This window comes from Ixodes scapularis, unplaced genomic scaffold (genome assembly GCF_016920785.2).
Source record: "Ixodes scapularis isolate PalLabHiFi unplaced genomic scaffold, ASM1692078v2 ptg000137l_1___fragment_3__unscaffolded, whole genome shotgun sequence".
NCBI classification, from domain to species: domain Eukaryota; kingdom Metazoa; phylum Arthropoda; class Arachnida; order Ixodida; family Ixodidae; genus Ixodes; species Ixodes scapularis.
This window is the reverse complement of record NW_024609920.1, coordinates 518,121-589,990: the sequence shown is the minus strand read 5'-3', so window position 1 is coordinate 589,990 and position 71,870 is coordinate 518,121. Positions and strand designations below refer to the sequence as shown.

The following is a 71,870-nucleotide window of genomic DNA, read 5'->3' as shown; positions in this document are numbered from 1 at the left end:
AAAACCCCAGGTTAGCGGTTGTACCGCACTGGCCAAGTTTCTCATCTACAGCTAAGAGACCGATTGCCCGTTGAGGCGCATCTCCATCAAGGCTGTATAAACATAAAGAGCAAACCAATTTAAGTGCCAGGGACTCTCGTCGGCTGAGGCCCTGGCTCTTCGGAGTTCGGTTTTTCTTTGTGGGCCTCCGACTTTCCTTGAATCTGTCTAATGCGGCAGCGCGGGAAACCGACCGGGTGATGCTGGCAATTGAGCCAGCGCCAAGACTTTTCATTGTCTGGGAGCGAAGCGTGTTGGCGTTTCAGTCAATAAACACGTCTTTATCCGAACCCAAGGAACCTTCTGTGTTGCTCAGTGGTACCCCCAAAAGGGAATCCCGCACAGTACAGTGTAAACAAGCACTTTGTGCCACCAGCGCTCCGCTTAGTAGAATTAATGCTCTTTTAGGCATTTTGCTTTTTTTTTTGCAATTGTGTATGCGTTTTATAATGTCCGCTTTGTGCTGCTTATGCCGGCAGCACAATGTAGCTGTCAAGTGCCAATTTTTACGTTTAGGAATTAGAGAATAGGAATGGAACGATTCAGCCATTCCAGGAGTGGGAATGGGCCCAGTGTCCCCATTCCTAGGAGTTGAAAGAAATTAAATTATCGCAAACTCTAATTCCCCGAAATGGAATTAGAATGGAATGGAGGTGGCCCATTCCGCAACACTGATGTCGGACACAAAAATGGTTGCCGCCGTCGCTCATAGATGGTGGTAGCTGTCTAGAGTGTTGTGTTTGCCGGTTTTCCGCTCGTAGTACACCGTGTTTCCCCCTCCGCTAACCCTCCGCTACGAAGAAACAGCCACTGCGCCTGCGCGGCCATGGCCTTGGCTGTAGAGTTCCGGGTAGCGGAGGGGCTTACTGGAGGGGGACACACGGTCTACTAAACGCGGGAACGGAATGAGCGGCGAAGTGCGCAGTAGCGTGAATAGTTTCGTAACCGCCGCGAGGCCGCTATAGCCTAAAGTTTCACTGCGTCGACCGCTTCAGATTCCCTTGCAAAAGAAGAGCAGATCGCTCGCTTGGAAAGCCACCGCCGAGAACAGAAGCTACAGCTCCGGTGCTCTTCCTTCACCAAAGTGGAAAGGCTGAACATTTTTCCAAGTGAACGTTTCCTGACCTAATTTTGGTGATCAGCTTGTTTCCAGTCCCCTCGTCGCCGCGTTGAAGACGCTTATGGCGTCCGAGGAATGTTTTTTTCGTGCAAGTTGGCTGTAGTTTGGCCGGTGTCGTACGCAGTTGCTCGTCGCCAGCTGATGCTCGTTCTTGTCGATTGAAAATACTCTTCACTTTTACATAGAACAGAAATAAACGTATATGGATAACCTTTTCTCGTAGGGTAAGTACATTTTTAAAATTATTTCTTGAGTAGACTGTTAGAACTGCATAGACACCGGTCGAAATAGAGCAAACATGTCGGGCAGCTACGCGATCATGCTAAAGGCGCAAACGGCAGTCCGTTCTGCAATCGGCGAAGCGGAGAAAGCGCTCACCTCCTGTTTTTGGTAACTACTCCCAAACATCCCCAATACGTCGTTCAATGAAGAGGTGTTCGCAGAACCGGCTCCCTGCTCTGCGAAGTGCGCAGGAGCGCACTTCGCAGTGAGAGTGTTAAAGGGGCCCTGAAAGGACTTTTTAGTGGTTTTTCATTTGCACCGAACCTTAGCGCACTGAACGTAGTAACTTAATGATACTTTTCTTTTCTCGAATTTCGCTTTATTTCTTGAAAGTTATAGGCAAATTAAAATTACAAAGACAAGCAAAAAAAGAAAACCTCCTTCATGACGTCCTGGGTTGCGTGAGTGACCATGAACTAGAGGAGGGGTAGCGAGCTCAGCGAGTGCTCAAAGGCGGCTGCACTACGTGTTGACGGCTCGAGAGGGCGCCACTAAAGCATGCTCTGGGTATAGGCTGTATGAAGCGGGAAGCCAGGGCGGCTCGCATTGCATTTGCTGCGCGATTAAACACTAATTCGGCATGACACTTCGTTGAAAAAAACGACAACAAACTCGGGGGAAAAGTTGAGATCAGAACGGGAGCCACTTCGCGCGCCATACCGCCAAAGGGCCAAAGCGCAAGCCACAACTGCTCGCCGAAGGCCTTCGGAACTCGGAACCGGTTGGATCCTCGCCTGCAGCGCCGTCGCGTACATCCGGGACCTTTCTACGCTCGCCGTTCGTCGGTGCCTGATCCCACTACACCTTTTTACTACGCGCCGCCTTTTCCACCGCTTGGTGGTCGGTATGTCGACGGGTCATTTTTTGTTTTCGTACTTTATAAACTGAATTTCTTTCTTTTCTTATCTAAAATACTGAACAAAAACTACTTTTATAAATAATCGAAACGGCTCTCGCCACTTATATTTTGTATTTTGACTAAAAAGTTTTTAGCGGCTCCGACCAGTAGAAAGGCCAGGACCTAAAACGTCACGATGTCGTCACATATTGCGCGCTTTCGGCACCGCGGGTCGCCCCCGCAAGTGAAGGAGGTTTTCGCGTCGTACCGTTAAAATATCACGCACTGATATTTAATTACTCTCTCCGCGCCCGCTGGCTTGCTCGAACCCCAAGAGACGTGGGAACTGCAAAAAAGGTAGACGCTCAAATAGGATTGCAGGGCCCCCTTAAAAACTGATCTCACTCGTCATCGCATCGAATGCAAAGACACCACCGGGCTCCGAGATTCACTCTCTCCTAGCGGCGTAGACTTTCCATTTTTCGGCGGGGGGGGGGGGGGGGGGGGGGCAGGCTGAAAGGTTCTCTGGGGGGGGGGGGGGGATGCTTTTCAGCGCAATTTTTTTTTCACCGTCATTATCAGTAGTTTATTTTAGGGAGTGCAGAGCGCGGCACAGCGCCATCAAGCGATCGCCGGTTTTTTTCAGTTCTTCTCTTTGAAACCAAATGATTTCATCCACGTTATTAATGATACGGAAAGAGCTCAATGAGTTCTATAATTTAAGCAATAAAATTTCGTGCTCGCTAATACTATCTATAAGTAAAATCCGAAAATTCGCCGATGTCGTGTTCGCGCTAACAGCGTCTCGGTGAAAATCATAACCCGGGGGGGAGGGGGGGGGGGGGGGGGCTTCCCCCGGGTGTAAACAGGGGGGGGGGGGGGCACGAGCCGCGATGCCCCCTGTAGTCTACGCCTATGCTCTCTCCCCTCTTCGTTCACAATGTTACTGTAGTTGCACTTGTCAATCTTATCTCACTCCCCATATACATATAGACGCGGACATGAGTACACAAAAAAAAACATGGAAGACATTTAGCAGGCTAGACGAAATGTGAGCGTAAATCGGCTATTAAAATCAATAAATATCCATTTATTTAAACTGTCGGAGGCCCATTATAGGTAGAGCCCGGCAGCCGGGTTTTTTAATAAAAAAAAAAAAGAAAACTGGCTAAAAAGACTTTTAAGTTTGAAGGTTGGTTGGGGTAAACCGGCTCGGTGTAAACAGTACACACAAGGAGATGTTGATCATTGTTACAGTGGCCATCACCGACTTGTTATGCCTGATTCAATTGGTCGTATCCTGCTTGCGATTTTCAGTGTCGACCATTTTAGCCATGGTTCACGCTCTTGTAGCCCGAGCGACGCCGCGACTGAAAATTGCGAGCGGAATTTTATCATGCGAATCAGGCTTTAGCGTACATTCTGAGGCGTTTGCGCAGAATGAATCGCCGCATGTCACATTATTCACGCGACGTTTTGCGGTGTAACGAGCCTCGGTAATTTCGCTGAGGCCGCTCATGCACTCAGACATTGCCATGAAGTCGTAGAATCAACAATTACAACGCGAAAAAGAGCAGGGGGACTCACACGGACGCCAACATCGCATTTCAATGGTTTGTTTATGGGCGACGGCGAGCTTCTTGCCAACACTCTATCGCGCGTGCGCGGCGTCGGTGGCGTCCGCTAGGGGCGATCCAGTTTGTTTGTAAACATGAGTTGGTGCCTACCCTAAAATCCACTTAAGGAGATGTGATAATATGTGAAAGTGTTATTGCCACAAGCATCCTCGTTCGTTGCTGCACATTTCTCATCTCTTAGAAAACAGGATGTATTTTTTTCTGTTTCTTTTACTTTAATAACCCTGTTTTAAAAAGATACTTACTCTTTTGTAGTCCAACTTCTAGGGTTGTCCCACTTTATTTGTGAATTCCAGCCAGGTTATCTGCCTCTCAGTTACCCTTTTTGTGAGCCAGCTTTTTGCGAGCACTTCGAAAATGGTAATTGTCTTCCTTTATTCTTCTTCCTGTTTTTACCCCAGCAGGACGCATCCTATCTCAAGCAGATACTTTTAAAAATGAAGCATAATGGTGGCTAACGTAGACTTGATATTGCCGCGCGCAGGGCTGAGAAAGCAACGCTTGATCACGAACCTCTAGAAAGTTCTCGTTTATTCCCGTTCCAGACGTAACTTCTATCCTTTATCCCTGATTATAATGCAATTAAATGCAAAGGTGCAAGCGAGCTTTAATTGCATTATAATCATAACCTTAATTGCAAGCTTCACCCTTGTTGGTGTTCGACTGGTGGCGGCTGATAAAACCTGTTTGCTCTACTGACGTCTAACCCCTGGTTAGCTCAGTTGGTAGAGCGCTCCACCTGTAATGGAGAGGTCCCGGGTACCCGGACCAGGCGGATTTTTTCGGTCGCGCACCAGTCACCTAGCTGTGTTTGGAGATTTCTGTTTGTCCTTTGTCCCTCCCGTTCCCCTTCTCCAGGGATTACTTTCGTCGTTTATCCCTGCTTTTGCTGTTCCAGAAAGTGCGTGCTCATTCTCGCCCCGCGCGCTCCGCTCGAACCTTCTCCGCCGAATCTTCGAGATAGTGGCTCACCTTAGATAAGAGGCCGCCCGCGACCTTGTCGAGTCAGTCTCGCCTCAGCGTTCGATCCTGCTGCTTCGCCGCCTTCGACGCCCGCGACGCTCTGTTGTTATCTGTCTTTCTCCTTCTATTTTTGGGCACAAGTTCTTCCCATTAAACGTTCAGTTTACTCAGTCCTTCGCCGCCTCGTTGCTTGTCATCCGTGACATTATGCCCTTCGCTGCCCGCGGCATCAGCGGACGTCTGTCTGGAGAACACCGGAGTAAACTGCAGTCGGTTCGTGCTCCGTGCGTTTTTGAACGATACCAAAAACGGTACACACCGCAAACTTGGGTTTACATTTCCCTGTTTTAACTGATGTTCTAATTTATTGTTGTTATCAGTGTCCTTTTTTCAGAGCGCAGCTCTTAGGCGCCCGTTTCCGGCTTGAGCGGCGTCGCTGTCGCCGTCGGCGTAACCAAGATCACCCCAAGGTGACGTGACCCCCAGGACACGTGACCCCTCTCAAGGTCACCCCAAAGTCACGTGACCCTCCCAAGGTCACCCCAAGGTCACGTGACCCCTAGGTCACGTGACCCCCAAGGTCACGTGATCCCCAATCTCTCGTGACCCCCCGAGGTCACGTGACCCCCGAGATCACGTGGCCCCCCCTCCCCCCGAGGTCACGTGACCCCGCCGGAGCATATTAAAGAATGAGGGGAGGAGGAGGAGGAGGAGGGGTCTGCCCTCCCCTCAGTACCCTTCCCTCATCCTCCTCAAGAGCTGCGCTTCAATTCGGCGTTACAGGGAGTAGTAAACGGCTTTCACTTTTTTTCTCTCGGTTATTTATATTTATATACTGGAAAGAAATTTTATTCACCAACGTGTCAACCGAGGCTCGACCTGTTCAGAACCAAAGGAAGAAGGGTATCGAACCAAACCTTATTTATTATTTATCACCTTACTGTTACAACTATGTTTTGTTATTGTCTGGTAATATGTGCCGGTATAGTAAGATAGGCATAAATCAATTCTTATTCTGGTTTTCGCTAGATGTATGATGACTTCAACAGCTTCGCGATTTCGACAATGGATAATTTTAGCAGATCGATCCGATGACTCCGATAACGATACCCGGTACTCCGCCGCCGTCTTTTGCGCATTCATCATATCGTTATCTGCAGCAACGGAGGTACCGAAACGATCTACTAAAACTCTCGAATATCAGGCAACGGCTGCAACGCCGAAGCTTTGCTCTATCTTTGAGGAGAATAGTACTTCCACTGCTTCGTTGAAAAAGCTCAATGCAGAGCATAAAACATTCTTGAGGAACAATATGCCACTCCCATCCAGTGCCTCACTTCAAATGGTGTTCAGCGTGTAGTCGACATATTGAGTAAAAACTAACGGAAATTGCCCGACGAGGCTTTCGGGAACCAGCTGTTGCTCAAAATACTCAAGGTCGATAAATAGAACAGGTGGCAAATTTAAGAACTTGACTAACCCACTTCCCTTTGTTTCTTGCTTGACGACAATAATGTTGGCACTAACGCCACGAAAGTAACGGATTACTTTTTAGGGTAAGGGTCACTTACTTTTATAGAAAAGTAATTGTAATTGTAAAAAAAAAATACAATTTAGACTTGAGTAATTATAAATGTAATTCCTTACCATTTTTCAGTAACCTGTACAAGTCTGCTCCGTCCCACCGTGACTTGGCAAACGGCAAAGGCTACAGGGTTCCAGTGAGCCAATCAGCGCGTCGGAGAGGGTCACGTGACTGTACATCTACATCCCCAGTTTAGTTTCAGGGGCGGGAGAAAGAGGAAACCCGCTTTTGTACCAATTTCGAGTGACGGGCTCATTTTCTAGCAGGAGACCAACGACGCCTAAGACACCAAAAAGGGGTCCAGGGCAGACATGTACAAGTTACTCAAAAAAAGTAATTAAGTTAAGTTACTGAGTTTTGACGTCAAAAGTAATTTGAGTGGAGTAGAAATTACTCAAATAGAAAGTAATTGAGTAAACTATTAATTACCGCAAAAAAGTAGCGACTTACTTTTGAAGTTACTTTGAAGTTACTTTTATATCTTTTTTATGGTAAAAAGAAAGTACCGGAGGTTTTGATCCGTTAGCAAAATTGTGCTTGCCAAACATGAATGGGCTTGTTTTTTTTTTTTTTAACAGAAATGCTTTAATAACTGGTTCTGCTTCTGCGTGCCTAATTGTTTTTTACTTTCGTGTTTGTTTGGTCAAGGATGTACTGCGAATGTGTCATTTGTACTTTGAGGTTTAGCACTGTCTGAGCTTGATTTTTTAGACAGTGTTTGCTTGTTTACAGAGTTTCATTAAGTACATCTGAAAAGGACTTGAAGTAAAGTACAAAGTAAAATAGAGGTTATGAACTTCTAGTAAAGTAGTAAGTACACCGGGTGCAATGTACTTGAAGTAACGTATATAAATACAATATATTTCACGGTAAAGTACAAGCACTTTTAACACAATCTTTCATGATGCTCTTTCATTCCCTATACTGTTTTTTTAACTGGTATGCATTACTCCAGGGGTAATAGGAGGCGCATCAGTTTTTACAAAAATGGAAGCAAATATAGTATAAGGTCAACTCGCCGCAGAGTAGTTGTTTTACACTCGCTGACGAGCTATTTCACACAATCAAATTATAAGGCACTGATTCGTTTCGGTCATACAGCCACCATTACTTCACTCAGAGAAATGACCAGATAGCGTCTCGAAAGAGCGCGTTTTCACCCGACAATACCGCCATTTTTTTTTTTTTTTCAAATTTGAGGAATGTACATTGAAGTTGGGAGCTTTACATTCATCGAAAAATAGAAGTACATGCTTCGAAAAATTACTTCAAGTACAATTTTTCTAAACAGTAGTACTTTAAGTATCATGTACATAGAGTACTTCCCAACACTGCTTGTTTATTATTTTTTAAATAAAAATTGTGGGGGAATCACTACAGGTTTGTCGAAAGATCTATGAATCTTTGAGGATCCCCATAGTCTCAGTTTTGGCAGGAAAGACAACGCAAAAAGACAATCTTTGCGTTGCCCTTGAGCACGCGATCCTTCGAGTACAGCAGAAACTACGGGAGCACAAGATGAGTTTCAGAGCAGGTGCTGCATCTTGTTGTCTCCTTTGAGTGAGGATGCGGTGTGTGCACCTCCTGTAGCGGGAGAGAGTTTCTACGTTGGGGAGAAGCGGGGACCAGCCCTTTCTTCAAAAGGGTCGAGTCTCCTTGAGCTTTGGGATACAAAGGAAAGCCAGTCTTCGGCGCAAGTCCCGCAGTTACTCGGCCTCTCTTGCGTTGTGTCTGTTCGCTTCCCGCGCCTCGTAGCAGTGTTGTTGCAGGGGGGGGGGGGGAGGGGGGGGGGAGGGGGGGAGGGGGGGGCTTGTGAAACTTTTGGGAGAGTTTCGGACTCTACAAACAATTTTCTCCCCTTCCCCCTTTTCCTACGCCACATGCTTCCCTTCTTTCCAAATATCAGCTGATCTTCGAACAACTAATATCCTTTGTGCAGGAATGTTTGTTGATAAGCAAAACAACCACTAAAATTCGAAAGTAATTTGTAACTTGAGTAGAAGTTACTCAAAAAAGTAATTAAAGTAAACTACTAATTACCGAAATAAGAATGTAATTGAAACTTATTAAACTACTCAGAAAAATAGTTAAACTACAGTAACTTGAGTAGAGTAGTTGAACTACGTACAAGTCTGGTCCAGGGGAATGGGGGAGTTTCTCGTTCCCCTCTCCTTCAACTGCTTGGCTCATACTCTCGCCCTCGTTTCCTTGGTGTCACGTGTTCTGCCTCCGTCACTTCCCTTGAATCGCTGCAGAGTATAGATTTGCATAGACAACCGGCTAAGTCTCGTGCAATGTGTGTCAACCCACACGGGCGTATTCGGTCCTCACTGAGGTAAAAACAAAGCTCAATTTTACTGACCCGTGCTGATTGGGGTAGAAATCTCCCGACTTTTTCGGACCCGTCGAATTCCCAGTTTTCCAGGTTGCTAGCCACCCTGATTGACCCTGTGTCTGAAGCAAAAACAGTATCACCACATAGAGAGTCCCACTGTTCTCAAGGTTTCATACTTCAACTTAACAAGCGAGCGTCCGTGCTCCTTTCTTTTTCTAGCTTCGATGTTTTGTCATTTTACCGGTGACATAAGGTCGACGCTGGCTAGCACCCGACAGCTTTGAGCCCTATTGTGGCTTAACTGAACAAACTTCGTTTCCTTTTTTTTCACCCGAGAGTGTTGACAGTTGTCAAGCGACTTCGAGCAACGCTAGCCAAACGTCAGCGTCGTTTGCTCATGAGATAACAAGGTAGCCAAGTAAGGACAAAACTGCAGACGCTCAAGTTTGGAGAAGCGCCCCTGGCGAGTAAAGTCTGATATTTTTAGGGTCGCGTGCCGGTTTTTCGTCACCACGCTCGTCCACGTGGATATAATGTTGCGATATAAAATGGCAATAAAAACATTTTTCGAGGAAGTCGTTAACACATTTTGATAAGACGCTTCAAAGGTGAGTTGCACTGCTCTTTTCGCTCGTTCAGACGGTTTTAAAGTCCTTTCAGGCGCTCTGTTCGCGAGCGTCGGCAGGCGTCGACAGACACTGACAGGCGCTGACAGACGTGGACGGTATACGACTCCGTTTTATGTCAGCATTGAACGGTCGCGTCTCACGGACGCTACAACGCCTTTTTTTTTATCGTGTCTTGCGCATACCACAGCACCCCCTGACCGAGACAGACCTATAAACACTTGTTAATGTCACGTACGTGCCGCCATGTTTAACTTTCATGAATTCTTGTTTCATAACTTGTGTAAAGGCGAGTGTTCTGAGTTTATTTTATATATATATATATATATATATATATATATATATATATATATATATATAACGGGCATGGTGGCGGGAGGCCGAAGGCGTGGGTATCAAACTGAGAAGAAAAAAAAACCTTAGTGAAAAACAGCAACAACAGACGATTTAATCTTCGACGTTTCGGCCGGAGTCCGGCCTTCGTCAGGATATATATATATATATATAATATATATGGGTGTATTCAACTCAAATCGTGCAGGCAAAAAGGGAAATTTTTTTTAATTTCACCGAAAAAAAATATATGTTAAGGTTTCTAATATCACATTAGCTACATATCGCAGGTTCGTCGGATTTTTTGTTCTCGACTTAAGAATTTTAAAAGAGGCCACGTCGGAAAGCAGTGTTTTTCCACATATCCGTCGTGGGTCGGATGTTTCGCTCGATCTCCCGCCGTGGATTTTCAGTCCATATTATATTAACTTTTTGCAAGCACTATGTGAGCACATTTATAACGCTCTAATACTATGAAATATTTTTAGGCGTTTTGCTTTTTTTCTGTAAAAATGTCAAAAAAGTTCACTTGGTCAATTGTTGACGAACTTTGACAACTAAATACTGGCGATCTACTTGGGTTACATAAATATTTTTTATGTCTACGGACAGCCCAAAGCACGCTCGACGTTTACGTTAATGTTATGCGAAAACCAAAAAGTAGCAATTTTAAAATCGAATTTCCCAAAAAACCCATTTTTTATTTTTGTTAATATGTAGATATTATAGTTTTCTACTCGAAAATCAAGTCGAGAAAGTGTGTATTTTGTTTGTATGTTCTATATATAAGCCTCAATATCGAAAAAAAGCCGTCTTGGTCTTGCAAGACCTAAGTCAGACATAGCGACCCGTGCGTTTCTATAAATTGTAAAAAGTTTTCTTGAATTTTTGTCGACGTTTTGTAATCAATTATAAACGTATTTCGGGGTATTGAATAGTTATTTATGTTTTGATAAGAGCGAGAAACCACGAGAAACATATATGTAACCAAATCAGCAGGCCTAGTATACCTTCAATATCCAAGAGGCACATACGTTGTATTGTTTCGATTTAGAAAACTTTTCACTGTAAAATAGCATGACTAGTTATTAGCTGTCATATTACTAAGACATAAAAAGTCACCACATCATTGATATATTTTAAACACTTCTTTCCGAAACCAAACGTTAGGGTTTGTTCGCCGCATATCGCACAGATCACCAGGGAATATCCTTTCACTTTCGTCATACAAAAAAATGATGACACAGAAACGGTCCCAAACACACGAGGAGAGTGTCACGGAGAGGGGTAGGGAATAAAAATAAATAAATAAGAATAAAATTACCCAACTCCGATCTTAAGGAAAATTGCGTTAAAAAAATAAAAATATTTAGGTTCGAGCTGTGGCAAAGCGAAAGGTCCACGCCTGATGGAGAGTCAGACAAAGAAGTCGACGACACGGAAAGGTAAAACAAGAAAACAAAAATTTAATAAAGACCGAAAAGCTCAGCCGCACATGGCAAGAACAAACATCAACTCCTCCGGGCATTCCCTAAACGGTACACAACCGAATGCGTGCGAACACGCTCTCTACAGCACCGCCAGGTCGCTACGCCATCACGAAATAAACCAAACAACTAAACAATGCTAACAAACAGTTAATCATAAAACATAAAAAAAAAACATTCAGCGGGGCAAAAAAAAACACGCACGAAATAAAAAAAAAAAAAAGTCTTAACTGACCGACACCGAGTCCAGTCCCACGACACTGAAGCATGACAGGATGACGGTGTCCAGATGATGCTCAAATTTGTTCTTCACTCTATTACGCACATCCACGACGGCTGTGCGGAACAGTGGCTGTGCGGAACAAAGTAAACAATAGATTCGAGCAGCGATGCGCGAGAAGGTAACCGATACGTAACATGCCTCGAGCTTCATATCGGGAGATGAGCTTTCGAGATGGTTACTGCACTTACTCAAACTTTCTCTTTCCCCTTCCCTTTTTCAAGAGAACACGTCAGCCGGCGCTAACTTTTCATCTCGGCAGAAGGTCACTCTTCACAAACGGTTATAGTTGACAAGGAGTCTGACTTCGACCCAACTAGTCTCCGGGCAGAATAAACACAAGCATATTTACCAACACGCTCGTTTTTAATGTCAGGTCTCCGGGCTTTGCTGTTTCCAAAAGAGATAACCTGTCGGTGCTATCGGATATCTGCCGAGAGAAATGTTCGCCGCGTCAACGACGCATTCGTACCATTTCACTCCTCGTGACACAGGGTGCGCTGCACATTTTACAGTAACGGGCCGTCCACTCTAACACAACGAGCGCGAAAGGTCGTGGTCATCTGCTGGTTTCGAAAGGGTGGGACGTTCATATAGGCCAGTGAAGGCCCCGAATCAACACGACGTCTGCCGATTTCTACACATCAAAAATTTACGACGCCTGCTGGTCTGTTTAGAAGTGTTGCTTTCCCTTTTGGACTCCTCCAAAGTAGCTTGCCACCTAAAATAGAATTTAAATAATCAATAAATATAACAAAGTGGAACTACTGTATTTAATTTTTGTGTGGAAACGTTGAAAAGAGGCAAAAATATCTTTAAGTTTGTGAAGGCGTGGAATTCGCAAGTCCAGTTCGAGCCGTAAAACCACGATTTTGTACGATATTGATGCTTAAATATAGAACATACAAACAAAATACACACTTTCTCGACTTGCTTTCCGTGTAGACAACTTTCATATTTACATTTTAACAAAAAAATTAAAAAAAACATGTTGTTGAGAAAATGAATTTCGAAAATGCAACTTTTTGGTTTTCGCGTAATATTAACGTAAACGTCCCGCAAAGGATAATTTATACAGCCGCGTTTTTTATGATATATATAAAGAGCGTGTTTCTGGCTCTCCGTGGAGATAAAACAATATCAATTTAACCCAAGTATATCGCCAGTAATTATTTGTCAAAGTTCGTCAACAATTTACCGAGGGGGTGTTTTTGATATTTTTGCAGAAAAAAAGCAAAACGCCTAAAATTAATTATGGTATTAAATCCTTTTATTTAAATTTACAGAGTGCTCAAAAAAATTAATATAATGTGGACGGACAATCCACGACGGAAGATCGAGCGAAACATACGACCCACGACTGATGTGAAAAACACTGCTTTCCGCCGCGGCCTCTTTTAAAATTCGTAAGTCGAGAACAAAAAATCAAAGGAACTTCGGGTTTGTGGCTACTGCGTTTGTAGCAACGAGCTTGAGTAAACTTAGAGCGGTAAACCAGCGGTCAAAAATGGCACCCCCCCCCCCCCCGGTTGCCGCCATCTTGCCTGTTTGCCACATTAGTGATCACGTGACGTTAAGAAGGCTGCGCCCGAAGGTGGGGCAGATCAGATTGGTCAGATCGCGGTCAGCAGATGGGCACTCTGGGGCTGCGTTCGAATCTTACTCGAATGGCGCCGAGTTACTCCGGCGGATCAAGTCACGTGACGAGACAGATGCAGCATCGCTGGACGCGGGTAGGTTTTCGAACGCAACGGGTACAAGAACTTCACCCAAGAGCGAGATAAAAGCTGCGTTCGATTTGCTTGCACCTCCTGCGCCGGTGCAGAAAAATGTAGGGCAGTCTACTTCCGGTATATGTATTGAGATACGACCGGAAGTACACCGCCCCACACTTTTCTGCACCGGTGCAGGAGCTGCAAGTAAATCGAACGCAGCTTCTATGCCACTCCTGGGTAAAGTTCTCGCACCCGTTGCGTTCGAAAACCTAGCCGCGTCCAGCGTTGCTGCATCTGTCTCGTCACGTGACTTGATCCGCCGGAATAACTCGGCGCCATTCGAGTAAGATTCGAACGTAGCCCCAGAGTGCCCATCTGCTGACCGCGATCTGGCCAATCTGATCTGCCCCACCGTTGGGCGCAGCCATCTTAACGTCACGTGATCACTAATGTGGCAAACAGGCAAGATGGCGGCAACCGGGGGGGTGCCATTTCCGCTGCAAGCAGTGGGTTCCGGTTTACCGCTCTAAGGTAAGACTCAAGCTCGTTGGTTTCTAGAGACGACGCCATTACATACATTTGTTTCAGAGAAATGAAAAATTCGACCCTTTTTGCCTCCACGATTTCAGATGAAATCACACATACATACATGCATATATATATATATATTTGTATATACAAAGCAGATATATACAAAGAGTGACGAATGTTGACAAATGATTCCGTTGATATATACACCAGCTTATGTTTACAAACAAACCGGAGCGCCCCTAGCGGACGCCACCGGCGCCGCGCATGCGCGATGGGGGTGTGGGCAAGAAGCTCGCCGTCGCTCATAAACTAACCATCGAGATGCGATGTTGTCCGCGTCGGTGTTGTCCCCCTGCTCTTTTTCGCGTAAGAATTGTTGATACTACGTCTTCCTGACGATGTCTGATTAGTTGAGCGGCGTCAGCGAAATTACCTACTCTCGTTACACCGCGAAACTTCGCGTGAATAATGTGACATGTAGCGATTCATTCCGCGCGGACGCCGCAGTATGTGCACTTAAACCTGATTTGCATGATGAGATTTCGGTCGCAATTTTCAGTTGCGACGCCGCTCGGGCTGCAAAAGCGTAACCCGTAGAGATGGTTGACGTCGATACTGAAAATCGCAAGCAGAATCGGACCAAGTCAATTAGGCCTAGCAAGTCAGTGATGGTCACTGGTAAGAATGATCAACATCTCCTTGTATCTACTGTTTACATCGAGCCTACTTACCAACCTTGAAACTTAAGTATTTTGAGGCCTGCACTTCTTATCGCAAGTACCGGAGTAGTCGAAGAGAGCAGACGACAAGCAGAAACATTTGAAAGAGCAGACGACAGTTCGAACGATCAGGCGGCCGTTTGAACTTGAAGACACACTGAACGTAGTCCGCAGGTGGTCCGCACAACTTTACGGTTTTCTGGCGTTCATGTTGGAACAAAACAAATAAATCTGATGACCACAAGTATCCGTATCCCCAAGTGCTTCCCGCCCAAGCAATCGTTGTCCGACGGCGTCTGCTTTTCCCTTTTAACGGCACATATCCAGATTCTCGGACGAACCGAGCACTTGAAAACTGACCTTCAAACCTTTCTCGACTCTTTTGGTTTGGCCCCAGTCCCGGCGTTTTGACGAGAAGGCAGGTTTTTGTCTGGTTCCTTTCAAAACAACGCAGGAATACACGTCTGGCATGGGGACTTCTGCTCACAGCCCCAGACCGGAAGTGCGACCGACGCGCCACCACCGCTCCGTGACGTCACAGAGATGAGTTCGTGTATAGGCAAAAGTAATGTGCGCAGACACAGCAGCCGTAGGATGATAAAAATAAAATTCTAATTTAATGGCGTAAAACGTCACGCAAGAAAAAAGGGTGAAGTGCCGAAAAAACGTTGTGTTTACGGGAATAATGAAGACTAGGCACAAGAACGCTATAGTTACGCGGGAAAGAAACTTTTAAGGACGGAGTAAAAGTTAAAGTTAAAACACAAGAACTTACAAAAATAAATTGTTAAATGAAAAATAAAATAAAGAATTAAAATAAAAAAAATGAATAAAAATAAGAAAGGGGCCTGACGTCCTTCGACGTTTCGGCAGTGGCTCTTCAGACCGGGAGCCCACAGGGCGTGGTGGGTTAGTTTTATGAAAGATCTAGGGGGAGGCCTTGTTAACGCGAAAGTTCGAAGGGGTTTGTAGGGAAAGGGAAGCAGGGGGGGACGAGTCCAATTTTGTCGCGATGAGGGAGGCGGTTCTGGGTTCTGTTCACAGGTGCATTGGTGGTATGAAGGAGCTTGTAGGGAAGGGGAACACAGAGGGGATATTGTCACGGGTGGTGACCAAAAAACAATAAATAAACAGGAAGAAATAAACGTTTAATGTGGCGAACGTACTTGTGCCAAAAATAGAAGGGTATAAACGATAATAACAAAGCGTCGCGGGCGTCGAAGTCGGCGTAACAGCAGAGTCGAACGCTGGGGCGAGACTGACCCCGCTCGCCTTGCGGAATCCCTTATGTACCCTCGTGGGTTTCTGGATCGTTCGGCGTAGAAGGTTCGGCGCGTAGAACATTCTAACCTCGAATCAGCAAAACGGTTCTCGAATTCACCAGAACATCACATTACAGTGTCAACAAAAATGTGTAGCCGCGGCCAGGAATCGAACCCTGGCCTTCTGCGTGGAAGGGAAGGGCAATAACCGTTAGGACACGCGAACGCTGCCTACTTGGCCAGCTGCGCGCGCGGCATTAGTCACCCCTTTAAAAAGTGCATCGTCCCGATGCAACGCAAAAACTAAACAAAGCAAATAAAAAGAACGGTAAACTAAAGAGTCATTTGGAACACATAAGGTCCACAGTCCTATCGAGCGTAGTGCGGCTTCAGTCGCACGACGTGGACGACTTCCGGTCGTGGAGGGCGGCGTGACGAAGTCCGTGTTCCGTCGGGCATCACCTCGTAGGCCAGATCCCCGAGTCGACGAAGCACTTTGTAGGGTCCAAGGTAACGTTTCAGGAGTTTCTCGCGTAAACCGCGGCGGCGAATCGGTGTCTACACCCCCACCCTCTCTCCAGGCTGGAAGTGGACGTCCCGACGACTAAGGTTATAGCAGCCAGTGTCGACACGTTGTTGAGCCTTAATACGGAGTCTGGCGAGCTGACGGGCTTCTTCTGCCCTTTGGGCAACCTGGGCGTCGTCGCTTGTGTCGACAGCCGGTTCGTGGGGTAACATGGCGTCCAGCATTGTCGTTACCTTGCGCCCATGCACCAGTTGAAAGGGTGGCCCTCCGGTGGTCTCTTGTACGGCCGTGTTGTAGGCAAATGTGACGTAGGGCAACACCTTGTCCCATGTCTTGTGCTCCACGTCGACGTACATGGAGATCATGTCGGCGATGGTCTTGTTGAGTCTCTCCGTTAGCCCGTTGGTCTGCGGATGGTACGCCGTGGTGCGACGATGGCTGCTGTAATGGCGCGTTCACACTGGAAGCGGATCCGCGTTCGCGAAGCGGATCCGCGCGTTCTCAACCGCAAAGTGGCTACGATCGAGCGGTTGGAGCGCGTTTTTGCCAACCGCTTCGGGACCGATTTCTCAAAACCGCTTTTACGAACCGTAAAGCGGCAACCAATCACAACGCGACGCTGACGTGACGTCAGTGACTTTCGAAACAAGATGGCACCTGTCGCTGGTGAGGCGTCCAAGGCGCTGTAGTCCTAGCGACGTAGTCTTAGCTTTCGACTAATCAACGGAGAAACTTGATGTTCACGCCCGAACTTCGCACCAGTGATTTGGTTCGGGTAAGAGTTTGTTGATTATTCGGGGTGCCACAGCCCAAGCTCGTTGCCTTTTTAATCTCTGCCTGTAGAACGTCGGAACCCGCCCCTGAACGACCGAAATGTCAGCTTTTCTACCCACTAGGATAGTCGCGTGAACTATTGAAAGCTTTCAACACCGTGCATGACCACCACGAAGGCCGATAGAGACGTCGTGAGCTTGATTGCGTAGCCAACGCACTACCGCGGAGGGGGCAGAGTTCCTGCGCCAGCTCGACCTGTAACGTTTACTACTAAAATAAATAAATAAATAAAGAGAACCTACTCAAAGAATTAATTGTACGTACCAGACAATGCAGAGGTAATCCATACGGCGTTTATTTGAGCTTAATATCAAACAAGCAGTAGACTCGATCGACCTGCGATAGGCGAGAGGAGAGTCCGCCACCAACGAAGCCACGACCGGCTAGCACCGAACACATTCCCCCGCACCACGGTCCACCCCACCGCTCACAACTTCGAAAATGATAAGAGCGAACAACAATGAGGGGGGAAAACTGGCCCTCTATCCCGAAAACAAGGTCAGCTATTCACGCGGGAAGGGTCCACTTCGAAGAAAAGGTCGGGGGCATCCTGTTCTGAGTCAGCAAGGCGCGCCTAGCTGGACTTTGCTTGTGGGCGTAGTCGAGGGAATCACAGGCGAGTTTGGCGGGTCTGTGCTTCTTTTTTCGCTGCCTGAACTCGTGATCCGCGCGAACATCACGGAGAAAAATATTCCGAGTGCCATAATAGCTAAAGTTTGGCTTTGGATTTTGAATTAAAGTGGATTTTAGATTGTAAAATCAAAAATCCACTTTAATTCAAAACAGGGTTGCCAAACACAAGTCTCAAGAGATCACGCGTGATCGCCGAGAAACCGCCAACCGGCTCTCGGTGTGTCTGAATGGGGTCGCTCGCGAACCGCATCCGCGACCGCTTCGCGAACGCGGATCCGCTTCCAGTGTGAATGCTCCATAACTGAGACGGAGGACTTCTTGCGTCAGCTGGGCCATGAATGATGATCCACGGTCTGAGATCAGGACTTCGGAAGCGCCGTGCGGGAGGACGATGGACTCGATGAAAAACTTCGCGACTTCAACTGGCGTTCCTGATGGAAGGGCTTTTGTCTCGGCGTACCGCGTGAGATAATCGGTCGCGACCAGAGTGTCGAACCGGAACCGAACTGAACCGAAAACCGGAACAGAACCGTTATTTTTAGCCGAACCGGAACTGAACCGAACCGAAATCTTCGCCGCCATCTTGGAACTGAACCGGAACGGAACCGGAAAAAAATATAACGGTAACCGGTTCAAAACGGTTCACGGTAATTTTTTTTGTTAGTATTACAAATTTTTTATTTGGGAATAAAAAATTGGCACGTGAATTCCTCTAAGTATTGATCAAATCGTCATATACAGAATTCCAATGTATAATAAATCCTGATTTTTTGCGGCGCTTTCTTATTGGCACTATGAATAGCCATGTGTCACATCGTCACGTGACGTCATAATGTCAAGACATGCTGTCAAGTAATGTCACATCACGTGACCCCGTGACGTCACGTGACTCACCGCGTAAACTCGATTCAAATTGAGGACGTCGCTAGATCTATTAACGTTGTTGATACCGTGACGTCACATGACATCACAACTTCGCACTGAGAGTCCCGTGACACCATGATGTACCCGATTGTCATGATCCCGAGTCAAATGCTCTGGTTCATGACAACCAGTATCGCCAAACATTCGGGTAACGGCTCGTGTTCAACTCAAAGATTATGATGGGCCCGAGTCCCACTAGAGCTAGAAGCAGAAGCAAACGAAAGCGACAAGCCTCAGACACATGCAGCACGTTCGCGATGGTACCTTTATACGGCTTTGAGTTGTTCGGTGCTCGCGAAGTTAGCAGGAGTGTTTACAAGCCTGCAAATGGTACCATCGTGTGCATGATACTCGTGTTTGAGCATAGCCTTCTTTATTCTACAAAGCCTGTCAAATCGCGAAATACTCTGGTTTAAGGCTATCCGCGGTCGTTTGTTTCTGTTTGTCGCTTTAGTGGGGCTCGGGCCCCATTATAGCCCAACTAAAACTATATCTGAAGATTAGCCCATGCTTCGCTTTGCCAACCCTGCTTATGACTATGATAAACACTGACGCTGCATATATTAGGATCAGATCACGTGGCTGATAGTTCTAATTGCGAGTTGAGGAGGGGAAAGCTGTTTCATTTCTTTCTTTCGACTGTCTCTCATTTCTCGGAGGAACAAACTAATGGATGCTTTTGCAAGTTATCAACATCAGGGATTACAACTTCACGGTATTTATTGAACTGAAGGTAAAAAAAAATGCTGCACCGCCCATTTTACATGTATGCACACCATTGAGGCTCCCAAACATGTTTTCGTTATTGCTGAACTGCCTCAGAAAGTTGTACCGAGAATAGAAGTGTTAAAGGGTCTAAATGTGACGTATTAGTCTGACGTTACATGGAACTATTAGTGTGTACGTGAGGGATAGCTGAAAAGAAAGATCCTAGTGGTCTCACGGGGATAGCCAAACGTTAGCAGCCGTTCTAAGTCTCACAGGAGTGTCGTTCTCAAGTTCTCCAAGTTTCGACCGCCCTGTATTTTGTTTAACCTTCACAGTTTGGTGCAAAGTAAAAGCAAGGAAGAATTACTGTTAACGAGTGACACAAATATAATTGTCGAGTGAACACCACTCAATACGGAGCAGGCAATCCCTGAGGAATAAAAAGTATCTTGAGGAGCAACTAAAAAAAAGGGAGTGGGGAGGGGGGTAGTTTTAAAGCATACTGTGTCGTAAAGATTCCTCTACCGCGCACTTTCGGCGCAGACTAGAAAGCGTGGCCTGGAAACGATAGTGACAGATGGGTAGTTGGTACAACTTTTATTTGTAAAAACACTCTTGCCAGAAAGAACGTTTTCGCCGCGCCAGATACTCGCGCCGTGTCTAACGACGATGCACTAACAAGAAAAATGTGTGCCTCTCAAATACATAGCTTGCACTGAGCACGAAAATTTTGCAGCGTATATTTTGCCCCATCGGATTTGATATTCTCAGCAAGAACAACTCGCAATGAAAACCAGTATCTAGTGCGATTACGTCACGTGCAAACCATGTTAAATACTTCAGCTTTCTGGTGAAGTGCGACGTTCGCAACACTAGCAGTAGACGTCCAAAGTGTAAAGTTGTGTAGTATTTATAGCAGTCTCGCGATGATATACGGCAGCCTAATGAAATGTTGCAGCACATGACTGATAAAGAACAGAGTCGTGAAGTAAGGTCCCAAAACAAGTGCACGTAAAACCTAAGATAACATTAGTAGTATCTCGCGACGTTTCGAGCTGAGGCAAGCTGATGCCCAAAAGTGACTTATATTAGGATTCTAAAAATCTTCATTTGCCCTGCGAGGAATCTATGTTTAATTAGGAATATCATGTTATGCATTTCTATGCATCTCTTTTTGCAGTAAAGCGTTGTGTAAGGTGTAGTGAGGACATCTGGCAATAGATGGCACCACATGTGTCGTGCTACGGGCTTACCGGAAGCGAAGCTTCTTCCGGTTGTTGATTTACGATTAAAGGCACTTTTTGACGAGCTGTCACACGGGGTAGTTGTGTTCTCCTTCTGCCTGGCGACCATGTGGTCGCACTCGGACGCCCACGGTCACAACATGGTGTCAGAAGTGGCCGGCCTCCCGGTCTGACGTCCTCCTCGCTGCTGCTATGCTCACAGCTAGCCCTGCCTCTCGTCGTCTCCGCGTCGCACACTGCTACGCTTTCCGTCTTCTCGTCACCGTCGCTGCGTTCCTCGTCATGTCGCAGGAGAGAACAACGGAAGCTGCCGCCGCCACCGCCCCCGTCGTCTCACTCCCGAGCTTGGTTCCACCGCCCAAATTCGACTTCGCAAACCCCGACAAGTGGCCGCAATGGTTTCTACAATTCGAAGACTTCAGCTTTGCGTCAGGCCTCTACCAAGCGTCGGACGAAGTTCAGGTGCGGACGTTACTGTACACTATGGGATCCGAAGAGGCGCGGCGTGTTCTTGAGACGTTAGGCCTCACCGCAGAGGAATGGCGGTCCTTCGCTGCGGTAACAGACAAGTTCAAGGCGCACTTTGTACATCCACCGAACGAAGTGTACGAGAGCGTGCTTTTTCACAGGCGGGTCCAGGAACGAGGGGAAACCGTCGACAGTTTTTACACGGCCCTTCGAGCACTCGTCCGCAAGTGCAACTATCCGTCCACAGAGGTCGAGGACAGGCTCGTTAGAGACCGCTTCGTCGTAGGACTTCTCGACTCGAGACTCTCCGACAAGCTCTGCCGCTGTCCGACCCTCACCATGGCCGAGGCCCGGCTACAAGCACGCATCCACGAAGACGCCGTCAAGGCGCGGGCGACCGTTTTTCGTAACGAGACAGCTGCCGTCGCACCTGAGCAGCTGAAGCTGGATGAAGCACGTGTGAAGAAAGGACGGAAACCGGCCCCCAAGACGTCTCCCAAGCGAGACTCGGCGTCGTCGCCGAGAGAAGGCAGCAAGAACTGCAGATTCTGCGGCCGTCAAGCGCACCCCCGTAACGAGTGCCCGGCTAGACAAGCCAAGTGTCACTACTGTCGACGCCTGGGTCACTTCGAAGATGTGTGCGAGAAGCGGAAACGAAGTTTGAGCACTGTTCATCTACATGCCGTTTCGACCGCGGGCCGAGCGAAGTTTGTCAAGGTCGCCGTCAACGGGTACGACGTCGACTTCAAAGTGGACTCCGGAGCCGAAGTCACGGTGGTGCCAAGCACTTTTCCCGGAGCACCTCGCAGTCTCCAAGAGCCTGAAGGGCAACTCACTGGACCGGGCAATCACCCATTGACAGTTCTCGGTACCTTCCAAGCCACATTGACTTGGAAAGGCAAGTCGGTAGTCGAGCGGGTTTACGTCCTGCCGTCGCAAGACCCGCCTCTTTTGGGGTTTCCTGCCATCCAGAAGCTGGGTGTGGTGAAGTTCGTTGACGCCCTCTCCAGTCTCAACCAGCAGAGCCCTCTTCACAGCGACATCTTTGAAGGGTTGGGTGAGCTGAAGGACGAGTATGTGATTCGACTCCAGCCAGGAGCACAGCCGTTCTCCCTCAGCGTTCCTCGCCGCATTCCGATTCCCCTTCATAACATTGTCCGCGAAGAACTGGATAAGCTAGAAGCTGACGGTGTGATCCGCAAAGTCGACGATCCGACGGACTGGTGTTCTGGTATCGTTGTCGTCCCCAAGTCCTCTGGAGGTTACCGGATCTGTGTCGATCTCACACGCCTTAACCAGGTGGTCCAGCGGGAGCGTCACGTCCTCCCATCGGTGGAGCACATCCTGGGACGTCTGGGTCCTGCACGGATCTTTTCCAAGCTCGACGCTACAGCCAGTTTTCACCAGATCAAGCTATCTGCCGAAAGCCAGCTCCTCACGACCTTCATTACCCCGTTCGGCAGATACTGCTTCTGTCGCCTTCCTTTTGGAATTTGCTCCGCTCCGGAGTATTTCCAACGTCAAATGGGGAGGATCCTGGAGGGTCTCGACGGAGTCGTCCACATGATCGACGACATTTTGGTTTTCGGACGCACCCAAGAGGAACATGACCGGCGTCTTGCAACAGTATTGGGTCGCCTCAGCAGTGCCGGAGTGAAACTGAACAGAGCTAAGTGCGTCTTTTCAGCGTCCACTGTTAGGTTCTTGGGAGTCACAGTCAGTGCAGACGGTATCAGCCCCGATCCAGACAAGGTCCAGGCTCTGGTCAACTTGGAGGCCCCAGCGGACGTCAGTGGTGTCAGGAGACTTCTCGGCATGGCTAATCACATAGGCCGTTTTCTTCCTCACCTGTCCGACGTGACTACGCCGATTCGTGCTCTTCTCCAAAAGAACAGTGGCTGGTGTTGGGGGCCCAGTCAGCAGTCTGCCTTTGATCGTCTTAAGGGCATGTTGAGCTCCAAGGTCTGCATGGCCAAGTACGACCCTTCGTGCCATACCACAGTGTCGGCTGATGCAAGTTCGTATGGACTGGGAGCCGTTCTGCTACAGGACCAACCATCGGGAGAGCGTCGTGCCGTTGCCTACGCTTCGCGATCTCTTACACCGACAGAAACCCGGTATAGCCAGACGGAGAAAGAGGCTGTGGCCGTCACATGGCCGTTGAAAGGTTCGACCAGTTCGTCCGTGGCATCAGGTTTGATGTCGAAACAGATCATCGACCCCTCGTCACTCTGTTGGGATCTGCGGAACTGGACACTATGCCTCCTCGCATTCAGCGCCTGAGGATGCGGCTTATGGCCTACCAGTACAACGTTCTCTATGTACCGGGGAAGCTCCTGGCGACAGCAGACACCCTTTCCCGAGCTCCTGTACAGGCTGCCGACACCAAAGTAGACACCGTCGAGCTCTTCGTTGGGTCACTGCTCAAGGACATCGAAAGTCTTGCCTCGATCGCCTTCGCCAGCACCAAGCACAGGATGGAGTCTGTGCCGGCCTACTCAGATTCTGCAAGGATGGGTGGCCCAAGAAGGTGTCCAACGTTCCAGTTCATCTTAGGGCTTTCTGGAAGGAGCGAGGCAACATCACAGCCTTCGAGGGCCTGTTGCTGAAGGACTGTCGCATCGTGGTTCCTCAGACTCTTCAGAAGGAGATGCTAACATTACTCCACGAGGGCCACCAAGGCGTGGGAAGATGCAAGGCAAGGGCTCGCGACTCAGTGTGGTGGCCAACCTTGAACAGCGAGCTGGAGCAACTGGTGGGGACGTGCGAGCGTTGTGCCCAAACAAGAATTCAGCGCTGCGAGCCGCTTCTCGGGACTCCTACACCCGATCGCCCCTGGCAACGTATCGGGGTTGACCTCTTTGAGCTGCAAGGACGCAACTACGTGGTCATGGTTGACTACTATTCCCGTTTCCCCGAGGTGGTCAGTCTTGCGACCACAACATCAAGCTCCGTCATCGCGGCTATGAAGAGTTCCTTTGCCCGCTTTGGGATTCCGGAGACTGTGGTCTCTGATAACGGTCCGCAGTTTTCGTCAACGGAATTCGCCTCTTTCGCAGCCTTGTATGGGTTCGCCCACCGTAGGAGCAGTCCGAGGTACCCGCAAGCGAATGGCGAGGCAGAGCGCATGGTTCGAACACTGAAGGAGCTCTTCGTGAAGGCAGAGGATCCGCACATGGCGTTACTGGTGTACCGGGACACACCCGGAGTGACCGGCTACAGCCCTTCGGAGCTGCTCATGGGTCGTCGTCTCCGGACCAGGCTGCCAGGGTTACCTGCATCGCTGATGCCGAAGTGGCCGTCGCCAAAGCTCGTCAAGAGCAGGGACCAGAGCGTGAAGAGCCATCAACGCAAGGACTTCAACAGGCGTCACGCTGCCCAGTCACTGCGCCCTCTGGAAGCAGGGGAAGAGGTGTGGGTACAAGATATACCATGTGCTGCTAGGGTGTTGAGCCCGGCCAAGCGGCCGCGCTCCTACGTGGTCGAGACGCCAAGGGGTGTTGTCCAGCGCAACCGTCGCCACTTGGTGCCGTTTACGCCCAGTACTCCCAGCCAGCCAAGCGACTTAGTTTGTACCCAGCCTACAACTTCAGACGGGCCAGTTCCTGTAGCCGAAAGACCAACAGGCGATTCAGCGGTGGTGCCCAGTTCTACACGGCAGTCTCCCCCACCGGGTATACGCGTCACACGTTCGGGGCGGCAAGTCAAGCCTCCTCAAAGACTGAACTTGTGAAAGCACGAAGTAAAGCTCCCTCGAGCTGGAAGGGGAGATGTAGTGAGGACATCTGGCAATAGATGGCACCACATGTGTCGTGCTACGGGCTTACCGGAAGCGAAGCTTCTTCCGGTTGTTGATTTACGATTAAAGGCACTTTTGACGAGCTGTCACACGGGGTAGTTGTGTTCTCCTTCTGCCTGGCGACCATGTGGTCGCACTCGGACGCCCACGGTCACAACATAAGGGATTATTTAGAAAAAATTGCGTGTCATCTCCTTATTTCTGCACATTTCGTGTATTTGCCTTGCGATATATCATGTGACCACAGTGTTTTTTGGCATACCCTGCAACCCAGTATTTTACACTGCAAAAGAGCTAACAAAAGCACGTTGCCGAAGACTCAACAGCTGGCGTATTTTCGAGTATCGTCCTTCCGTGTCGGTCTCAGGCGGTTATGTGAACTTCATAAAGTCAAATTTATCGATGATAATACAAATATCCTTAATTCCTGTCTGAAGATTTGGCAGCATAAATAGAAGATCCTCACCTCAAAGGTATATAAGTAAATGCACTTTTAAATTATCTGAAAGATGTTCTGCAAATCTTTTTCGGCGCTTTTATCCTCTATAGACACGTTATAGGTGATATGGAAAAGCTTTAAATAATGTTTTTTTTTATTTTGAAGCTAATTTAAATAACTATATGTGTTCCTCACGCATATATAACTTCTCAAATATATAGAAGTTTATTATTGCGTTTTTTTACTGGAACGAATTATGGAACTATGACGATTGCACACTTAAACTCTCAGAAAGTGTCCAATTAAGTAGCTTCCGAATTGAGTAGAGCATGAAATCCCACTTTGTTCTATTTGACAAAAATCATCAATTAGAGAGGGTGATGCTTATTTGCAAATTAAATTGACCGGCATTTTGTCAAGAGCAAACCTCAGAACCAGGCTATGCCAGTTTATCCAATATAGAAAATGTTCGCATGGGTAAGCACTGTTTTAGGTCAGATTCGATCTCAGTACGAAGGTGCTCCTAGGTTAGAGTGAACAATTTCAGCCACTCCTTTTCGCATGATTCGTCGCCCGCATCATGGTGCTGAGAGCAAACAATGCCAGTTAGAAAAAACAAGCATTGCGATTGTCGCTTAGTGTTTTTATAAAATATAGAGTGGAAGGACTTGTCCCATGACTTTCGTGACATTTTTAAAATTATATTGCCTTAAGATCAGTCGTCTCGTCGTCATATATATATTGTGAAACGTATTCCGTAAAACACATTTTATGGTATATATGGCGACGAGGTGCCCATTTCATGATTTTATTCACTGTAATTGATTTCTTAGTTCAAGGGCAAAACCACGATTCAACATCTAATACTGCGATACAAATTTGTACCTGTCACGGGTATTTTAGGCAACCTACTTCACTTCGCGAAAACATTTCGATTCAGGTACAATGTATGTGACTCTGGTAAACGAAGGGAGGTTGAGTCGTATAAACACGACGTTTGGTATGTTTATGGAGATTTTCCTTTCTTGTTGTGTAGGTATAAATAACAGAATTTTATAATTTTTGTACCTGAAAATAAAACTGGATTGAACAAACGATAAAAAAAAAGAAAACTATATACTATAAACGACTTATTTTTCGTGGGCTCAATATTCCGCGATTTAGGTCAAAGCTGAAGTTTTGGAATAATTCGTGGGTTGTAATTTTCTCGACGCGGTGGAATCTCACTATAAGTTTCAATCTGTTTACATTTTACCGAAATTGTTCGCGGGACCCATTTTTCGCGAATTGTAGGCGATTCGCGAAATTCTCAAAAATAGGTCCTCGCAAAAATCAGATTGTTTACAGCAGCTAGTTTCATGGCCTAAATAGTGCCTATTGACAGAACAACGCAGAAAATATATTCTCAATTTAGCGGTTCGAACCGGTTCGAACCGGTTTGAACCGTTATTTTTGCGCCCCGGAACTGAACCGGAACTGAACCGAAAGCCGTGAACCCGAACCCGAACCGAACCGATAAAAATATCGGTTCGACACTCTGGTCGCGACGATGATCCATCGGTTTCCTTTCGTCGACGGTGGGAAAGGTCCGAGTAAATCCATACCGATTTGCTGGAATGGGGCAGATGGCGGCGCAATAGGCTGAAGAAGGTCCCCTTTTGCGCCGGCTTCTTCGGAGAGGATAAGCCGAGATAATCCCCATTCTGAGCGACGGGTGATGGGTGTGGCCGCAGGGACCTCATGACTTACAGGTATCTTCAGCTCCTATCGCGTAATCTGCCCGAATATATATATTTTATTTTTTTTTGGCGCTAGCCCAGCCTAGTTTTTCGGGTGTAGGCTTTGCAAAGCTGCAAGGCTGCGCCCTCGCAGTCACCGAATTTGAGCTGTCGAAGTTGTTTGGTTTAGACCGGCAGCATCCCCCCTGGGCCGACCCTCGCGGAAGGGCCGAGCGTGGATTAGGGCCGAGCGAGCCGGAACTGCCGAGTGCGGGGGCTAGGCCGTCGACTGCGAAAGGGCCGGGAGGGGTGTCGAGGCCGAAAGAGGGGGGAAGGCCGGGCACGGCGGCAAGGCTTAGGGAAGTGTAAGGGCCGATAACGGGGGTGGGGATTAGAGCGATCAGTGCACGCGTGGCTCCTTCGTCGACGCGGGAATTCATTGGAAAGAAAACCGATAGATGGCGCGCCCTGTTTTCGCTCCTTTCTGTTTGGAGACCTGTTTGGTTTGACGAGTCTGGCGTGGAGCACGGTGGAAGAAAAATGTCTTCCACCGTGGCCTAAAAACCTTCTTTTTTTCTAACACACATTTTGAGCGAGCGATTGTAACGACAGAGTGAAGTCTGGAAAAGCGAAACAACGTAATCCCGCTGCATGAGCTCTCGTGCAGCCAGATCCTCTTGCAGTGCTATGAACTCGTGCTCTAGCTTTCGCTTTAATACAGGAGGCTCCTAAATAGACCGATCTCACCAGCCAGTTTGACCACGCTGCCTCAATGCATCGAGGGAACTTTAGTCTTTCCGCATGTGCGACAACTGCGCTGGAGCTCTGCGCGTGTGGATCACGAGCCCTTTCGTGCACTGCCGTTTGCTTTATGTGAACTAAAGTTATGGCGGCGTCACGCATGCGCCAAACACTTAGTGAGATCGGTATATTGTCTCAACATCTTCGTCTTCTATGTGCTTGCCCAATAGGGCGCGGGCACAAGCCCTGTTTGAATAGAAGCCTCTTGGCTGCCCTCTAGGTTGACTGGCGCAGTGTCTTCACGCAGCAAGGTCAGGAGCTTCGTTTCGTCGCGTACTACTACTTCCGACTTTATAAGCCCTCACAGTGGAAGGCAAGAGGCAGAACCTCAGTTTTTTCTGCGCCCCTGCCAACAGAAGAAAAATAAACTTACCATGATCCCACGGATAAATTCGGAGTACACTTGATGTGTAGTGTCTGAGGTGGCCAAAAAAAAAAAAGTGCGAAATACTCCTACGAGGGCAGCTAAGCCTATCGCACATATATATTACACATTCTGTGCACTCCGAATTGTGTGTGCGATCGATCTAGGTAATTTGCAAAGAAAAAGTCTTCTAAGCAAACGTTTGGATACAAAACAAATGAGGAGATCTACGGAATGGGATTTGCTCCTTTTTGATCCAGGGGCCCGACATGGAATTCTAAATGGAAACCCGGCTCATACCGCTTACACCTCATACAAAAGACTGTCTGACAGACACGATCGAGTCACCGCGAGATCCGTGTTTCGAATGCCGCGTGCCATGTCTCTTCTTCAACTCATTGCCCTGCAGCATTCGAAGAATGGACCTCGCGGTGACTCGCGTTCGAATCTGTCCGCAGACCGTCCTTCGTAGGATTTATGAGCATTGTAACCATGGCTTAACGTTCAGGTATCAATTTTATCATGAAAATACCGAAAGATTACGTAGACGGGAGTAATATGTCATAAAGCAAAAGCGACGGGATTGCCATGGTGGGGAAGAACAATCAGAGATGCTTAAAAGAGATGTAAAAAAAATTGCAAGGCGAGTAAAAAAAAAAAAGAATTAAGATTAATTAACCGCGTCTCTATGAGAAAGCAAATGAAGTCGCACTGAGTTTCTATTTGTGCACGAGCTCACTAGGTAACCGGACAAAAGCTCACTGGACAAAAGCTCACCGACAAAAGCTCACCTAATTTTTTTGGCTACCAGGGCGAAAGACAGGCTGGGATAAAGTGCGGACACGATGGACATTGCACCATTTTTAGGATAACTGGTACCCCTTACCATACAAAGGTGTCGACAGATAAGCCATAACAGGCAAAGCGATGATTTGGGACCAAAATTTAGGTCACCGATATTGAGTCGAGCTGAGAACATAAAGCTTGCTTAACTTAAGGTATGCCGGAGCACCCTTGCGCCACGCTGAAGGAACTTCGTGGATCGAAGTTTTGAACCCCCTTTTTCAATGTTCTTATGTCACGCTAAACGCGCACATAAAAATTATGCAGAACCTACTCATCGACATTGCAAGAACACAGTGGCATATAATGGTCAGTGTTAGTCTGGAAATACCTTTAGCTTACTACTGGAAGCATGCTTAAATAGGCCGGTTTAGGCGTGTTAGCTTTGCCTCGAGAAGTTGAAGTTGCTCGAGCGCTTGTAAACTTTGTTTAATTTTGTCAACGCGCGATTCAGGTGAATTTCTGCAAAGTAAAAAAGAAAATAGCGTGGTACAGAAATTATATATGTTTTGCTGTTTCTTTGTGCATATTAAGGCGTCGCAACCAAAATGGTTTAATCGGGACCTCCAACTAGGGCCGCCGTTATGTCCACGGGTCTATGCCTCGTCATTCCGTCGTGGCCAAATGCATGGGAATTTCCCTCTAGATTATTATGTTGACTCTATAATCCCGACAGACAAGCTTCGTACCCCAACTGCGGGTTTATGGACAACACTTCGTGTCAGATGAGGAACCTCTTTGCGATTGACTAGAAAAAAATATATTCTGAAATGTGACTGTAAAAAGACGGCTCTCTGACTACGGCACTACCGCTGCCACACTAAGACGCAGAATGCCTCCAACATGGCGTCAAGGCACTGATAGCAGACGACAATGTTGGTTTCGATCGTTTCGATTTCGAGTCTAACCGGAAGTGACGTCAGGTGCAAACTCTAATAGCGAGTTCGTTTCACACGCACTGGCACCGTTCGAGTTCTCTCCCAAAATCCCCAGAATGGATCGCACTCGCAGAGTGTTGCACGGAAAACTGGACTCAAACGAACACGCCAAATGCACCGAGTGCAGAAGACTGATGATGCCGCCATCTATGTTGTAGAAAGTGTACCGACCTCAAACCGAAACTAGCGCCTTTCTGTTCGGAGTGATGGGTGGGAATGCGAGAGTGTAGTCACTACCAACGTTTATCTATACAAACGTTGAACGCTGGAACCCGTTGTTCACAGTTGCGATGACTTCAAACAACTCGGCTGTCGTAGAGATAGTTACAGGCGGCGTAAATTTCCGCATCCAGCTGTCTACAAAGCAGCTGCTTGCGTTTACAGTGAAGAAAACTGATGAGGCTGTCCGAGCAGAAGCTTGATCCGTTCGAGCATGGTATTATGCGTGAAACACTGAAAGGGTGTGGCTTAAAACTAGTCTGTTGGAATATCCAGCAAAGCTTTTCGTGGGACTTTCGATTTCGATCGTCATTACAGGGGCATCAGATATTAGCCTTGGTGAGGACGTCGAGAATGAGAGCTTTCTCGAACAAAATTCAACGGGGCAAGTTAGCTGACGTAGGTAAGTGTTAAATATGATGATGTTGCCCAAGCCTCGAGTAAAGTCACTATGTTTAGCTTTCTTGTATGCTTATTGGGCAGACAGAGGTATCTGTTGGAGGAGTTTTGTCGACAAATGTTAAATTTTTCATCCGCACACGGATGGGGATAAAAATCTCGGGGGCCGCTGATCCGTTTGTTCTGAGCATTTCTTGACACACTGGTATATTTCAGCGTCTGTACGGTAAAAGAGCGACTTAAAACCTGCAAATAAAGCACGGGTTGTTAATTGCTTCTTTATGAAATAGCAGACGCTCACAATTCAAGCTCGCGTTTGATTATGTTGCACGCGGGACGCGATTTCTATCAGAAAATATACTTTTTTTCTTTTCGGTTCCGCGACACATCGTAGCAGACGAACCGTCGTCGTCTGCTCCCGTTCCTCGCCGGCCTTGCCGGAGCGAGGCATGACGGGATTGCACTTTGGCGCACGCCCGATTTTCTCGCTGCAGCGAGTACATGCACGCGTAGGGTTGCCGCCGCTGAAACGAACTCGGAGAGTGCAACCACTCGTGGAGTGCAACCACTCGTGGAGTGCCTGCCGAAACGAACTCGCTTTACGCCGCGAGTGGGCACGCGTGGACACGAGTGTTGTGAAACGAACTCGCTATTATACTTAAAGACGCAAAGAAAATGAGCACGAAGAAGTAGGCGTGCACACTCGGAGCGCTACAAGCAACTAAATTTTATTTTGAAAAAAAAACAACAACAAAAAAACTAACCTATATACACACTTTATTATACCTCACCCCAAATGAACCTGAATTCCTTATTTGATGAAACGAATGACGACGCACTGATGCAACCGTCACACTCATTTACACTGATTTTGAACGCCTCAAAAATTTCTCCTCTGTTTTGGGTTCCTACTTCCCCGGAATCTGTGTTTCATCCAGCAAAGGATCACACGGACACTTATTACAGTGGACTTCGAAGTTCCACGAAGGAGACCACTTTACGGAATGTTGATGATCTATGTACGATCAGGTGGTGCACGAAAGCACCCGATGACAAAAGCTCCGTGTGAAATGACCACGACTGACACATTGCCCTTTTGCCCCGCCTTAAAATGACCAGTTTCATCAGGAGCCAATGACGCGAATCCCCAGATAAGGTGGCCGGGTCCTCACCGTGACGGCGGAGCATTTTGCTTTTAATTAAAGGGCCTCTGACACGCCAAAAAATATCAAAGTGCCCGCCAGTACCTTGTGACGTAACAGTGTACCGCAAGGTGTCGGAGCGGTCAGAAGGGAAGCATTGACTTACGTCACTAAATTGTGTTCGCCGGAAGTCACGTGAGTGTCGCTTCTCGTGCCACGACCGTGCTTAAGACTTCTTTTTTTTTTTTGTCTTCTGCACGAGCGATTGTAGAAAACGAAGTTTCAGTTCCACTAGCTTTTTATCACTGCACCGTTTGTTAGTTTGCGCGCTGTAAAAGTTGAGGACGAAGAGTCAGTAGATTGACGTAAGATTGACGTGATGGAGGTCAATGATCAAAGCGTTGCGAGTACAAGCCAGTGCAGGAGTGCATGCCATCAGTCCGATCCTACAGAGCCATACTGGGGACAAAACAAGCTATCAAGTTTTGAAAATAAAAATTAGAACGCTCGCAGAAATTAGGAGGTGTAGCATACGACACGCCCGATCGCATTGCTGAAGGTTCAGACACCGAGGTCGTCGAATCATGGGATACTCTCCAGGCTGAAAAGGTTTACCGTCTAGAGAATACGAGCTGGTGAGTGTACCAAGTACAAGTAAACGTCGAGTATAAAGTACGTGTTTTGTCTAGAACATGAGCAGAACTTGTTGACTAGGCTCACTGACTCCTCTTCTTCTACCGTTACAGGCTCATTAAACGATGAAAAGCAAATAAAGAAACCTTGTATGCTTGAATTTCTCGCGCAGGTGCGGAGAATAACAAAAATATAAAAACGATATTACGCGCGGACGCGGTAAGCACGAGGAGTGAGACAACTCACGTGACTTCCAGTGATGCCTCCCTTCTGACCGCCCCGACCTCTTGCGGTACACTGTTACGTCACAGTGCACTGGCGGGAACTTTGAATTGGCTTCGTATTTCTATTTTTTTATAAAGAATCTACGCAACTCTAAAGTGAAACAATTCTTTGGTGATATCCTGATACAACATTTTAACGCCTAGCATGAAAAAAAAAAAAATGGGGGGGGGGGGGGGGGCGTGTCTGAGGCCCTTTAAGCGGCAATAAGTGGGGACGCGAGCGTGTGTAACGTAATCATGCCGTCATTGGAACAATGCTGGTTGAAGCTTCCACAGGGATTCTGCACGTGGGGCTATCATGCTACATACGTACGAACGCCGATGTGTCGTTCATATTTTAGACTACCGATGTAGCGCATCCCACATGTTTGTGTGAATGTTTTTTGTTGTTTTTTTTGTGCGCATGCTCTCCTGTTTTGTTTATTTTGAAGCATAATCTAGTTAGCTTCAATGGTGTTCTGAGGGAACGCCTACAAGGCCGACAATTTTTCTTGAAATTTATATCGACCCTTTTTTTGTTCGTTGGCAGCCATTTTATTTTTTATTGTCACTTTTTAATTTTGACAGTAGGCTTCAAGTTGAGTTTCGAGCTTCGTGTCTCTCAGTCGCTCTTTGTCCTTTTGCTCTAGAGTTTTTTGTTTTTGTTTTTGTTTTTCTTATATAAGCAAACTTTACCACATTCGTTTTGGGACAACCGGATCAGAGCCTTTTATACTGGGAGTATAAAAGGCTCTGAACCGGATAGCAAATTTGAGCAGAGACAGACGAAAGTATTTGAGTAAGGGGAGAGCACAGGGGAGGGGCGAGCCTGACGGCCTCGGAACGGACCAAGGTCGCCCGGCTAAACTCATGGCGCACCCTCTCTTTCCCTCAGGAAGGGCGAGAGACGTGATGAGAGAACAGTTACCCTCCCGTTTTCCCCACACAAATCTCCTTTGTGGGCGAAGAGGACTCGGCGTCCTTGAGCGACAAGGAATCCGTTCATTCCTAAGCTGACAGTACTGTGGGAGCTAGGCGCCCGCCGGATCAGTCATCACCCACCCCGCTCTCTGCGTGTGGTTACGGGAAGGAGCGTGATTACGTGATTAAAGTTAGACGTGCGATTGGTTCACCGAGCACCTTAGATTCCTCCACACTCTCAGCTCAGGGGTGACGGAGTCCAGCCAGCGAAACACACACAGAAAGTGAGGTCGCGTTGACCAAGGCCACACGATAAGGTAGGGGTCGACTGGAGGACAGTGGGGACTGCTCGACTGTTTCGGGGAACTTTCGGCAAAATTCAACGAAGTTCGCCATCGTGAACAGTGTTGCGCAACCGGGAACTACAAACGGGCAGAAACAGCTCTTTTCTCCAAGAGAAAAGAATTGCAAGATCAACGTGCGCATATCAGGACATCGTGGTGCCAGTTTTTAAGTTGTTTTAGTGCATTTTATTGCTTAGAAGACTATTTTTATCGTTCGAAGGGGCTCGACATCTTCACCATCCACGCTACCTCTACTGGAAACGGCAAAACGGTGGTTTTAGAGCTCCGATCACCAGCAGCGCATTCCGTCTTAATGCCAAGTGCGATCTTCAACATGCGGATTGTCAAAACTTGTGCCACTAAATAAGCTACGCTTCAGAGTAACGACACTTGGCCGTGTTGTGGCTTAAAATCATGGTTGGCAGTTATGTGAAGCTTTATCTGAAATCACAGAAAACGCTTTTTCGTCCTCCACAAATGTTTAAACAGTTCGCGACAAAGCAAAGCTATATTACATGAGCTTCCTTACACCGAATCTAATGTTGAGGAAGTCGCACTTTTGAATCATGACGATCGGCAGCTACGTCTGCTCTGCACAAGCACCAAAAATGGCGGCGCCCACAACAATGTCAGCGAACGGAGTGCCGATACTCTAAGCGCAGCTCATTTAGTGGCTCTAGTCAAAACCATTGATATACTCTCGGCAGCCCCTACACACCTGTGACCTTCCTTTGTTGTGTGCATTCATGTCACTACTAGCTTCGGCGGACCGGAGACGCGACGGACCGCCCTTCCTTCCAAGTGAGTGACAAAGAGATGACCTCTTGACCATCGGGGACATGTGTTCTTGCTACGCAATGTACGCTTTGTCATGATCCGATGAGTTTGGACTGCGTCGAACTCTGTGACAGGAATCTCCGACGAGTCCAGCCTGCCCAGCCTGTAACCCACAGAGATCGGCCCGACAGGCCTTGTACAGCGCTAATTGTAAGTTTTTTTTTTTATTCTAATAGACTATTAGAGACGTTCTGATTGGTTATTTTTTATGTTCGAAGTCATTTTTATTTTATTTTTCCTGTTAAAATATGGGTATCTTCGTGTCGCAAGATGTATGTCTAAAGCTGAATACCACAGAAGCGTTGGTTAACCCTTATTTGGCCAGATTCGGTTTGTTGGCTGGAAGTGGAGTTTAATTTATGTCAACGCGCTATGTGAGTGTATTTGCCTGTAATTTTCTTTACTCGTCAAGCTTTTTTTACGTGCGTGATTTATTTAAAATTCTTGATTGATTCAAGCGTTACGTTCTGTTCAACTGTAATGTTCCTCTCGTATAACAGGCTATTTATTGAACTGTTAATTTCGTAGTACATTTGACACTGGTGAGCTGAAAAAGGCCAGCGATTTGATTTATAACTTGTAAATATTATGGAGGAAATATTAGTACAATTGTAACCACATACTTCTGTGCCGCAAATGCCGTAAATGTAAAGAATTTTTTTTTCCAAATCAACGTAGAGATATAGGTGTTAACTTAAATGGTGAGATTGTAATTAGCAGGTCTTAAGGCTAGATGAAGGGTTGAGGAACCCTGTGATGTTGCAAGAATAGGGCTAAACAATTTATGGATTAACATTTCTACTATTTGATTAATTTCTTTAATCACAATCAATATTTAATACTAGATCGGTTGAACTCTGAGTTAGGACAAGTCGGGCGAACAAAACAACAGTTAACGCCTATGCCGGCTTGCTGGAAACAGCGTCTCAGCTGAGACTACGGAAATCACTGTCGAAGCCAGCGCAGAAGCTGAGCGCGACTCATACCTCGTCTCAAGAGCTCGCGCGCCCCACCCTTTTGCAGTGCTTTTTTTCACCCATTGTCGGCTGGGGCGCTGATTGCCGCAAGCCGGCCCGGGTGCCTTACTTGCTCATCTATTTGTTATATAAGGCAGTACTGCTATCTCCTAGAATACTCAAGTTTATTGTATACAAAATAACGAAAAATATTCGCTGGAGAAGAAAGTTTTCATTATAGAAAAGTAAACATTAAAAGAGTCGGTAGGCCTTTCTGAGATTTTATGCTAGAGAGCAACTGAATCGATTAATCGAACAGTTGATTAAAGGGTGACGAATAATAAAGCTATATTTTATTTCGATATTCATAATTGACAAGGGTAAGAGAGAACTGACAGTGACTGAAGATGAAAGGTAAATGAATATTTAAAATTACAGTGGTATGAGGTGGCCTAGTGGGAACTGGCATTTGAATTGAGGCCCTCGCTTCTGTTTCTTTCAGAACTTTGTGCCCAGAACTCTGCGTGCGATCCCACCACGTTCTTGCCCGGTTCAAAGCTTGCAGGGGTGAATCCTGGCACTCATTTTTGCTTTAATTTTTCTTTAATTGTAATACTTAATAAAATGAATTGACGGTACACTTTGAATTGCATGCTTCTATATTTACCTGGATGCGATAAAAAAAATCCACAGTGAATGTGGCTTCTTTACTGCAGCTTTCTTTTCAGATGTATATGTAGTGTTCAACTGATCACTATAAATACATCTGAAAAGAAAGCTGCATGTCCGCTAATATGGCTGCCGAAAATAGTACAACCCGCGCTTGAAATCGGATGCCAAAATTTAAATAGCCAGGGCATAAGGTTGGTTGCTAATATTGGATAAGCCAGTGACTAAACTTTGATGCCAATATTGGTTGTAGGATTCACAATCAATAGTGGTTCAATGATGGCTTAGGTGTTGGTAAAATTGTGGCCCAGTGTTGGGCTTAAATTTTGGTTAAAAGGCGGTCCAACGATGGCATAAATGATGGTCCAATATTAACCTAAATATTGGTTGAATCGTGGTCCTACATTGGCATTAGTTAATGGTCCAACGTTGGATCGGGTCGCGGTTTCGAGAAAATCAACATTAGGCCAACATTGGAGCCAATATTTGCCAGTTGCGGGCCTATTTGGTCAAGCAATGGTGTGCTGCTTGGAAGTTGGGGCGCAGTAATCGTCTAAAAGATAACGCACTATGTTTTTTTTTTTTTTTTTTTTTTATTTGCGGAAGTGATGTGTTTTGCCGTCTGCTCTCAAGCGCGTTCTCGCTGGGTTGAATCATCAGTCTTCCTCGCGCAGATCCCGTCTGCGACGCAGGTGACTTCTACAGTCATTATATAGAGCTGCGACTCTAGTGTGTAGTTACTTCCAAGCATGCTTTGCGATCCGTGATCCCACAGTTTTAGCAGACCGTTTCTGCACCTTCGATACGATACTTCAGCGGTGCGATCGGCCATGGAGTAGTTATGCCTGGGCGCGTATCGGGCCGGCTGGAACCACGGCTACTGTTCTCGCACCGATTACAACATTTTGATTCCGGTGTCGTAACGGGACTCAACAGGTTTTAATCACGACTGAAAGCAAACATCTTGCTATACTTTAGCTGCGGCAAGTATATTTGAGATTGCTAAAATTGGTAATAGAAGGAAATGATAAAAAAAAAAATCAGGAGATGTGCATTCTCGTTTTTTCTATTTATATTCCTAAAAGGTTGACGCAAAATCCCTCATGCATCCATGGCCTAGCGGATAAGAGGTCTGCTACTTTAGCCTACCTAGCGAGTGGATTTTCAATTAAAAATATTAAGGAAACCAACCCGTCCTGGGTTTCGAAACCCAGGACGGGCTGGTTTCCCTCATATTTTTCCTTATGAACGTTTTTCTAATAAACTGTGCGTTAAAAAAAGAAAAAAAAAAAAACAGGTTTCCAGACTAAACTTGTCAGACCAAACAGGTCTCCAAACAGAAAGGAGCGAAAACAGGGCGCGCCATCTATCGGTCTTCTTTTCAACGAATTCCCGCGACGCCGGAGTAGCCAGGCGTGTGCTGATCGCTCTAATCCCCACACCCGTTCTCGGCCCTTTCGCCTCCCTTAGCCTTGCCGCCGTGCCCGGCCTTCCCCCCTCTTTCGGCCTTGACACCCCTCCCGGCCCTTTCGCAGTCGTCGGCCTAGCCCCCGCACTCGGCAGTTCCGGTTCGCTCGGCCCTAATCCACGTTTGGCCCTTCCGCGAGGGCCGGCCGAACTGGTAGTGACCCCCCTTTGAGTGTCAAGGACTCGACGACAATTTCAAGGCAGCGCAACAAGATATCAGAATAGCAATACTCTGACTTTACAAACCCTACAATAAGGAGAAAACCGGACGACCAAATAACAAACAGCTTAGCGTTTCTTTGTTTGTTTTTTTGTCCAGTCTTTTTTTTTTTTTTTTAGGGTTTACTTGCCTGTACTCATTTAGCTTCAATAATACAAAAACAGAAATGCAAAAAACACACACAAAAATATCCCTATCATAGAAAACAAACAAAAAAGAAAAGAAGCAAAAGAGAAAAGCGACTGCATATGCACTGTTGAAGCAGCTTGGGAATGCTCATAATCACTTGGTTTCAAAGCGACCTCTTGGCGAATATGTGCTGCCACCTAGACACGCGACTGGGTTCGAGGCTAAGTGGCGAGAAAACAACGCGCGCGCGAGGCCTCTCCCACCCGTTGCACTCCCAAAACGTCAGCTACATCCTGTTCACCCATTGAGACGCTGTGACCTAGATACGGCTCCCCCAAACTCGCCTTTGTCCCCATCGTGCATTATCTTCCGCCCCGAAGTCGACACAACGAAACCATCTTCCCTCTCTGTTCGGCCAGAACGAAGAGAGAGAGTGTACTGGAACCATTTACTCTCGAACCGATGTTTCTGCAAAAGGTCCATTCTCCATGGAGCGAGTTATGCGACGAATGGACCTTTTGTAGAAACATGGGTTCGAGAGTAAATGGTTCCAGTACTCTCTCTCTCTTCCTTCTGGCCGAGCAGAGAGGGAAGACGGTTTCGTTGTGTCGACTTCGGGGCGGAAGATTACCCACGATGGGGGACAAAGGCGAGTTTGGGGGAGCCGTATCTACGTCACCGCGCCTCAATGGGTGAACAGGATGTAGCTGACGTTTTGGGTGTGGAACGGGTGGGAGAGGCCTTGCGCGTGCGTTGTTTTCTCGCCACTTAGCATCGAACCCAGTCGCGTGTCTAGGTGGCAGCACATATTCGCCAAGAGGTCCATATCTGACGAACGTCGCCCTACGACACGGTAGCTTCGCGCGCGACGTGGCAGCCACTGTGCTGATGCCACGTGCAGAGCAAAAGCCGCCGGGCAAAATTCGTCGATTTTTCGCGGCGTATTCGGCGTATTCGTCCCATGGAGTTCAGCCTTAAATCGCTGCAGTGGGTAATGTTTACATGCTTGCGTTTAGCTCGTAAGTCGTGAAACTTCCTTTACGTATATAGACTTTCAAAAACGAGTTCAAGAGCCAAGCTGTTCCTTAACGCTTTTTTTTAAGAATGATTATTGACCTACAACCAGACTTGTACCGTACTCATTACAAGTAATCAAATTACTTGTAATCGATTACTTTTTGGAGTAATTTTGTAATCAGTTGATTACTTTTATTAGGCAGTAATCACAAGAGTAATCTGATTACTTTTTGAAGTAATAAAATTACTTGTAACCGTTACAATTTGTCCAAGGGACCCCCCCCCCCCCCCGGCACACGCCTTTTTTTTATGAAATGACAAAAATACAATTTGCATTTTTTTTTCTCGTACGGAAAAAAGAAAGATTTTTGCGGAGCTGTAGGAAACGAGGTCAATCTCTTTCTATGTACATTTCTGTAAAATCTCCGGTTTTTCTTTTTTTTTTTTCGAGCTGGGATTGGGAGTGGGAAGCCACAGTGCCTGACAAAGGTCATTCAGGACAAAGTTTGAGGAAGCAGAATGTAGCTTTGTGAGTCCTTCGTTCAAACTAGCCTCCTCACGTACACACACACAGAAATAAAAAATAAAAAAAATCCTTCTTAGGGTACCTACTCGCAGCCCGTAGGAGAACCAGAACCGAAGAAGGCCTAAAGCGGATGCAAAATATAATAAAGGCATTTGAAATATTTCCCCATTTCCCCTACGTGGTATTTGTGACAAGCAATGTTTCGAGTTGAAAAGTGGTCGGGGCGATCTCTTCCGCTAATGGATACTACACATGATCCGTTTCAAATCCTGGAGCTGCTGCTCTTTTGTATAACATGCGAGCTCATCCACATGTGAAGAATAAAATGAGCGACGCAAACTTTGAGCGACAACCCTAGCTCAAGCTTAACAAGATCTAGAACCCCCTCCGCTCCCCCCCCCCCCCCCACGCACGCACACGCACACACACTGGCGAACGCCCAAATCATTAAATGTCTTCAAACGAATTCTAGGCTTGTGTCCGCATTGTGAAGGTGTCCGCATTGTGAAGAAAAACTGGCTCCACGAAGAGGAGCCAGTTTTTCTTCTTCAATACTTGTGCAAACGTGCAATATAGGTTGGAAGTAGTTCATTGTTATGAGCGATAAAGATGTGTCTTCACACAATACAGTAATCGGAAAAGTAACGATTACTTCTTTAAGTAATGTCCGACTACTTTTATCATCGAGTAATCAAGTAATCTAATTGAATAACTTTTTAGCCTAGAGTAATAGTAATTGTAATCGATTATGTTAAATCGCGAACGAGAGAGCCGAGACCAGGTCGTTCCAGATGAAAGGCTCTATTTTTTATAATCCGTCCGAGCCGATCGCGAGCACTGCGCGAGCTCTGGCAGCGTGGTACGCGCCGAGCTCGCGCCATCGCCGCCTACTGGCATACCGTCTTTGCCAGTATACAACATTCTTCCCCCCTCAGGAGAAGTTGTCCGAAGTAAACCGGGCAGGGGGCCTCCGGACTCGGGAACCTCGTCGCAGTGGAATTTCTGGGTTCCCTTGAAGTGGCGATGCTTCCGATGACGAAGCTGAGGGTGTTGAAGCAGGGTCGACTTTGAACTTTGACTTTGAAGCCGGGGTATCGACCATTGAACTAGCCTGGCTTGTCGTGGGATTGTCAGGCATTTTTTGAGGTGCCGTTCCTTCTTGAGATGCCGGCGAATCGCCGAATGGACAGTCTCTTTGTGCTTCGCACGGCGAGGTGCTGGGTGGCTCCCGAGGTGTCTGCCGACGTCTCATGTGGTCTGCATGCGCGAAGCGTACCTTTCCTTGCACCTGTAAAAGATAGGTCACAGGGCTGACGACCTTCACCACCACCCCTTCCTCCCAGGAACACTGGCCTTGTACCGTCTTGACAAACACGTTGTCGCCCTGTGTAAATGATCGCATTGGAGCACGATCCAAGTCGATTGTTTGTTTTTGTCGCGACTGTTTGTCGCGCATGTCACCAGTAAAGTTGGGCCTCAACAACGAGAGTTGAATTCGTGGTTGCCTCTTCAGAAAGAGTTCTGATGGAGATAGTTTTGTCACCGTTGATGGCGTGTTTCTGTAAGCCATCAGGAAGTCGGAGAGCTTTTCTTGTAAGCTTCGCGTGGACTTGGTGAACTGATCATGAAGAACTTGCTTCAGCAACGCTTTTTTAGTGGTTTGGACTACCCTTTCGGCTGCTCCGTTTGAAGCGGGATGGTAAGGAGGCGTTTTTATGTGTTTAATTAGATTTCGTTTCATGAATTCCGCAAATTCGTGAGATGAAAATTGTGGCCCGTTGTCACTTACAATTTCCTCCGGCAGTCCGAAGTTTGCAAAGACAATGTGAAGTTTTTCCAGTGTCTTGGCGGTGGTCGTGGAACGCATAGGAAAGACTTCCAGCCACTTAGAATAAGCATCCACGATAATCAAGAAGTTGACGTCATTTTTGGTTGCGAAGTCAATGTGGATGCGTTGCCAGATTTGTTGTGGATACGTCCATGGATGTAGAGGTACGACCGGAGCGGCTGCCTGAACAACTTGGCAAACCTTGCAGCCTCGAACACACTCTTCGATGTCTTTGTCGAGATTCGGCCACCAGACGAATCCTCGTGCTAGCATCTTCATGCGGCACATGCCGGGGTGTTCTTCGTGTAGCAAGGAGAGGACTGTACTTTGAAGTTTTGTCGGTATTATGACACGCAGCCCCCATGTCAGGCAACCTTCCTCTACTGAGAGTTCACTTCTACGAATATAAAATGGCTGCAGCTCTGTCGCGTGTTCAGACGTTGGCCACCCTCGCAGCGTGAAGTGCAGAACTCGGCTAAGCAAGTTATCTACCGAGGTTGCTTTGCTTACTTCCATGGCAGTTATGGGTGTGGCATCGAAGAGCGCCAAACACTCCTTCTCTGCGTCTTCCGACAACCTAGGCAGAGGAAGACGTGAGAGCGCGTCTGCTGCTTCGTTGTCCTTGCCACGTCGATTACAGAGTCGGTAGTTGTAGCCTGACAGAAGCAACGCCCATCGTTGCATTCGAGCAGCGGCCAAGGTTGGAGCGGCCTTGTCGTGAGACAGAATTCCCAAGAGAGGCTAGTGGTCTGTGTATATTGTAAAGGATCTTCCATAGAGATAACGGTGAAATCGTTTCAGGCAAAATATGATAGCCAGGGCCTCTCTTTCTCCTTGAGCGTAGTTTTTTTCCAAGGGTGTTAATGTTCTCGACGCAAAGGCAATAGGCACTTCCGCACCTTCGGACGTCTTGTGGAACAGAACAGCTCCAAGGCCGTAGGCTGATGCATCGCAAACCACCCCGATCGGTTTGTCTACGTCATAATATGCCAAAGCTGAGCTGTTGACTAGCAGATCTTTTGTCGCTTGGAAGGCTTTCTTGCAGCTGCTGTCCCATTTCCAGTGATGTCCTTTCTTCAGGAGCTCGTACAATGGCGACGCCGTGTCAGCTAGATTACGCAGAAACTTTCCGTAGAAGGTCAGCATTCCGAGATAAGCCTTAAGTTCCGTCACGTTGGTAGGTTCTGGCGCTTCTGTGATTGCCTTGACCTTGCTTTGTGTGGGCTGGATGCCTTTTGCGGAAATTTGGTGTCCCAAATACACAACTGAGTCCGCAAAAAACTTGCACTTCTCCTTTCTGAGGGTCAAGTTAGACTCGGACAATCTTTGTAGAACAGAGTCCAGGATTTTGCTGCACTCTGCCATATCTCTGCCAGCGATGATGATGTCATCGATGTAACAACACGTCTGTGCAATTCCTTGCAGGACACGGTCCATCAACGATTGAAAAATGGCAGGTGCGCTTGCTACTCCAAAAGGAAGTCGCTGGTACTCAAACAGTCCCAGGTGTGTATTGATGGTCAGCAGGTGTTTCGACGTGTCGCTGAGCTTGATTTGCTGGTACGCTGACGACAGGTCGAGAACGCAAAACACTCTCCCCCCAACCAACGTGCTGAAGATGTCCTCTGGATGTGGCAACGGGTAGTGATCCATCTTGAGAACCGGGTGGATGGTCACCTTATAGTCACCGCACAACCGAAGGCTTTCTCCTCCGTTTTTCGGTACCACAACTAAAGGAGTGGCCCAGTCGCTTTGAGAAACGTGACGCAATATGCCATCTTTTTCAAGCTTTCGCAGTTGTGCTGTCACCGCTTCCTTGAGGGGCAGAGGAACAGGACGTGCCTTGCGAAAGACTGGAGTGCTGTTTTCCTTGATGACAACCTGTGCCTGATGATCGCGTACCATGCCAGGGGAACTGTCGAAGACGTTCGGATACTTCTTTCGAAGCTGTTCCACTTGGTCTTGAACAGTGATGCTGCAGATAGCCGTCCAGTCCAGCTTCAGCTTCCGGAGCCAGTCGCGACCTAGGAGCACTGGTGGACTTCGACCTTCGCTAGCTACTACAAACAAGTCGAGTGTTTCCTCTTGCCCGTTATATTGGACTTTAACTGAGATCTTCCCTTTTACCGACAGCCGCTCACCGGAGTAAGTGCGAAGGGCTACTTTGGTTTCCAGGAGCTCTTTCTGGGGAAAGTGTTTAATAAAAACTTCTTCTGGTATGATAGAGACCGCCGCTCCCGTGTCGATCAACATGAGTAGAGGAACTCTGTCCACCTCTACGAAAACTTTAAATCCCGGTGAAGATTTCGTACACGTGTACACGGTCAGTAGGTCTTCATCCTCATCATCAGACTCCTCAAGGATTTGAACGTTGCGCTCTGGAGTCTTTCCAGGCGTGTTGCGACACATCTTCCGGAGATGTCCAGTCTTGTAGCAGATCTTGCAGCGATACGTTTTAAAACGACAATCGCGGGGTTCATGCTCATTTCCGCAACGATAGCAACTTGTTAGCGAAGTACTGGACCCATGATCATGAGACGTGCTTCTCCCATGACCTCTGTTCTCAGGAGGTGACACCTTTTTATGAATAGCGTTCACTGCTTTGGATTCTTTGTGCATGTCCGCCGTTTGTTTTGCTGCTGCTTCTTTTTCCCGCGCTATCTTGCAAGCGGCTGCGAAAGTTAGCTTTTCTTCAGCAAACGCAAACAGTTCCTTCTGAGTTTCTTCGTCTCTCAGGCCAGCTACCAGCCTGTCCCTGAGAGCACTTTGCAAAAATGTTCCAAAATTGCAAAATCGAGACAAACTCTTCAGGGCCAAAATGAAATCCTCCACGGATTCATGTTCTAGCCGACTCCGTTGGTTGAACCTACAGCGTTCGGCTATTACGGACCGTTGCGGGCCGTAGTGCTCCTCTAATAGAGTCTTTATCTCGCTGTACGTCTTAGAGCCTGGCAAGTCTGGGGCTGCTAGGTTTTTGAGGACTTCGTATGTTCGATCGCCGATGACTGTTAGGAATGTTACTGCCTTTTTCTCTTCTTTGATGCTGTTCGCAGCAACGAAAAGCTCAAAACACTCAACGTAGGTCTCGAAACTCTGAGAGGCCTCGTCGAATTCTAGCACCTTCCCGAGGTGTGGCATTTTCGTACACTGCGACGTTCACTACGTTGAGAAGTAGAGAGAACTGCTGCACATACTATTTCCTTGAAGTCCTTTCAGCAGTGGCTCTTCCCGCTGCTCGCTGCGGGTTTTTGGCTTAGCACCGTGGTAGCCGTGATCCAGGTCCCCGTTCCTTCGTGAGATGCCGATGACCTCCGACGACAGGTAACCAGTATACTCGTCGCCAATGTTAAATCGCGAACGAGAGAGCCGAGACCAGGTCGTTCCAGATGAAAGGCTCCATTTTTTATAATCCGTCCGAGCCGATCGCGAGCACTGCGCGAGCTCTGGCAGCGTGGTACGCGCCGAGCTCGCGCCATCGCCGCCTACTGGCATACCGTCTTTGCCAGTATACAACAGATTACTTTTTTATAGTAACGTGTACAAGACTGCCTACAACTTCAAGCGTGTCATCAACGTCTCCAACATAGCCGGCACATTCACGTCAGGCAGCATTGTCTGTCCGCCCTAGGCGGGAGCGATGTTGTGGCCAACGACGCCGGTCTCTGTGTCGTAAGCCTCGATTTCGAGCAAATCTCCAGCCTGTGCGGAGCATTCGTTTCGTTAAATAAACTTCCTGGGGAAGTACTGGCTTTGACACAGATGTGGAGGGACCGCACCGCTTAGCGCTTCTCGGCGGTACAGGCAACTTGCATTTGCCCAGAGGCCTTAATTGTATCCTAATGTAACCCGCCTGCTGCAAATCCTGGCCGCCATGCTCGTTAGCAGCGCTGAAGCGGAACGTTTGTTTTCGAGACTCCGAAGACTGGGACGTTGAAGCACCTGAGTGCTTCAACGTCCCAGGGGCGCTTGCTACTCCGTTCTAAGCTGAGACCAGACGCTCCGCCTTCAACGCGAGCTCGCTGGGTTCGGCAGTGGTTTGGTTGCAAGTGCCTGTGCGATCACTCTTGTTTTTCCAAGGGCAGAAAGCTCGTATAGGGGCCGCGCTCCTGAACATTCACCGGTATATGCAAATCAGATCCGGAAGGGTACTCTGGCTACTTTCTATCGACCGACGGCGGCTTCCACTTAATGTTTAAACCCCCAAAAAATGAGAGAAACTGGTATTTTTCTCTTCCACTTTCTCGCAAAACGACAACAAAGAACGGGTATAACCTGAAACATGACTATACAACGATAATTTCTTTAAAATGTGATCTGCGCTGGAACAATGAGCGTGACGCTTCACTAGCTCATTGCCCCAGTGCGCATTGCAGTTTTTGTGTTTAATCGTATTCTGAACTTTGCTATTCTCTGGCACTTTTCCGTAGTTTTCAGTTGTTGGATACTCGAATGTTCCGCATTGATGTGCACACACCGTAATTTTTCGTGAGCCTGTCTGGACGTTTTTGTTCAAAGCCAATTAAAATAATTTATGACTGCGTTCTGTCGTCATTTAACAATACATTTCAATTTTTTAATTATTGCAAGAACGAGATGGTGGCAAAAAAAAAGTTTGGATTTTTGTCGTCTAGGAAACAGGAAAATAGTAAACAAAATTCTGTTTTCGCAGTTTCTTTTCCTCTCTTTTTTGTCTTTCAAACAGCTTAAGCAAAGAAAAACATCCCCTGAGAAAAATTTCCTGGCTACGCCACTGATACACACTTTATTATACCTCAAGCCAAATGAATCTGAATTCCTTATTTGATAAAACAAGTGGCGACGCACTGATGCAACTGTCATCTTTCTCTACACTGATTTTGAACGCCTCGAAAACTTTCCTCTTTGTTTTCTGTTCCTACTTACCCGGAATCTGTCTTTTATCCAGCAAAAGGTCATACGAGCACTTATCACAGTGGACTGCCAAGTTCCCCAAAGGAGACTGCTTTACAGAAAGTTCATGCCCTATGTGCGATTGCGTGGTGCACGAAAGCACCCGATATCAAAAGCCCCATGACTGACACCCGCCCTTTGCCCTGCCTTCAAAAGGCTAGTTTTATCAGATGCCCATGACGCGAGTTCCCATATCATGTGGCCTGGTTCTCACTGTGACGGTGGAGCATTCTGTTTTTAGATAAGACACAGTAAGCGTGCTCGCGAGCGTGTGCAACGTAATCATGCCGTTATTCGTAGACCCTGAACATATTAGGTTAAGACATGGAACAATGCTGGTTGAAGCGTGCACACAAGTTCTGCACGTGGGACTATAATGCTACGCCCTCTACGATCGCCCACATGTTGATATTTTAGACTACCGATGTGGCACAATCCTCATGTTTGTGTGCATGCTTTTTTTGTGTGTGCGCATGCTCTTCTGTTTTGTTTATTTTGAGGCACTGGAGCTCTGAGGGAACGCCAAAGTTGCCGACAACCTTCCTGAAATTTATATCGCCCCTTTTTTTCGTCGGGAGACATTTGATTCGTCATTATCTTTTTAATTTTGACATGAGGCTTCAAGCTGAGATCGGTGCTTCGTGTCTGTCAGTCCCTTTTTGTCCTCTTGCTCAAGAGTATTTCGCTTCGATAATCGTATTGGTGCCCGCGTCTCGATTCACTGATGAGGGAACGGGTGTACAGTGCTTCGAATCGAAGGACACTGAACGACTCAACAATTTTACATCGCAAAAAAAGCCACTACATATAGGCTCTTTGCAGCGTCGCAGCTACAGAAATGATACGGCGCTTTTGGATTCGAGCATTATTCGTCCACCCCCAATCAGTGTTAAGCGTGTCATAGTATAGCGTGGAACGTGATTGGACCTCGCGGCCCGTGGCTTTGACCTTTAGTCCATCGTAGGATGAGACAAAGTATTGGGCAGGAGATCGAACTATAGGGGGCGCTCTGACCCCTTTGTTGTCCCCATCCTCGGTGTTTACTCAACACAAGGCCTGTGCACATGCCCACAGGCCTTATGGGCATGTCCATGTCATCTTCTACAATAGAGCGCGGGGCACAGCTTAATGTAAAAAATACTAACAATCGACAAAGCGACGTTAAGTGCCGGATCTATCCTTAGAGAATGCGAGCTTGACCCACTTCGGCTTTTCTGCGGAGCTGGGACCGTGCATGCTGCATTGTTCATGCAGGCCGGAGTGGAAACAAAAGGGCCACACCTCCCCCTCACCGGAGAACACGAACTCCAGCCGAACGCTGACGCCGCGTTCGGTTATGTCGGCCGAGCGCTGAATCATTGTATTTGTTGTCCCCATCCGTGTAGTTGTAAAGTTAACCGCTTGGAGCGTCACCGTCGCTCCTCCTCCCCAATAGCCATCGCTATGCACTTTCACTGTGTGTCTAAATAGGAACGTTCCTTATCTGATAAAGATAGTGACGGAGCGCTGACACAGTTTTGCCCCAATCTTGCAATTTCCCGCGCCTCAATGATTTCGCGAGTGAGTTTGTCTTTATTTTTCCTAATCACTTCACACTTGTCATAGACGGGAGCGCAGCAACAGTCTCGGCAGTGCAAGCCAAGATGACCTGACACAACTCTAAACACGTTATACTTGTGCTCCCGCAGTCGATCATTGAGGCATCGCCCCGTTTGCCCGACGTATCTCCTGCCACACGAGAGTGGAATAGAGTACACTACTCCCTCCACACAGTCTACGAATTGGTTCTGGTGTTTTTTGGTGCAACCCTGCTTTTCTTTAGAACAGGAATTCACTTTTCTGCACAGCCCAGATAGCTTCTCCGGAGGCGAAAAAACCACATCAACTCCAATCCTACTGATGTGGTTTTTTCGGCTCCGGAGAAGCTATCTGGGCTGTGCAGAAAAGTGAACTCCTGTTCTAAAGAAAAGCAGGGTTGCACCAAAAAACACCAGGACCAATTCCTAGACTGTGTGGAGGGAGTAGTGTACTCCATTCCCCTCTCGTGTGGCAGGAGATACGTCGGGCAAACGGGGCGATGCCTCAATGATCGGCTGCGGGAGCACAAGTGTTTAGAGTTGTGTCAGGTCACCTTGGCCTGCACTGCCGAGACTGTTGCTGCGCTCCCGTCTTTGACAAGTGTGAAGTGATTAGGAAAAATAAAGACAAACTCACTCGGGAAATCATTGAGGCGCGGGAAATTGGAAGATTGGGGCAAAACTGTGTCAGCGCTCCGTCACTATCTTTATCAGATAAGGAACGTTCCTATATTTAGACACACAGTGACAGTGCATAGCGATGGCTAGTGAGCACGTGGCATCCAGGTCACGCTTTTTATTCATGTTGGTTTGTTGTGACAATACAGTATTTATACTCGCTGTTAGAACGAATAAACTTCAGTTGTAAGTCAGCGCCTTGTTTGTCTACCTTCTTGTTCTTGTCCGTGTCCTTGCGCTGTTTTAATCTTTAATCATGAAATACCTACTAGCCCAAACTTCTACTTTAGTCAACTATTTTTGAACACGACGGGAATATTTCATATTTCGTTGAAGTATCACTTTAAAGGGACCATGAAATGATTTTAAAATCGAGTTTCATCCACCGCACGTCGTAAAAGGTGTGAAAAGAAACACAAAAACACAAAAATAGGGAGCCAAAAAAAATTATTTGCTATAGAACTTTTAAAAGAAAACTGGACTCTTTTGCGCCTTCCTTCCTTCGCCTGTTCACTACTATGCATCCGCGGAAATGGAGCACGTCAGCCAAATCCAGGTCGCCTATTGGGTAAGAGCCTACCTCACCAGCACCGCGATCGTAAACAATAAATAGCCGGCGAATGTTTCCTAAAAGTTTTGTTACATAATATTCAGATCCACAACTTGTAGCATAATTTGAGATGTGTGGCGAAAATTGCCAAATTTGATAATGCTGAGAGCCAAGCGCCATCTATCGTGTGGTAAACGAAGCAACTACTGCGCGTGCGCAGTAGGGCAGGGCCGACAGTTACTTGGAAGTTGGGTGACGGCGACCATTGATGGCGACCGACGAACATTTATTTTCTTTGTTTTCCTTCCTCTCAAAACTCTGACTGACTGAACGTTTATTTTTCTACGTGTTCTTCCCGCGCGTGCCGACTTCAAGCAGCAAGAAAACAGTACTTAAAACAGACCACGACGAACAAGAACGCTGGATCCACCGACCCTGACGAAGCGTATAGGCCTAGCAGGCATTCCGACTCGGCGCTGCGTTGCTTCGTAGCAAGACCGTCTGCCTACGATCGGCTGGCGTGCTAAGTGGAATATGCCCGCGCGACCCTTGTGGACCCTTCCCGTATTATAGTTTGATCACTGACCTCAATTCTAGATTAAGAGGTGAGGTCAATCTCTTCCCCTTGTTTTCCGAGGCAGTGTTGACGAACACTCGTCGAAAAGGGACTCTCGTCGATTCTATCTTCTTGTTTTGTGTGATATAGAGCTGAAATAAACGCCGTATGGATTATCTTCGTAACACGGTATGTACACTTTGTTATTGGTATGCCATTTTTATTCTGACAGACTGCACGTCACTGTCGAGCTATAACAGTTCGTGGGAGGTATACCTACAACCCCGGTCCAACCTTTCTTTGCCGAGTGTCGCGTCAGTATCGAGTTGCAATCGTAAAAGAACGCTCCCGAAGCGCTTACAAACAGCGCGAATTCCATCAAGCGCGCGCGTCCGCTCCGAGTGTAAACAGGTATTTACGTGGCTCTTGCTGACACTCGTAGTTCAAACGTATCTTTTTTAACGTCGGCTCGCTCCTGCATCTCCGAGGCCGCGAAAAACGCCATCTACGTCGCTTTGCAAACGACTGACACGGGCCGGCCCTTCTGCCAACAATGACAGGGTGGTTGACTTCTGGAGTCTTCACCGGAAGACTCGCTGCACTTCCCAACAGGCATACCAGCGTATGGGACTAGTCCCATGCTGTCGCTGTAGCGCAACATATCTCATTGAATTTCGCTCAGCTGCGATGCAGCGATGAGAGGCGCCGATTCAGGAAATACGTCGGTGACATCAGCGCAGTAAAACCTACCGGCGCACCCCAACTCGTTGCCGCTAACACTCCCATTCTCCTACTGCCGAGAGAACTTCCGGTTCCGGAAACGGTCTACGTCACGGCTTATTTTGCGGTCAGTTGGAGAGAATGAAAAAGTCGATATTTCAATAATTCTTTGTGTAGAAGTTAATAAACCGAGACGAAAACGGATGCCTGTTCGGCATTCAGTGAACATTGACGGTTTAATGTAAAAGTTATCTGGAAAAAGTAAGAAGGTCATTTCATGGTCCCTTTAAGTAATTTCTCGTTTAATCTCGGAGTGTTTCTCTTGTCGGGATTAGTGGTCAATGCAACGCCAACGTTACACAATGGCGTAGCGGAAAAGGGGGGGGGGGGGGGGGGAGAGGGTTGCGGGGGGGCCTGTCCCGAGACGCCGTTTTAGCACGTCGTCAGAGCGCAGTCACGTGACAACAGGATCACGTGACCACCTAAGTGCCTCCGCCACCCCCCCCCCCCCCCCCCCCCAACCCAGCGCAAAGTTCGTTTTTATTTCGATGCAGCGGGTGGGCCGGTTCATAAGTTTAGTTTCTTACAGTGTTATCGTTGTTATGTTGACGTGTTGAGGTAGTTATGCGTTTCACGGCACTCGTGCCTACACGTGCCTACTCGCAGCGTGGAGCGGGTTCGTTTCGGCCGGCACTCCACGAGTGGTTGCACTCTCCGAGTTCGTTTCATCGCTGGCACCAAATACGCGGAATCCAGTGATCGCAACTGCGACGACAATCAAACAACAACGCGCGCAGAAACCAAGATAGAGCAGTTTATTTAGAGGTTTCAAACGCCACTAAGGAGGATCGCAGGCGTCTGAAGAGGGTGACCACCCGTCCCGCGACTCGCGGGACTGTCCCGCATTGAGGGCTCGTGTCCCGCGTCCCGCGAGAAATTCCCAAATCTTCAAACTGTCCCGTATTTCACGCTGCCGTAAAATTCACTGCGCATCACATTGGGCTGCCGAACAGCCGGGCACGGGGAAGCGCAGAGGTCGCTGGTAAACGTGCGAATCGCGATGCTACATATTTTTTCTATCCAAGCATTGCGGGAAGTGACTGCCGTTCTTGCAGGAGACTGACGCACATGCGCCATTGTGCCTCTCTTTCTTTCGTGGCAAAATATCGATTGATAGTTGATAGGCAAAATATCGCGAGAAAAAATTGCTCGCCAAAAGTTGAAAATAAATTATTTTAATTATTTTCAAATCGCGTTGCGTCAAGGCAAAGAAATAAAATTGCTGTGATAAGATTTTTTTTCCCAGTGAAGACGATCGCACAAGGCATAAAGGGTGCAACTCACAACGGTCAAAAACAACAACAAAACGTTCGAAATTTCTGTAGGAACATGTTGGTAAAAATAAGAATCGACAGGAAACAAGCCGTAAAAGATTTACTGCTTCTTCTATCCTTTTGATGCAGTGAATTCTGCTGCAGTCGATTTTGCTATGCTTTCAACTTAGACACATTTATTAACATATTTGGCATTACAACGTAAAAATATATCACTGAGAGTAAAACTTATTTGAGCCTAATTGCCGCAATACAATTTGCAGCTCTATACTATGCTTTCGTACAAGACAGGATATGAAGTGTGTTAGCAGAGCCATTTTTTGTGGCGTGTGTTAATAAATTTTCTCGAATAGTTATTATTTCTATTATGTTTTTTTTTTGTTTTGTTTTTTAACCTGGGACTGGGGCAAAATGAGAGAAAAAAAACTGTTTCCTCCTTCTGCCCCAGTTTCAGATTAAAAAGCATCGTGATAAACTTCCACCAGCTCGACAGCGCAATAAGTTCTTTTTTGCAGCTACCACAGTCAAAATATAATACCGTTCTTCTCTCTCTCTCTCTCTCTCCCCCCCCCCCCCCCCCCCCTTTGGTCAGCGAGTCCCGCATTTCGCTAGAAGGAAGGTAGTCACCCTACGTCTGAAGCGCATCTGGGAAGCGGAAAGATGACGTTTAGCTACTCGAACTACATCGTGAGAAATTACTGTTTGTCCGTTACCAACTGCGTTGTCACAATTTCTCACCTGAATAGATGATTTTTAAAACGCAAACGCAACAGCCTCTGCATAGTTACAAAAAACAAAAAGTAAGGATAAAAATGACTGCGCAAACACTTTCCGAACTTTGCAGAAAAGATGGGGTCCCCATCTCAGACGAAAATAAAAAGAAATGGGAAACAGTCGTGAACAACGGCGAATGAAGCAAAAAAGTTAGCAGATGATACAAAGACACAAATCACCCAGCGAAGACCTCCTTCAACGACGACGATCGCACGGGGCGTGGGTAGGAGCATTGAAAATCAGCAGGTGGTGCTCGCGGTAACAAAGCCAAAGCAACACGACAAAACTACAAAAAAAAAAAAAAAAAATCCGGGTTTTTGTTAGTTGCACGTAACACGTTTGTTTATTTGCTTTCGCGGCGTTGGTAGGAACTAAGAACAAAACGTAGGGAAAGGAATAACGTAGTCTATAGCTCATAATTGCCCGGTAAATAAAAGTCACACGCTGCATTCTGCTTCGTGCTAGCAGTGTGTGACCTTTTTTTGCTGTCGCATTTCTTTCTTAGTGACTTTGGCAGGTTGTTCGTTTGCTCGCTTGGCGAAGCAGTTGAAAAGTGCATTCAACAACTTGTTGACGTACATGTCTGGGCTATCCTTGCACACCGTGCCTTTGTTTTGAGTGTCGATCAGCGGCCTCAAGTGCGTTTTAAGTTGAAGTCTTGTTTGGTGAAATATATCAGTGAAATGTGTGTCGAAGGCACGGCTGATGTTACCGGCTAGGTGACGAGCTAAGTCTTAAGCTAGTGTCATTTTCGCATGCGAGTATTTCTTGTTCTTCAACAGAATGTCTTTCGAGGTGTTTCATCTTTCTGATAGCAAGCATGATGACAGATCTGACGGGCTGCCCAGCCGGCTGCATAAGACTGGGTGTTCAGTAGTGCATCTGGTCTGTCGTCCGCGGAGTTCTCAGGGATCTCCGTGGAGTTATATTTATCTGCCGAGGCGTCAGTGACTATTTTGAAGCCAGACTTGGATAGCTCTTCCAGTTTAATTTGAAGTAACTTAATCACTCCCGTTTGTTCGGTCTTCGGGAAGCGGAAGAAGGATTTTCCACCACATCACCAAAACTTTTTTTTTGCAGGGGTAAGCAGCACATGGCATGCCTGCCATGTCATGTGCTGCTTTCAGGCGGCCGGTTGATCAACCAACGATGACCCATAGCAGACGTGACCACGTACTCAAATAAAATATGAATAGAAATGTTTAATGAACAAAAAGTAAGGGCGCAAACGAGCTGGTGTACATTGCACATGGTTGAAAAAAAAACCGAGACTGCGGGTAAACGACACAACACTTAAAAGACTCATTTTAGTGTTTACCCGCAGTCTCGGGTTTTTTTGTTTTTTTTTCAACCATGAGAAATGCTTAACGAGCTTACACTTTTTAATATGTTTATTAAGAATCAAAAAGTATATCTGAAGACTTCGGATCAGAAACTCAATCGTAGGCGAACATAGGAGGTTATCGCAGACGACAGTGGAAGAAACAAACAAAAACAACGACAACAAAGTTGCAGATGTCTGGGGATAGAGTGGCAGACGAACCGGCGGGAGTAGCGAAGGAAACATAGTAAAAACTAAGCCAAACAAGGCAAAACAAAGTACGCGATGGTTCGAACGTCGAGTAAACACAAAAAAGAAGGATCCAAAAAAAAAAAAAAAAAACCATAAACGCAGAAGGAAGAAAGACCGCGGCGGCAAAGTAGACTTTGAAAAATGGAAGGAGACGCACGAGTGTCCAACGGGTGTTTTTTTTTCTTTTTTGTTTGTTTTGTTTTTGTAAATCCGTTTTTATTAGTTTCAGTAATAGCGTCAGATTTGCATGCGCACATTCGACTTCTTCCAAACCATACTGACATCGCAGAAACGTAGCTGGTTCGAAATTGCCTTTTGCTTTTTGATCCGGAGACGATCGGGATTAGCCAGCTCGCCTATTCGACGAAACGGTTTTAAGCAATACATTCATGAGAAATTGAAATTGCAACAACAAAACGAATCGGTCGATAAGAAAAGTAAAGTTGAAACGTAGCTATGTTCTGAAGATTTGTTTTTACATATCCCTTTTTCAAGAAACAGGGCGAAGGTACATTCGTGTTTTGCCTGGCTTACAGTTCTGACAGAGTGTTTTCTCCAGGAGAGCCGAAAATTGCGCCCTACGAGCTGTAACATCTTTCCCACGCGAAAAAATGTCCTTCACTCATGAGGTGGCACCTATTTTTTAACATTCGAAGCAGTGAATTTCCGTGACTATTTTTTTTTCACTGCTCACCTCGCCCTGAGATAGGCAAAACCAGTGCGTTGTGGAGAATTCATCTGCTAGCGGAGACTCCGAGCTCGCCAGGGGCGCTGCTATCACTTTTCGCCCGCGATCCGCGGGAGTGGCCAGTATTGGCTTACATGGTATTTGCTGGCACCCTACGCGTGAATGCAACCGTTGTACCGAGAAAATGGATCGTGCGCCAAAATGCAATCCCATCATGCCTCCTTCCGGCGAGGAGCGGTAGCAGACGACGAGAGGTTATTCTGCTACGTGTCATTCGTACAGCAGAACCGAAAGGGAAAAAAAAGTAGAATTTCTGATAGGAATTGTGTCTCGCGGGCAACGAAATCAAACGCGAGCTTGAATAAACTACTTCCATAAATCCCTGCGACCAATACTGCGCGCGTTGGACTCTGAGGGAGGAGAGCGGCATGGTTTCGGTTTCGATCGACACGTGGAGACTCGAGAAGAGATTATACACAAAGCGTGGATTATAAACAGCTGTTATCTCATGTTGCCTGCTCCCGAGCGCATCGTTTTGGGTCTCGAACTAATCTAAATGGCCAGACCTCAAAACTTCAGCACAAGCCCGAACCACACGCAAAGCTTGTCTTGACAGATGCTTGTTTCTTTTTGTACTCGAGCCTTCCTGTTAGCATTTCGAGGTCTGTAGACGAGCCAGTGCTGGGAATCTCGACGCTGCGAAGCTAGGGGATCTTGATTGTGTACGAGTCAACACACTGTAACAACCATAAGTTCGCATGCATCGAGCTCGCAACTTTACATTAGTGTTGCTGGTCAGCAAGTTTGTTACTTGATTTATGTGTCCATTCACGAAATTACCTTTTTCAGTTACTTTTTTTTTTTTTTAATACGCCCGAGTACGCGAGGTAAAACTGGGAGACGCCATGAAAAGCTAAAATAGAACAATATATCCCTTTATATTTACTGACCCGCAGCACTGCACGAAGTGAAGTCCCTACACGCTTGGATTTGATAAATTGAATATCGCATGAAGTTATCTTGCAATCATATAGGCACATTCACACATACAAACCTTTCTGAAGAAAGCAACAGTAGAGCACTTGTGTGAAGAATGTCGCACAGTTCGGCGGACAGCACGTACACGCCGTGAACCCCTATGTGGTGCGCCAAATGAAACAAAGTATTCCAAGCGCGTTTGGCGGTCTAAATACGTTTGCATACGCAGGCACAATATCCGGCATGTCGGGAACCAAGAAAAGTGCCCCGGTCTTCCTTTTATATCGCTCGTGAATGCTTAGGGTATTGTGGATTCGTGGGAAGTCGGACAATCAGAAACGCAAGCGCCGCATTCGGTCACGGCGTGATAGCATGAATTGAAGCTCCTCAATGAAAACCGAAACTGAATGGCCAACTAGTTCCCAGAGTGCACTGCGTGGCATTTCGCCGCGATGGGGCGCTTCAACCCGTGCTTTATTTGCAAGTTTTTAGTCGCTCTGTTGCCGTACACACGGCTCTGGCCGTACAGACGGGTACAGGCGCTTAAATATACCAGTGTGTAAAGAAATGCTCAGAACAAACGCATCAGAGGCCCCCCAGATCTTTATCTTCACCCGCACACGTAAGTGTGTGGGAAATAAGTGTGCGGGTGAAAAAAAAAAAAAAGGCAGTGTCTGCGTCGACCCGGTCTACGCAACGCCCAGCGTTAGGTAGACCCAGAATTCTGATTGGCTATTAAGAAAAAGTCACGTGTCTATATAAATTGAGTGAATTATTTTGTTAAGTTTATTTGTATAAATTTTAAATTAGTAGAAATGAAATTATATTAGATATATTAAATGCATTCTGAGATAATTATTATATGCAATGTCACGTGCTACATTTGATGAGAAGCGGGAGAATTCCTTCGTTTCCCGCGTTTTGACCGTTGTTTACCTTTTCGGCTCCTGGTGTTCCTGCAACCTTCGCAAGTCCACCTCCATTTGTCGTGAATCCCCGCTTCTCAGCGTTGATTTTCCCTTCTTGGTGTCTTGTTGATTTTTTTACGTATGTATTTCTTTCGCGAGATTCCTATTGCCTGTTTATTTAGCCCAAAACTCGGTGTACCACGTGCTTTGATATCTGGGGGTTCCGTGACTGGGGCAACTGGGGTTTCTTGTGGAAAGACCTTCGGCATTTTCCTATTGAAACCAGACGTGGCTGTCGAGATTCAGTCGATTCGTTCTTTTTGCGGCGATTAAGCGTCTGTTCGTCATGACTGCTGGATTGACGGTCATCCTTCCGAGGCAAAGCAGCCCGCGGTGGACGTGCCGAGGTTCTGCGGGAAAGAACAAGGATGACCGGGAGACCAACACTTTCTGCAGGAGCCACAAGGAAGGCCATGGTTTCATCGAACAGCCGGGAGTGGAGCGGGATGCTGAAGGATAGCGGCGCTCACTTCAATGAGGTCAGTCGATATGTTGAAGTTTATTTCTTCATCTGTCATTTGATTACTGCAGCACACCATCCTCGTTCTGAAAATAAGGATGCAGGGGTAAACGTTTGGCAAGCAGAGGCAGTTTATGTGCTATATAGATCAACATGAAATATTTGCGGTGGTATGCTCATAGGTTTAGCCTCTTGCCCAGTTAAGACCATAACATGCTCTGCATGCTGACATTGTTATTATATCTTTTTTATGTTGACAGCTATTTTCCTTAACATACTCTTTGTGCCATCCCTGCGAAAGCCCCAACAGAAGGGTGGGCCAGGTAATGGGCGAAGTCACATAGATCACTTTCCCCAAGCCCTTAATCTAATGACTAACAAGCAATGGCGTACGCAGGATTTCATTTCGGAGGGGGCCGGACCAACGGGGACAAGATAAGGGGGTAAAGGGAGTAAAAGGGGTAAAGGTGGTAAAGAGGGACCAGATAAAAAGAGAAAAAAAGTCCAAGAGGAAATAAAAACATTTTCATTTCTTTAAGAACTATGCATTATTTTATTAAATAATTAAATTAAAGTTGTCATATTGGTTTTGGGATGATTATGATACAAAAAAATGGTGCCCGGAAATTCCTCACCAGGAAGGCATTTGCACTTTACTTTTTTTTTATTTACAAGTCACGTCAACAGAAGGCACAAGAGTTAGCAGAAAACAAGAATCATAAAAACACTATTATTATATAAAGGACGACTCCAACGCACGAAGCCGCCAGTCATCGGGGCTGATAAAGCCATGATGCATGAAAAGCGAACACCTTGATGGATAGACGATAGACACTGGAAAGCTGCTCCACCATAAATTGCTTCCCATCTTAACCTGATCGAACCAACAAAAATCTCACGTGATTTGTTCGTTGGTGTCGATTTCTAAGGTTTTCGGAGTCCGTTCACAAAAGAATGTCAAGGAAGTCACACGACGCAACAAAGTAACGCTGGAAAATGGTTTGTACACTCACATATGGCACTTGGCTCTCGTCCTGTTGCAGCAGGTCGCACACTCGCGCCCCTATCTCGCGCAGTTCTCAAACTGCCGATGACAACTTCCATAATCGAACCTTGAACCGCAAAGCCCGCGCCTTTAGGCGCCTGTATTCACTTTGTTAAGTGTTTTCCCGCCACCCAAGGAGCCAATCGGATATCGCTCTTTTTAGACCAATGGGAGCCACGTGGTACAAAACAAACATATTTTATACAAAATCCAATTAAGAAAGTACATGCACACATACCCCCGAAAACTCCCAAAAACCTTCGCCCTAACTGTCGACCGTCACCCGGACATTGCTTCCAGGAAAAAAAACCTCGTCGGGGTGCAAGAGCAGTACCAACTACCGATGCTTCTTCTCAAAATAAAAAAAAAAAGCTACAAAACATCGAGGGGCCCCGCTGCGCTCGAGCGGGGCACACACAGCGCATGGTACGCACCCAGAGCGGGGGTTCTCGAGGAACAATTAAGATGGGGGACAAGGGGGCCGCTCCGTGGCGACGACAAACCAGCCACGGCGACTCCGCGCCATTGGGGCACTCGCGAAGCAATAATAGTAGAAGTAAACGAATATATTTTCTTTCCTGAGTAACGCTAGCAGTGCAGCCTACCTCACAATATATTTAAAGGGCAACTCCGCTCAATTTCGAAAAATTTAGGCTTCCATGTGATTCACATTCACAAAGTAATACTCAACAACTCTACGTCTTCGGATTCGCGAAATGTGGAATAATATTTGAGTAATAATAATTTAAACATCAGCAGATACCGAAACCGAAACTTCGGTTGCGTCAGGCAACATTGGTCTCGGGTCGTCACAGTCATGGGCACCTCACGTCGAACCACGTGGTCTTGTAACGTTCGGGAGGGAGCGAGAAACAGGACACGCGACGCGGGCAGGTCCTTTTTTTTTGGACGCGGGCAGGTTGCTTCGCATGGCGTGGACGGTGATGGCCCGGGGGAGAGGGGAAAGGGGAGAAGACGAAAGAGGAGAAGGGGAGCGGAGAAACAGACCGATAAGCGCGCAGGGCAGCGGTGATCACGTGAACGCCCGGTCAGCCAACACCGGGAGGAGAAACTCATGACGTCATCGTCAAATTTCGCTCTGAAAAGTAAAAACAAGCAAAACGTGAGAATGATGTATGCATGCCTCTGACGTAGTGGTTCAACGTTGGCCGCTCCAACTCCGTGGTATTGACTGCGCTGATGATTGCGCCTCGCGCCGCACGCTAGAGTTGGCAGATTTCGGCGACTTGGCTCGCTGGAAGGTTCGCTGGCCAGTTTATTAAATATATAGACGGAATTAGATCGTAATATTTGACATGGGGTCTTCCTATATGATACTGAAGAGGGCTACATAGTTTTCTAAATATCAAAAATGAAGCGGAGTTGCCCTTTAACAAATGAGATATGCGGCCGATTATAGTACATATATATATATATAATGTGTGTGCGTGTGCGTGTGTGTGTGTGAATCCCGCAGTGCCGGCTACTCCGCGATGACCGTTATATAAAGCTATATTGGAACAGAAGGAAACGCAAAAGCAACAACACACATATACACAAAAACAGATTGCGGAGGCCGCGGCTTACACGCCCAATCGCGCAACCCGCAGTCCTTGGTTACGTTTATCGCGATCTGTGGGGTCCCCGCAAGCTGGACCCATCTTATTAAATATTTGGTGTTTTTGTCGTTTTTTCTTCTTACTAAAGGTTGGGTTGTATCGTTTCACACGCGTGGAAATTCAGCAAAGCGTAAATATTAAGTCGGATGCTTTTATAATCTTGGCGCTGTGGTTTGTAGAACCTTTGGTCCTACACATTTTTGTTATATCGCACAATCCATGACTTTCATAAAGCGTTGAATCGTGATTGGAGATGGGGGTTTATTAGCAAATTAATCAGAGTGATCGCCACCCTTTAATAGACTATTTAATGAATAAATTCGTTAATTAATTATTCCTCAGCCAGATTACACGAAAGACGTTAAAAGTACACATTTTTTATTATTTGTACTATGTCATAAATGACCTTATTGCATTCCCTTCCTTTCTTATTTCTTTTTTTTTTACAACTTCTCCACAAAGTTGGTTCCGCTGTTAAAAAAAAAAAAAAAACACCGCATTGATATTGATGAACCCGAGAGTAAGTGACCTTGCCCACTCCCCCCCCCCCCCCCCCCGCTCGAAAGTTTCGGGGGGGGGGGGGGGGGGGGGGGCCGCGGCCCCTTCGGCCCCCCCCCCCCCTGTGTACGCCACTGCTAACAAGCCTACCTTCACAATTTTGTGCAACCACAGTTTGCTCTTGCAACAGCGGCCACGGGGCAACCGTTGCCAACTGCACCACCTTAGAGCCCCTTTATGTTTCGAAAGTAGCGCAAGGTGCGCCGATGCACGAGGTATGTGCTACGTGCAGCCCTTGGGAAGATCATGGCAGCACAGCGCAGCACTGAGCTAAATTTCAGACGCCATGTTCTTCCCAGAAGGTGGTGTGCGGCACAAGTCTCGAGCATTTGCACAACAATGAATGGTGCCGCTTTTCCCAGGATAGAGGGGCTTTAGACCACCTACGAGCCATCGGAGCCAATCCAAGGCCCTGTGAGTGTTAAAGCTGATCCACACATACAGCGGAGCGCTCAGTTAGCGCTTCATGGGCGCTGGAAGCAGCACTTGGTTGTCGCTTTAGCAGCGCAGTGTAAGCGCGCTCCTTGTGCCGTGCTTGCTGCTGTGAAACAGCGCATGCACGGCGATTCCGTTGTTGTTTTTCCTTTGGCACTGAAGAAGAGGAAGTAAAAGAGCCGCTCTCCAAGCAAAGGGTCGGTCAGACGATTCAGAGTCATGGACTCTGAGCGACTAATTGATTGGGTACGACCTTATCACTTTCTATTCGACATGCGTGATCCTGGTTTCAGAGACACGCAGTTAAAAAATAATCCCCTTCGAAAGAGCTCTATGTCTCGGGCCCTCGGCCTGGGAACGAGGTTCACCGGATACCTGTCGATATCTTGGTGGTGAAAGATTTCGCGCACTCAGAAGGCTCTTCTGGGCACTAAGTCGTCGTCGTCCACACGCATATGCACTAATTGCGTATGTAAGGGCATTTGTCGCGTTAATCTGCAGCAATAAATAATGGTCGTACAAGGAGCGCTACTAAAGCGCTGATTGCGCGCTATATTAGAACTAAGTCACGCGCAAGGAAGCACCACATGAGTGCTCACGTAGCGCTAACTTAACGCTCCGCTGTATGTGTGACCAGGCCTTTACTTGACCTTGAAGAGGGTGACATGCGTAGAGCATATCACGTGCTACGTTCGCAGAGCTGGGTTGGCTGAGATGGCTCGGAGCATCCGCTGCGGTGGAACGTGATGTGAAACAGAATGTAGACCTGTTACAAAAATACACATTGATGCTATAGTTGTTGAAATAGGGGAAGTACTCTCACTGTCAGTGTACGATTTTGCAAATGTGGGTGCTTCCAGTAAGCACTAAAGAGAATGGACCCTTTTCCTGTTTTCCTGTTCGAGAGTACAAAATGCATGTGTTGCTAGGCTAGATGGAAACAAGGCTGCCATTTTGCTTGAAGGAAGGGCACCGTGCGATTCCCAGTGGCGATGCCAAAGCGCTGTGTTGCGTTCAGATGACGGGATCAGCACCGGCCGGGGGAGGGGACGAGTTTTTTTTTCGGTTTCCTTCCGAGAAATTGAATCTTGATGGAAGAGCGGCGTGAATTTGCACGGTTATGGTGTACTAGATTCTAGTACACCATAGCACGGTGAAGGGGATTGACTTGTCAGGTCCTACAAAGGCTTGGGAGGCAAATGAGCGTACCCGACTGCTGTAAACAACTTAATTTTTCGCAAATTTCTTGACTTAAAAATTTCTGCGAAAAACGCATCCCACCAATATATGGTAAAGAATATATAGCTCACCACTCCTCGGAAAATTTTCTGCGCATGAAATATTCTCCAAATTTGCGAAATATTGAGGCCGCAAAAATAAAGTTGTTCACAGTATGGGGAGCTAATTAGTCGTGGGTTAATAACATTAACGGCACTTTAGAAAAGCACTTCAGAAAGTTGCGCGATTGTTACAATGATGCTTTATTAGACAAGAAAAGCATAGCTATAGACCCTTTCAGGCAACATTTCATGGACGCCGGCATCTTGACGTCACGTGACCCTGCTACCATAGCCGACCTTCAGTTTCTCGCCGTTCCCCCACGTTCTGTGCTGTACAGGCCACTACCGGAGCTTTGCTTTCGTGTTCTTTCACATTCCGCGTTGAAATTGTGTGCCTTTTCGACGTTGAAATTGTGTGCCTTTTCAATATTTCAGGCTTTTGTTTAATCATTTGATATCTATATTTCAACACAGCTCTTGTATTTTCGTATTTATGAAATGGAATCGGACAGCGAATGGATCGACGATAAAAGATTATGGTTTCAGAGACCATATACAATCATCCCGTTCTAGCGTTTTTCTCGCTAATAAAGGGCAGTCTACACCACTGCAACATATGCAAATTTCAACTGACGCAGTAAGGCTATCCAGTCGTGCTTCTCGCTGCATGTGCACATTTGTTTCCGTAAAGCCGACCCGCATGTAAGCGATTTAGCTTGCGACGAGACGAGCGGTGGCGACGATGACAAGAGTCAGCGGCGAGCGACGGAGATTTCTTAATGTCGCTTGTCATGTTACTCGGTTTTTGGGTTTCTAGAAAACGTCGCTCACCGTCCTGGTCGCTTGCTCCGTCATATCCATGCGGTTTGCCTCGTCACGTGACTGACCCAGCGACAGCGAAGCGGGTCACCGTCGCTTGTCTCGTTGCTCGCCAAATCGCTTGCATGCAGTTTATACTTAAAATCGAGGCGCCAATGGTTCAACCTTGTGTGCTTGTAAATTAATTGAGTATAAACCACATGTAAGCGCTTTGGCGAGCAACGGCGACCCGCTTCGCTGTCGCTCTGTCAGTCGCACGACAAGGCAAACTGCATGGAAGCGACGGCGAAGCGACCAAGACGGTGAGCGACGTTTTCTAGAAATCCCGAAAACCGAGCGATGCGACGGGCGACAGTGAGAAATCTCTATCGCTCGTCTCGTCGCACGCTAAATCGCTTACGATTTACGGCTTTACGGAAACGAGCGCGCACATGCAGTGAGAAGCACGACCGCGATGGCCTTACTGCGTCAATTGAAATATAAGACTTCTGGAGCGGCGGTCTCCTGCACTCTCCCATGCAACCGGGTGCCACCAAGTTAACAAATCGGCGGCCATCTTGCTCCGGGCAAAAAAAGAGGCTGCGCTGATAGGGGTGCTAGCAGCGTCTGTTGCTTTTGGGGCTGCGTATTACAACGAAAACAAAACAATTATTTTTTTGTTTTAAAGGACTCGAAAGCCGCTTGACGTTGGATTCTTTTTTCTCGGATATCTTTTTATTGCAAATAAACCACGGCGTAGCAATGAATACATAGCGTCCCTTTCACAATTGCGGAAATTTGTGCACGTGACCGATCACCAAAACCGGCACTTTGAGAATTTACAGAAATATGAAGCTCGCAAAAATTGTTTATAATACTTGTTTTGCAGATGCACGGCTGTTATAAGCGCACCGTCTCAAAGTTTTAGATGAAACTAGCTAAAATACAAAATAAGTGTTCAAAGTCACTATGATACTCACTGCTTTCCGCAGATATGCTGGAAATGAAGGAAACATAAACATAGTTGGAATGCTACCCGGTCGAAGTCTTCTCGCTTGACCGCTTGTGTCAAAGCAGTCATCCTCGAAGTGCACCGAACAAGGGACTTCAGTATTCTTGCGCAACCAACCATCCCCCCGCCGAACAGCATGCTCCCTCGCAGCATGCAAAGTATTGTCTTTAGGAAACCGGCGACGTGCAAACATGTTTAAGGTTTTATTTTGTCGTTAAAATGCATTTAATCATCTAGCTTTCTCCCGTGAGCCTGCTCACATGCAGTAGTAAGCTATTAGCCTCGGGATCGACTTAGAGGTGGCGCTGCTGTCGTGCTATCATCATTATCAAAGCGGGGATGGAAGCATTGCTGTGTTGTAGGCTTTCCACATTCGCGTGCAAAATGGTGTAAATTCTTGCATTTATTTTGTTGGACAGTATCGGTGGGAAAACAATTTTAGCGGAAAGTTGTGCGGTACCATTCGGTGCGTCAGTAAAGATTGAATTGTTTTACCAGCGTGCGGCTTAAGTATAAATAACCACGTGTGTGGATGAGTCGTCTGCCCTAGGCAGACGTTGGGAAGCATGGCTCACTACGACGGATGCCTGTCTTTGGGTAAACTGCACTATTTCTGTTAATTTGTTTTTCTTTTAAAATAGTTCCATCGGTTCACCAGCGTGGGAATTCAAGAAAATAATTAATTGCGACCCGGATAACATAATATGGGTACTATGGACTGTGAAATGGCAGGTTCTATGCATTTTTGTTTTTGCAACTTTGAGCTTTTTCACTAATATAAATATTTAGCCTGAAGAGAAGCTAAAGCTGTATCAGAAATTACCGTGCTATTGAGTTCTGCTGCAGCCTGTTTCCCTTTACTGTGCCATGGTGTGGGTAAGCTTTTCGGAGTCGGAACAATTTTACTATGTTGCGATGAGAACTAATGTGCTATTTTGTTCAATATTTAATGCTTTCGCTCGGTACGAAAGCATGCAGTTTCCATTCTTAATGTTCATAAGATGACGTTGCCAGTATGATCAACAGATGAGTTTTAACCTAGGTCGCAAATAATGCGACGAGTTAAATATTTGTATGGGTTTCCTTTCCTTCCACTTCAAAATTAGGGATGACCTATATTTGAATGGTTTTACTCTCAACGATTTTGATTACTTGTTGAATGTTCAAACTAACTTGTAAAGCTCCTTGCTGTCAATTCGCTTTGTTTAGGGGATCATTATCCAAGAGCTCTTGTTTCTAAAATTAGTAACAAACTCCTTAGTGCACTGAAGTGGTGTATGTCTGTTCCACGTGGTCTAAACTTTATGGTTACGGTGCTTGTACTGTGACAATTCTTTTCTCTCGCAGCCCAGCTCGAACCCCACCATTGGCATCCTGGGCGCCACTCTGAATAAGCTCCTTCAGTTGTGACTTGTAGCGCAAAGTTTCTGTCACCCAGTTCATCGTCATCTCAGAACCAAAGGCATTGGTCCTGCCTGCTAGTCACCACTTAAATAAAAGTTGGAATGGTGCAGTGTGTTTGTGTAAATAAGCTGTTGAAGTTGTGACAGTATTTTTGTTTTTGTAGGTAATGAGAATTATTTACTTTGAAAGATCCCATCCATCCATCCATCTATGATCCTTCATGCCATAAAGTATGTACTGTTCCCAAAGTAAAATTTGACTGTCTGGCAGCTGTCGCTGGCATGGAAAATTGTGAGGGCTCACGCCTGTAAACTACATGTATTGCTTTGTGAACCTCCTCCTAGTCCCTTGTGTACCTGAGAACTTAGGAGGTCAGTTTCGAGTCGAAGGGGGATAGCCTATTTTTATTTACAAGGAAACTTTTGTACTTGCATATGCAATATGACCCATAGAGGCTGAACTCCATGGGACGAATATGGTGTGGAAAATCTAATTTTGCCCGGCGGCTTTTGTTCTGCGCATGGAATCGGCACAGTGGCTGCTACGTCCCACGCAAAGTGAGCATGCCATAGGGCGACATTCGTCAGTTATTCGTCGCATATTTCGCTCTATGGAGTTCAGCCTTAAGCTGTTGCTTTCTGGGACTAGGAGGACTAAGGTTTTCATGTTCCAGTATAATAACAATAGTTACGTTCAACAGATGTATGTTTGAAAAGTAAACATTTTGGCAAAATTCTGCCTGGTTAGGTGAGTATTAATAAAAGAAGCTGCAGGTACTCTAACCAGCTGTGTTTAAATAGCCCAACATTTTGCAGCCTACTTGTTCACGGGTGACTTATTTGGCTGGGTGTTTGTCTTTCTCTTCTCCTTGTCGCTGCCTTTAAATCAATCTCCTTTTTGAGACGCCTAGAAGCCCGTGAATATAACCGCTTGGGAAGGTACCGGTTCAGGTTCTTTGTATGCTGAATATGCCATGACTCTTAAAAGAGTCATTTTTTCATGTTCGGAAAAAACGAAAAAAAACAACTTTTTATAGTTATAGCTTATTCAGCATACAAAGAACAACCAGAACAGGTCGATCGGTACCATCCCAAGCAGTTATATCCACGGGCTTCAGGGTGCAACAAAACGAGGAGAATGATTTAAACGGCAGCGACAAGGAGGAGAGAAATACAAACTCCCAGCCAAATAGGTCGCCCGTGAACAAGCAGGCCACAAAACGTTGGGCTATATAAACACAGTTGGTTAGAGTACCTGCAGCTTTTATTAACAGATGTATGTTTAAAAAAATCAAAATACATATAGCTTAGGCTTCACAGCACATGCCTAAGCTAGTAGGTATTTAAAAGGAAAACCAGGATGAAAATAGAAAAGGTGTGAAATGGCCAACTCAAGATCGAGTTTGAAAAAAATTGGATACAAATATTGCACTTTTACTTTTTTTTTAAGTATGGCTTTCCACCATTGTTAATTCAGCCTTTATTTCTCTATTGGCAAGTACTAGGCAAGATACAAGTTCTCACAATGCTGCCTCTTTGATAGTGTGCAAAGGCTGAAGCGATCAAAACATTTTCCAAATTTAGTTATGCAGTTTTGCACCGTTTCCTACTTCGCTGCTTAATTAGGTAATTATATTTCACTCATTTTACACACTAGTCGCCCTCAATAAAATTAACACTGACCTAAGTCGGGGAGGAAAATAAAACTGGACACCCTTCGTGCTATGGGTTTTAGTTGGGCTAGTTGGTACATAATGTTGGCAATCGGGTCATCTGAACACGGAAAAACGGGACACGAAGGAAAGGACTGGACAAACAGCGGTCCATTTGTCCAGTCATTTCCTTCGTGTCCCGTTTTTTCGTGTTCAGCTGACCCGATTGCCAACCCTACGTGCCTGCATAATTACAAGGGAGCCTTTCCCTTAGCAGGCAAGCACTGCGGGAAAGTAGCAGGGAAAGGGGCTCCTCCGTTATTTTCTTAATCCCGCTGGTTCTCAGTGCGCGTGTAGCTGCACTTCTTTTTTTTTTATGTTTCTTGCCCGAGTTGGTGAGTTTAGTAATTAGGAAAATCAGAAAGCTCCCATACACCGGCCGTGCACCGCGTAGTCGGGCTTCTCTCCGGAGCGTGCGCACGGGGAAAGTACGCCCAAGGGAACCATGGAACGTTTTTCTTCGTTTTAAATAATGCAGACTCGACGTAATCGCTGGTGTGGATAATGCATAATACGCTTTTGTTTGTTTCTAACTTTATCATTCTTGCAGAATCTAAACACTGAAAAAAAGGGCACAAAAAACTGAAATTTCATGTCGGATTTTATTTTCAGTGCATCAATCATCCGATATCGCGGTAATTGTTAAGTATACTTCGGGTGTCGAAAAAGGCCCCTCCTATATTTTTCGAGCTGAAATATACAAATATACTCGTAGCGTATGCTACGCTCTATGTCAACAGCATGCACTCATTTTCACCGAAAACCAACGCGTCTAAAGAGAACTCCTTCCACGCTTTCTAGAAACGTGAAGATGACATGTATTTCAGTCAATTAAGAAATATTTGCTTATGTTATCCGCGGAAGTTGGCACAAATTCTACTATACAATGCAGCACGCGTACATACATATACGTATATATATATCACAAGATCACAACGCAGTGCCAGCAATTTTTGGCGGCTTATACGCGGGGCTATGGGATAAAGGTCCACCTCTCCGGTAAATATAATCGATTTTGCAGTATTACATAAGCTTTCGTCTGTAATAAAAATTTAAACTACGCTTGCGTGACTTATTTTCAAAACAGGTAAATTGTCTAAATAGTTCTTCAGGGAAAAACAGGAGTCTCCAATGAAAACAATATTTGTTGTTTGCTATAATTTGATGGAATGCATTTATATGGTTTTCACACGGCCATACACCACTTTTGGACGGTGCCAAGGCGCCCCTAATTCCATTCCCTCTGCACCCCTTGTACCCCTTACCCTTTATTGCGTAAAGGCAACGTTTTTTTTTTCATTTCGGTAAAACCCTGGAGATTAGGTGAAGATATGCAAGGCAGTCACGAATCACACACACTTGAGTTAAAGCAGAAACCTTATACAAATGGCACTTTGGACAAGAACTCATCAGCGTTTTATTATGATTATTTACTACCTGGAACCTGTTACGGGGAGTAATCACTGGCGGCCATAGCTGTGTGCGCGACTGCTGAGCGCGTGCTGACGGCGAGCTTCCACAGTTATTTTGATACCAGATACCATCAAGATTGCCGGTCTTATCAGCCTATTAATGTGAGCTCTTTCTGAGCATGCGCTCTAGACAACGCCCTCAAATATGGCGTCCAGTGAATACCCTGTACTGCCTATACTGATAAGGCGAGTGCGTTCAGCGCGTGTACCGTATACGTTCCCATGCTACTTGGTGCTTGAGCAATTGGCACGTGCTTCATCATGCAAGAATTGGTGGTACATTACAGTGTTGTAGTAGAATACCTAATGTACATAGCTACATGGCGGCGGCGGTCAGATGTATTTAGAAACTACACAGCCTGTACTCCATCCCGAAAAGGTCTGCAGTGCTGATCTTTGCAATCACGAGCGCGTGGTTTTGAAGTGTCTTTGACGCGCGAGATTCTGCTGAGCTATGGTCACACGCGTGTGCCGTCTTTACTGCAGATATTTGTGAGACGGAGTATAGTAGTGACCATAATGTCCTCTGGCCCCAAATTGTTTTCAGTTTTGGCAACTTTAGATAACAAATCATTTTTTATTATTTTGTATACACCGTGCACATTTCTTTTCCTTGCAGTTTGCACACTGTCTGGCATGCACATGTAATATAATTGTTGAAGTATTTATTTAGTAATAATGTATATATTATTGTAGATACTATGTTCATAGTACCGCTTACATGTCACAGGCAAACTAAAACCTTCAGCGCCCTCTCCTGATGAATCCTTTCGTTCAATCGGTACAGCGGGACCTGTCCCGCCTAAATCGGGACGTCTGGCCACTTTATAATGCGTATGACAACGAACACTGAAATTGGGCTGTCACACTGTATCACCCAACGCGCAGCTTTACACTACAGTGCGTGCGTATTCGCTGCCCCGGAGTGCGATCAAGGGACGCGCCATCCCCATTTTAGCGTTCGCGCCCATGGCACCTGCTCTGCACTTTCCAACGCGGCGAACATGCACGAGGCTTTGTAAACAATAAAATGCTGCGGTGCCATTCTCACTGTTCGCGTCCATGCTTACCAAGGCAACAAACACGCGTGTTCTGGATTGTGAATTTATAAATAACATCTCCAGCGCTGACAAATCAGCGCTGGTGCGAGTGTGGTTTTGAAAAGTGTCTTTTGTGCGCGATTTCTCCTGTAAACAAAATAATTCGGATGAAGTTTCTGGACAGGCTGAACTAGCCTCATACACTTGTGGCATAAACTTTTTGGTTCTATGTTATCTGTTCTTATGGTATATTGCCAAAGCTAGCGTAGCTTCAGTGTGCAGCAGCCCGCACTGCTGCGAGAGCACGTGGCTTTGTCTTTTGCGCCTCATTTGCATGCGCTCGTGCAACTATCTGTGGAGTTGGAGCACTGTGGAAGCTAAGCTAGCTTTGACAACGTAGTACAAAGGAGACGCTGCAGTCCCGCCCTGCTAGCACTGTTGCAAGAAATATGTGGCCACGTGGCTTTGTCTTGCGTCTTATTTGCACGCGCTCTTGTGCAAAGGAGACGCCGTAGCAACACACAGTCAGACGCTCGCGCAAGTAGCTTTGACAGATTTGTTTGAAGGTTTGTGTTTGTCCGTCCTCTTCTTTTCCCCTGCTGGCGCAGTCGGGGAACGGTCAGGGCGCATGGTGTGCCCCTGGGTGGGATTAGAGCCACTCTATGTGGCAGCCACGGTGGAAGAAATACATTTAGGTGGTGACTCTGGCCGCTCTTCCCGCGGGGAGCGAGCGATGTGTTCGTCTTTGTAATTAATAAGTTACAGACATAATTATTTTTACGTGCAATATTTATTTTCTGTAGCTGGGCCCGTTTTGTGCTCATTAATGTCAGTGTGTTATGACGTTATCATCATGTAAGTATGGTTCTAAATATCCTACAAAGGCCAAAATGACGTCAGCCCACCCCAGCTCACGCATTGGACACAAAAACTGCGTCACTCGGACGTATGCGGTCGTTAACAATCAATTCGTCGACAAATATTTGAATCCGCGTTCGTGGTCAATATATATATATATACGAAACGTATTTATTATATGTACAAAAGGGATTCGTCACATCCTCTTGAGTAGCATCATCTGGAGTGACGTGGAGGGAAAAGGAAAGGGGAAAGGGGGTCATACATGCCTCGCCACCCCTGAAAGACGGAGAAAGTCTAACAGGGAGTCGAGGATCTGCTTCCTGTGCTGGTTTGCAAGGTCCGGAAGGGTCCACTCTTCATATGTTGTGGGTCTTCTTGCCTGTGGGGGAAGCTTCTTCCACGCTGCTTCGCGATACCGCGAACTTTCAGCGCAGTCCCACACGAGGTGGAAACATGTTGCCGAGACACCGCAGTATTCACAGTTGGGGTCAATGCCTGGGTCGTTCGGATCTGTAGGCTTATAAAATCTAGCCTGCCAGATGGGCGTGATGGCCGTATTTGTTTGGAGCCGCCTGATGCTCACCTCCTCCCACCGGTTGTATTCCGGCGGGATCGGATAAGAATCTGGCGGAAGAAGGGAGATGAGCCGGAGTTTTCGGGCAAGCCGCTCCTCCCTTTTTATCTCGTCTGGGTCAGGTGGTATGGCAGGCCTTTTGTCTTGTTCTTGAGGTGCGAGGAGAGGATCGTGGCCTTGTGAGGGCAGGGTACATGCGTTTAGCTGCGCCCTCGCGGCCTCGTTCGCTCTCTCGTTTTCCGGTATGCCTTCGTGGCCCGGAATCCAGTCTATAACGACGGTGACGTAGGGTTTTGATTGCTTAACAACGCTTCGTATTTGGAGAGCGATGTCATTCTGCGAGCGGCATCGTTTGCATTCACGGAGTGCTTCTTGTGAATCTGTGTAAATAATTACATTGGCTCGTTGGGGATTGTCTGTGGCTTCCTTGACGGCTTGCAGTATTGCCAACAACTCTGCCGTCTTGGAGCTGCTCGTCTTGTACGTTTCCCCTCTCCATGTTTTGCTGCGGGTGGGTGAGCTCCATGCGATGCATGTGCGTCCAGCCTCATTTCTGGCCGCGTCGGTATAGAAGACATCGGTATCGTCTCCGAGTTGTCCAATCTTCTTTAGGTGTTCTTCACTCTGGTGCTGCCGCCTCTTCTTATGGTCTTTTCCTTGGTTTTGGGGTATTGGCCTACTTGTTGAGACATCCTCCGTTTCCCACGGGGGCGGC

The 71,870-nt window shown here is 46.8% G+C and overlaps 2 protein-coding genes across 2 annotated transcripts; one reads left to right on the top strand and one right to left on the bottom strand.

The window, feature by feature from the left end:
• Positions 1-21,428: 21,428 nt before the first annotated feature.
• Positions 21,429-41,129, top strand: LOC120846551 (uncharacterized protein K02A2.6-like). The gene is made up of 2 exons (XM_040218359.1): positions 21,429-22,146; positions 41,077-41,129. The coding sequence occupies exons 1-2, from the start codon at positions 21,429-21,431 to the stop codon at positions 41,127-41,129; spliced, it is 771 nt and encodes a 256-aa protein (XP_040074293.1).
• Positions 41,130-41,190: 61 nt separating this feature from the next.
• LOC121833959 (uncharacterized protein K02A2.6-like) lies at positions 41,191-44,699 on the bottom strand. The gene is made up of 2 exons (XM_042287680.1): positions 43,287-44,699; positions 41,191-41,292 (listed from the first exon to the last, which is right to left on the bottom strand). The coding sequence occupies exons 1-2, from the start codon at positions 44,697-44,699 to the stop codon at positions 41,191-41,193; spliced, it is 1,515 nt and encodes a 504-aa protein (XP_042143614.1).
• Positions 44,700-71,870: the final 27,171 nt, after the last annotated feature.

Bases quoted from the DNA above. Each gene is read 5' to 3' on its own strand.
- LOC120846551 (XM_040218359.1), top strand. From the start codon at position 21,429: ATGGCCGAGGCCCGGCTACAAGCACGCATCCACGAAGACGCCGTCAAG. The intron at 22,147-41,076 runs GTGAGCTGAAGG...CCTTCCTCCCAG, and splicing joins CGACATCTTTGAAGGGTTGG to GAACACTGGCCTTGTACCGT.
- LOC121833959 (XM_042287680.1), bottom strand. From the start codon at position 44,699: ATGCCACACCTCGGGAAGGTGCTAGAATTCGACGAGGCCTCTCAGAGT. The intron at 41,293-43,286 runs GTACCGAAAAAC...GATGGCTTACAG, and splicing joins GGGCCACTCCTTTAGTTGTG to AAACACGCCATCAACGGTGA.